The following is a 72,089-nucleotide window of genomic DNA, read 5'->3' on the forward strand; positions in this document are numbered from 1 at the left end:
TTCAACACATGCCCTATGTCAGGATCCTCCTAGCTGACAGCCTAATTTTCTTTGACATTATACTGTTTCTTTAAATTTCAATTATCTTTTCCAGCCAGCCTATAAATCTCCCAGTATCCTTTACTTCATTGCTTGGTATTGGATTTTTCCTCATCTAGCTACTGAACAACACGCAGTTGTTTACTAACCTTAAGCTATTTTGATCTTTTGTCTATTTTGGTTGCTGTCAAGTTCAAGTTCATTTTCCTCACTTGCCTGCATACCTCAACCAGGCTCCGCTATTAGCACTAAGCGTAGCAACTCTCCTACGTTGTTTTTCCGGATCTCCTTCTCAGCCAGCAGTACTAGGATTCCTCCGCGGTGACGTCACACGCCAACTTCACGGTACTCACCAGCTCCTCACTGCTTCTACCGCTCCGGATTTTTACACACAGGTCAGTCACTTGCTTTCCTGACTACCGAAGCAAACTTTGTAGTATACTCTAGCCTCACTGTTTTGATAAATTATCGCTGTACCACCAACGACTTGTGTATATAAACTAGTGACATTCCATTCTCTCTAGTCTGCCTTATGAAAAGTTGTTACTCGCAATACCGGTTTATAATTCATTTACTGCCATTATATTTTTTCCTTATTTTTTTCTTGCATATTAAGTTTCTCATATTGGTTGGCGGAATAGTTCCCTGCTGCACATCTTTCACACTGTGATACAAGATGCAGGAATAGAGTTCTATTTTCCAGTATTCCAATTACAATAAAGGCTATTTGTTAATGGGGTTTGCAAATCACCTCTTAGGTGATTTATTTGCTCATCCCACACATCCTAGCTACAAACCTTAAACTATAAAAATCTCAGCAGCTGAGATTCATATTATTTTTAACACTTATTTCTTTAGTGTTCTAGTTCGCCTGACAGAATACCAAGCCCTTTAACAAAATGAATCCAGCTGAGATGACTACACTTCTACAGACTCTAACTCAAAGAGTAGATTCCTTGACTGAAGGGTTAAATACACTTAGAGCTGAAAACACTGCACTCAAAGCTTACATTAAGGATTATATTGAGACAAAATTACATACTCCTGAACCACAAGTCAGTTTACCTGAAAAATTCTATGGTGATAGGGCACACTATAGGGACTTTAAGAATGCATGCTTACTTTTATTTACACTGAAAACCCAATCTTACCCCACTGACAGGATCAGAGTCTTAACAACCATATCTTTCCTAAGGGGGGAACCACGTAGTTGGGCAAACAGTTTTTTTGAATCTAATGACACCATATTAGACTCTTTGGAGAATTTTTTCTCTGCAATGGGACAATTATACGAAGACCCATTTAAGCAACAAACTGCAGAAACTGCCCTTAGGGCACTTAAACAAAAAAAAAGAATGGTGGAAGATTACATAGCAGACTTTAAGAGGTGGACAAAAGACTCTGAGTGGAACAACTTATCTTTAAGGAATCAGTTCCGCCTGGGTCTTTCAGACGCGGTTAAGGATGAATTGTCCCGAACTGATATGCCCCCCACTCTAGAGGGTTTGATAAATCTAAGTATCACAATAGATAGACGCTTACGAGAAAGACAACATGAACGATCATATCCTGATTCTTACACAAAGAAAACCACTAGTGTTACACCCTCTATCTCCTCTGCAAAGTCCCACTCTGAGCCAATGGATATTGGGTTCCTAAAAGCCCCTTTAACCGCACAAGAAAAGACTAGAAGGAGAGAAAATAATCTCTGTCTCTACTGTGCGTCAGATGAGCATACAGTAAAAGAATGCCCAGTTCTCCAAAAATCTAACAGGGGTAAGTCCCTATTATTTTCCTCTTGTTGCAATACATATGATAGTAGAAGTGCCTATTGTAAACTTTCACTTCTTTTCCAGTGGGATCTCCATCGTCTCCACGTCCCCGCAATTATTGACTCAGGAGCTACTGCCTGCTATATTGATAAAGAATATACACTTAAGAATAAAATTCCACTTATGCAGAAAAAGTCTCCTGTTTTATTAAGAGGAATTGATGGTAACCCTATCTCATCAGGTCCAGTAGCTTATCAAACTATTCCTCTCTTAGTTAGTTCCACAGATCATCATAGAGAATACCTTACATTTGATGTTATCTCCTCCCCTGTCTCTCCGGTTATACTTGGTTTAAATTGGTTAACCTTACATAATCCCACTATCTCCTGGGACACTCTCTCTGTAACCTTTGATTCAAAATTCTGTTCAACAACTTGTTTCCCTATCAGTATTATGCACACTTCCACCACTGACTTAGATTTCCAGTTACCTGATGAGTATAAGGATTTCGCTGATGTTTTCTCCAAAACTGAATCTGAAACTCTTCCACCTCACAGGAAATACGACTGCCCCATAGAGCTAGTCCCTGGAGCTCAGATTCCTTATGGCCACATTTTCCCTCTATCTAAACCTGAACTTACACACCTTAAAACTTATTTAGAGGATAATTTAAGGAAAGGTTACATACGGCCCTCTACCTCACCAGCTGGTGCCGGTATGTTTTTTGTAAAAAATAAAGACGGCAGTTTACGTCCCATAGTTGACTACCGACAGCTTAATAAGGTGACAGTAAAAAATCGCTACCCCTTACCTCTTATCCCAGAATTAATAGAGAGATTGGAAGGGGCTAAATTTTTTACAAAATTAGATCTAAGGGGAGCGTACAATCTCATCCGAGTAAGAAGTGGTGACGAGTGGCTGACGGCTTTTCGTACTCGCTACGGCCTGTACGAATATACCGTGATGCCGTTCGGGCTATGTAACGCCCCGGCCACTTTCCAACACCTAATAAATGACTTATTCAGAGATTTCCTTGACGTTTTCTTAGTCATTTATTTGGATGACATTCTGATTTACTCAAAAACCTTAACTCAGCACATTTCACATGTCAGACAGGTACTTTCTAGATTAAGAACTAACTACCTATACGCAAAACCTGAGAAATGCATATTTAATTCTAATAAAATAACCTTCTTAGGTTACGAAATAAGTCCTATGGGTATACGTATGGAGGAAGGTAAAATTCAGGCAATTATTGATTGGCCTGTCCCCAAATGCAGAAAAGAGGTTCAGAGTTTCCTCGGTTTCGCGAACTTTTATCGCAAATTTATTAAAAACTTCTCTAACATTGTTAAACCCTTAACAAATCTGACTAAACAAAATGTACCTTTCCATTGGGATCAGCTTACTCAAAAGGTTTTTGAAGATCTAAAAAACAGGTTCACAACAGCTCCTATCCTCAAATTTCCTAATCCTGAATTACCTTTTGTTCTCGAGGTAGACGCTTCTGATGTCGCCGTGGGAGCCGTGCTCTCTCAACGCCAAGGTTTAGATCAACCTCTCCATCCAGTGGCCTTCTATTCTCACGGTTTGTCCCCCCCTGAACAAAATTATCCTATTGGGGATAAAGAGCTTTTGGCCATCAAGATGGCACTTGAACACTGGCGACATCTCTTGGAGGGTACCAAGATACCAACTTTAATTTATACAGACCACCGTAATCTGCAATATCTCAAATCCACAAAGACTCTCTCGGCCAGACAGGTACGATGGAACCTTTTTTTTTCTAGATTCAATTATCAGATTGTTTATCGTCCCTCAAACAAAAATCATAAAGCAGATGCACTATCAAGGCTTCCAATGTATGTCCGTTCAAAGTCCTCGGTAGAAAGCATTATACCTCCTGAAAATTTCATCTCATTTGTTATTGACTCTGAATCTTACCTAAAGGGAGAACAACTAAATGATACAAATATACCTTTACATCTACTACAGAAAAGAAGTAACGGTCTCTACTATTTTCAGGACAAATTGTACATTCCACCCACTCTACGTCAGATGGTTCTTGAATCCTCACATGACTCTTTACTCGCAGGTCACCCTGGTGTTAGGAAAACCCAAGAACTTATAGGGAGGAATTACTGGTGGCCGGCTATGTCGCGAGATGTGAGGACCCATATACTCTCCTGTAGAAAATGTACCATATCAAAGAGGTCAAAACATTCTCCTTATGGTTTATTAATTCCTCTTCCTACACCCAGTAGGCCTTGGCTAGATATCGCCGTCGATTTTATCGTTGACTTACCTAAATCAATGAATAACACAACCATCCTGGTTATTGTTGACCTATTTAGCAAAATGTGTCATTTCGTTCCATATCACAAACTTCCTACAGCATCTGAAACCATCCAACTTCTCATCTCTAACGTCTTTAAATATCACGGAATACCTGATAGCATCACCAGTGACAGAGGAACTCAATTTTCTAGTAAATTGTGGTCTGAGTTTTGTAAAACCTTTGGAATAAATAAAAGATTAAGCACCGCATATCATCCCCAGTCAAATGGCCAAACAGAAAGATCAAACCAGTGGCTAGAACAATTCCTCAGAACATATTGCTCATCTCAACCTCAAAATTGGTCCACTCATCTATCCTACGCTGAGTTCTGTTTTAACAATACCATTCACTCCACTACAAAAGAAACCCCCTTTTTCGTGAATTATGGGTTCCATCCAAGGTTTCAAATTCTACCTAATCTTCAGACTCCCTCATTGTCTGTTTCAGAACTAGCTGATATGATTTCTTCTAATTTCACTACCATAAAGGCCAGTATCGATGAGGCCAAAAGAACTCAAAAGTATTATTATGATAGGAAAAGGACTCCGTCACCGGTCTATTCTGTAGGTGACTTGGTGTGGTTATCCACTAAGAACCTCAACATGAACACCCCTTCTAAAAAACTCTCGCCTCTGTTCATAGGGCCTTATCCTATATCTCACATCGTTAACCGGAATGCTGTTCGTCTCCAACTTCCAGATTCCTTCAAGATTCATTCTACCTTCCACGTTTCGCTGATAAAACCCTACAGAGCACTCAGGGATTCTCTTCCTTCTTCCTTGGCTGTTCCGTTGGTAGTGGATCCAAACACCGAATATGAAGTACACTCCATCCAGGATTCTAGACTTTCTCGTGGAATCCTCCAATATTTGGTCCGTTGGAAGGGCTATTCTCCGGAGGATGACTCCTGGGAGCCTGCCTGCAACATATCTGCTCCCAGACTTGTTGCCTTATTCCATCGGAGGAACCCAGATCGCCCTCGACCTTGAGCCCCGGGGTTGCTCCTTGAAGGGGGGGTCCTGTCAGGATCCTCCTAGCTGACAGCCTAATTTTCTTTGACATTATACTGTTTCTTTAAATTTCAATTATCTTTTCCAGCCAGCCTATAAATCTCCCAGTATCCTTTACTTCATTGCTTGGTATTGGATTTTTCCTCATCTAGCTACTGAACAACACGCAGTTGTTTACTAACCTTAAGCTATTTTGATCTTTTGTCTATTTTGGTTGCTGTCAAGTTCAAGTTCATTTTCCTCACTTGCCTGCATACCTCAACCAGGCTCCGCTATTAGCACTAAGCGTAGCAACTCTCCTACGTTGTTTTTCCGGATCTCCTTCTCAGCCAGCAGTACTAGGATTCCTCCGCGGTGACGTCACACGCCAACTTCACGGTACTCACCAGCTCCTCACTGCTTCTACCGCTCCGGATTTTTACACACAGGTCAGTCACTTGCTTTCCTGACTACCGAAGCAAACTTTGTAGTATACTCTAGCCTCACTGTTTTGATAAATTATCGCTGTACCACCAACGACTTGTGTATATAAACTAGTGACATTCCATTCTCTCTAGTCTGCCTTATGAAAAGTTGTTACTCGCAATACCGGTTTATAATTCATTTACTGCCATTATATTTTTTCCTTATTTTTTTCTTGCATATTAAGTTTCTCATATTGGTTGGCGGAATAGTTCCCTGCTGCACATCTTTCACACTGTGATACAAGATGCAGGAATAGAGTTCTATTTTCCAGTATTCCAATTACAATAAAGGCTATTTGTTAATGGGGTTTGCAAATCACCTCTTAGGTGATTTATTTGCTCATCCCACACATCCTAGCTACAAACCTTAAACTATAAAAATCTCAGCAGCTGAGATTCATATTATTTTTAACACTTATTTCTTTAGTGTTCTAGTTCGCCTGACACCCTACCAGCAAGGGACCCTTTTGCCCCCCCTCCACTTTTCACTCCCCTATCTCTCTCCCCCCTTCCTTCCTCCCCCCTTCCCTGTCCCAACCTCCAACTCCAGGCCGAGCTATTCCTGTCCCTAGGTTCCTGTTTTATTTAGACAACTTAGTTTTAGTGTTCTTTTTTCTTTCACTGGTTCGTAACTCATATCTTACATTCAGACCACCACCATCTAATGGCCATTGCCTATTCCAGAATTGCATACTATTTTTACTTAGTACTTAGTATTCTTTTTCTATCTGACCTCCTTACTCCCTACCCGGGTATCCACGTCATCTGGATTTAGCTTACACAGAGTGGGCAACTAATGTCCAATAGGTACAGTTTTTGCTTTTCTTTTTCTTTCCCCCTTGGTCCAGACATATAAATTAGGTATTTACTCCATATACTGTCAAAATTTTGTCCGGCCAATAGGGGCACATAGAAGCAATAACCCTACCGGTCCTGCCCAAGCCCTTAGCCTAATTTATTACCTGTGTAGCCAAGCCATGGACATTCACCATTATTATTATTATTACCATTTATTATTATCAGCATTTTTATTCTTATTTTTATTTTCATTCTTATTTTTATCCTTATTTTTATTTTATATTTCCTTCTTCACTAGCAACATACTTTTTCTGTACATACATATTGTTTTAGCCCAGTAATTTTAGATCTTTCTCCCATGCACCCTCTTTTTCCTTATTTTTAGGTGCGATTTTGTTACTCTTAGGAACAATGCCCATCTTATCCCAATAGCCCACTCAAAACCTAGTTGTATAATCTGCAATGAGTGCTCTATGGTACAGGAAACAGTACAATTGTCCCTGGTACCAACATAGGAATCCAATGCCATAAAATCTCATAGAGATATTCAACTTACAAAATTTAATCTTATCATTGATTCCTAGTAATTTCTGGGCCAAACCATCTTTAAGATTTTTCTGAAGAAGAGCTTAGCAAAATTAAGAACAATACCACGAGGTGTAAGGAAAAGAAAGGGAATAATAATATAAAACAATAAAAAATTAAAATAATAACAAAAAAACAAAACAAACAAACATAAAAATATATCAATATATGACGAAAAAATAAAATAGTAATATAGTAATAATAGAAATTTTAATGCACGCTTAGGATGTGTGCCTTTTAACACCATTATGGAGTCCAGGGGTGGAGGGTATCCCCCCTAGACCCTCTCCTCTCCTGGTTTCCAGCCCTGTTTTCTGAATGTAGTGAGCTTTGTGCCAATGGTTCATTTTAATTTACTTACTGATTTAAACATCACTATTAAATAATTTCCCATGTCTCCTTCACTTTGCACCCAATGCTTTATGTAACCAATTGATTATAGAATGTTACTCACTGATGTCACCTATTCATTTATCTATATTTTTATCTTAGATAATACACCTTCACACCGAGTCTTGTTATATTACCACAGGGATCAGTGCCGTGATTAGTGCTGCCCATTTTTGAGAATTTTGTTCCATTGGCTGATGCTCCCTATATAACCCCTTCACATGTAACACTACTAGATCTCTGATGAAGCGCATGTGAGCATGCGCGAAACGCGTCAGATCTAGCACCCCTTGCACACCTGTGTTAGTGCTATCCACTTTTGTATATCAAATAAAGTCACCTGGCTCCAAGTTCCTGAGTCCTCGCCTTTCTTCTTGTATTCTGTATCCGGCTGAGCCAGCCCTGAGGACCGGAACTACCACTCACTTCTTCAGCCCTGTTTATCCAAGACAACTACCTGGGTTACTCCCGCACAGCATCCAGCTTTGTGTCCCCTGGTGGACCTCGACAGCGGCAAAAGCAGCCCAGGTCTGTCCAAGAGCGGAACCTTGTCATCGGCGTGCCATCGATAGAGCATGCTGCATGCTCTGACCACCTATTGCTCCATTACAGCACAGAGCCTTCTCTGGTCCCCTGGTGGACCGAAGCGACGATCAACCCCGGCTAAGGCCCATCTCACCATCGGTCGCCCCGGACATGTCACACTAGCGACAGAACGTCAGGTACGCAGTACGACTGGGCGCACAGACACGTGAGACGTCATCACTGGCGACGACGAGGAGCACAGATCGCACCATACCACGCCAAAGACGGGTTCCCTCCACACAGCAGCAGGATCATTACAACAGAGGTGTCTATTCCAGCGGGCCTACACACGAGCAGAAACAAAGCGACTTCATTAATTTACGTGATCCACAAAACATTGGTGCATTCACGTAATACCTCCTTCAACGTCAACTCTCCAGCAGACACAACCCCACAGCGGGACTCGGCCTGATACCATCCAAACAGGTAGCTGCTATGGACAGTTGCTTATTTATCTTCACGCTTGCTCTGCTTTGTAATACCCGCTCTTGCTCATCTTGCCACTGCTAACCCTGTCAGCTAAAGTTTTCATTGATTTATATATTTACGCTGATTGCAACAATATTGCACCTGACTGACACCTATCTTACATGAAAAGTACTGGTCACTTTTTCCATACAGGGCTGAACTTTGATAATTGTAAAGAGAGACAGCATCATTCTTTTGTTTCTTCAACTGGTTTTGCTCATAATTCTGATCTCTCTTATATCACATATTTTTCATTGATATACTATGGCCGAAATGTTAGAAACTGCAACTATACATCCCACAGGGGAATCTTCTGATGATAAACGCAGGCACATTTTGGCCACAGCACTCCAAGGGGCTAATGCTTTACCTACAGTACCTAGGGAAGAAAATTTGCCTTTACTATTTTCAGGCCTGGAGAAACTCCGTTATAAGGAGACCAATCTTTGGTGGGACATAGAATTTCTGGACTTGTATATCAAGGAGGGGAAGGTCCCACGTGGGCTAAGGATGAAAAAATTCCCCTCCTTTGCTCAACAACTGCCAGAGTTCATGGAGGAGTGGAACCACACACTAACTAGATGTTCCATGACTCTTATGAATCAACTACTGAGACATAAAAGACAGGAAAGAGATTCAATCCTGACAGAAATCAAAGCTACAGAGACTCACATTCAACCCTTTGAGGCTACCAGCCAATATAAGGATTACACAGCACAGCTAGAGGAAACCATCAACAAACTAGACATGGACTTATCCAGTAGAAAAGTGTCTAAATACAATCGTGACACAAAGGACTATGACCTTAATATATCTACTCATGGCAACAACTTAGGCCCACTAGGGGGAGGGGGAACTCCAACACCTCTAAGAATAGCAATAATAAAAAACGCAGGGGTAATACAAATGGGAAAAAAGTCACTTTTTCTAGTATAGAAACCACTGACTCAGAAACATCTCTCCCACAATCCCCTAGCACTCCCACTGCTGAGCCTAGTGAACCCTCCACTTCTGCCAATGCAGGAACTGGTGGCCCTACTAGAACAACCCTGGCCACCCTAGTTAAATCGCCTAGTCAAACTAGCACTCCTAAAGCTTCAAGCCAGGCACACCGGTACCCCAGCAGGACAGCCTCAAAAAACAAAAATAAATAATGAATGTGATTAATCTGTCTAATACCCAACTTACACCTGCACAGATCTCTATACTTAATAAAGGACTCACTTTTGCACCTAGCACGAATTTTGATGTCTTCTCTACTGTCATAGACATCAACAGATTAGTCCGCAAACTTACACTAAAGAAACATTTTTCTGACACCAACAAGGAGGATCTTCCCCCAGAACCTTCCTTAACACTTTCAGATAGCATCCACTCAGGTCTACTATTTAGAGACCAATGTGACTTCAACACACTACTATCACTACAAAACAACACCTCTAGCCCTTCATCACCCACACATAAGTTTTCACACAAAGACCGTTCATTCTTTTACCCTGTTCAGGCTAGAAGCCCCAGCATTGAACTATACCAAGACACAGTATTGAGAGACATCTTATCACTCAATGAGACCATAAAAGATACTCATTCAACAGTTAAACACAATATCACCCACGAAGAAAAAAATGCACTGGCAGAATTAGAGACCAACCCCGACATTGTAATAACTCAGGCTGACAAGGGTGGGGCAGTAGTGATCCTCAACATCACCGATTATATGGAAGAAATTAATGTGCACCTTGGGGACACTTCCACCTACACACGTTTAGGATATGACCCCACCTCTAGGTTCAGCCAAGAACTATTCTCGTTCTTGGATACGGCCCTGGAGAATGGTTTCATTACCAGGGAAACCATGGAATACCTATTTGTAGAGAATCCTCTTACTCCAACCTTCAGGGTCGTTCCTAAGATACACAAGACCCTGACTAGACCCCCAGGGAGACCCATTGTGGCTAGCATGGGGTCCCTATGTGAGAGATTGGGGGCCTGGCTCGACTCTGTCCTGCAACCCATAGTCACCACATTGCCTGGCTACATTAGAGACAGTGCCCATCTCCTCTACCAGCTTAACGACATCAAATGGCAACCAACTTTTCAGTGGGTCACCATAGATGTAACGGCCCTTTACTCTAGTATACCTCACCAGAAAGGTTTGGAGGCTCTGGGTCACATGATCAGGAGATATACTTCATTTTCTGATGAATACATCCAATTTGTAGTCTCCACTGCCAAATTCCTTCTCTCACACAACTACTTTGTCTCAGGGGGGAATTCTATTTGCAGAATTGTGGCACAGCCATGGGGGCAAAATTTGCCCCCGCATATGCCAATTTATACATGGGCTGGCTGGAACTTAACAGCATTTATGCAGATGACTTCCCCCTCAGGGACAATCTAGTTGTGTATGGCCGATACATCGACGACCTCATAGTCATCTGGAATTCTGAAAACCAGATAGAGGCACACACCTTGGTAGATCTTCTCAATGTTAACCAATTTAATTTAAAGTTCACGCATTCGTCATCATCTAATTCCATAGCTTATTTAGACTTACACCTTTATATAGATGACGGATCAAACATTATGTCCACTATTCACAGGAAGACTTTAGCACGCAATACCATACTCAGAGCTGATTCTTGCCATATCAGACATACCATCAGAGGCATCCCCAAAGGCCAATACATTAGGGCACGTAGAAACTGTTCCAACATTCAACAGTACAGGGTACAGGCAGATGCCATCACTCAGAGGCTCCTAGACAGGGGTTATAATAAGAAGTCACTCACACATACAGCCAAGCAAGTGAGCAAAATAGAGAGGCAGACTCTTTTTTCTAGCTATACAGGTAGAAATACCACCAACACCACAAAGAAAAATGCATTCACTGATGAAATTGTTTTTTCCACCCAATATAGCAGACAATTTGATGAGATCTGCAAAATAGTACACAAATATCTTCCTATTCTCCAGAGTGACACCAAACTACAACATATAACCAAACAACAAATTAAATGTGTAGCCAAGAAGGCCCCGACAGTGGGGGATAGAGTTAGGAAACACTTCACTAACAAACCCACACTTGGGACTCATTGGCTCAGCCCTAGCAAGGGTTTCTTTAAATGTGGCCATATCTGCAAGAGTTGCAATTATACTCAGAAAACAGATCACTTCTCCTCATCTAGTATGGGTAAAACATTCTCTATCAAACAAAGAATAGACTGCACCACCCGCTTTGTAATATACCTAATAACATGTCGGCAGTGCTCCCTCCAATATGTAGGCCTCACTACACGACCACTGAAGGACCGTATCAGACAACACTTACTATCCCTAGAAGATGAAACTCCCAGAACCCCTGTAGCTAAACATTTCCATTCTCATGGTAACCACATCAAACATCTTTTTACATTTGTAGGCATTGAACATATCCATAATGACATTAGAGGAGGAGATAGGGTGGGGAAACTACAGAAGAGAGAGGCATACTGGATATTTACTCTTCACACTAAATCTCCCCATGGCATCAATATGAGACATGACCTTGACCTATTCATTGATTAGGTTCAACACATGCCCTACCAGCAAGGGACCCTTTTGCCCCCCCCCCTCCACTTTTCCCTCCCCTATCTCTCTCCCCCCTTCCTTCCTCCCCCCTTCCCTGTCCCAACCTCCAACTCCAGGCCGAGCTATTCCTGTCCCTAGGTTCCTGTTTTATTTAGACAACTTAGTTTTAGTGTTCTTTTTTCTTTCACTGGTTCGTAACTCATATCTTACATTCAGACCACCACCATCTAATGGCCATTGCCTATTCCAGAATTGCATACTATTTTTACTTAGTACTTAGTATTCTTTTTCTATCTGACCTCCTTACTCCCTACCCGGGTATCCACGTCATCTGGATTTAGCTTACACAGAGTGGGCAACTAATGTCCAATAGGTACAGTTTTTGCTTTTCTTTTTCTTTCCCCCTTGGTCCAGACATATAAATTAGGTATTTACTCCATATACTGTCAAAATTTTGTCCGGCCAATAGGGGCACATAGAAGCAATAACCCTACCGGTCCTGCCCAAGCCCTTAGCCTAATTTATTACCTGTGTAGCCAAGCCATGGACATTCACCATTATTATTATTATTACCATTTATTATTATCAGCATTTTTATTCTTATTTTTATTTTCATTCTTATTTTTATCCTTATTTTTATTTTTATTTTTGCACGCTTTATCTAACCTATATTTCCTTCTTCACTAGCAACATACTTTTTCTGCACCACCCGCTTTGTAATATACCTAATAACATGTCGGCAGTGCTCCCTCCAATATGTAGGCCTCACTACACGACCACTCAAGGACCGTATCAGACAACACTTACTATCCCTAGAAGATGAAACTCCCAGAACCCCTGTAGCTAAACATTTCCATTCTCATGGTAACCACATCAAACATCTTTTTACATTTGTAGGCATTGAACATATCCATAATGACATTAGAGGAGGAGATAGGGTGGGGAAACTACAGAAGAGAGAGGCATACTGGATATTTACTCTTCACACTAAATCTCCCCATGGCATCAATATGAGACATGACCTTGACCTATTCATTGATTAGGTTCAACACATGCCCTACCAGCAAGAGACCCTTTTGCCCCCCCCTCCACTTTTCCCTCCCCTATCTCTCTCCCCCCTTCCTTCCTCCCCCCTTCCCTGTCCCAACCTCCAACTCCAGGCCGAGCTATTCCTGTCCCTAGGTTCCTGTTTTATTTAGACAACTTAGTTTTAGTGTTCTTTTTTCTTTCACTGGTTCGTAACTCATATCTTACATTCAGACCACCACCATCTAATGGCCATTGCCTATTCCAGAATTGCATACTATTTTTACTTAGTACTTAGTATTCTTTTTCTATCTGACCTCCTTACTCCCTACCCGGGTATCCACGTCATCTGGATTTAGCTTACACAGAGTGGGCAACTAATGTCCAATAGGTACAGTTTTTGCTTTTCTTTTTCTTTCCCCCTTGGTCCAGACATATAAATTAGGTATTTACTCCATATACTGTCAAAATTTTGTCCGGCCAATAGGGGCACATAGAAGCAATAACCCTACCGGTCCTGCCCAAGCCCTTAGCCTAATTTATTACCTGTGTAGCCAAGCCATGGACATTCACCATTATTATTATTATTACCATTTATTATTATCAGCATTTTTATTCTTATTTTTATTTTCATTCTTATTTTTATCCTTATTTTTATTTTTATTTTTATTTTTGCACGCTTTATCTAACCTATATTTCCTTCTTCACTAGCAACATACTTTTTCTGTACATACATATTGTTTTAGCCCAGTAATTTTAGATCTTTCTCCCATGCACCCTCTTTTTCCTTATTTTTAGGTGTGATTTTGTTACTCTTAGGAACAATGCCCATCTTATCCCAATAGCCCACTCAAAACCTAGTTGTATAATCTGCAATGAGTGCTCTATGGTACAGGAAACAGTACAATTGTCCCTGGTACCAACATAGGAATCCAATGCCATAAAATCTCATAGAGATATTCAACTTACAAAATTTAATCTTATCATTGATTCCTAGTAATTTCTGGGCCAAACCATCTTTAAGATTTTTCTGAAGAAGAGCTTAGCAAAATTAAGAACAATACCACGAGGTGTAAGGAAAAGAAAGGGAATAATAATATAAAACAATAAAAAATTAAAATAATAACAAAAAAACAAAACAAACAAACATAAAAATATATCAATATATGACGAAAAAATAAAATAGTAATATAGTAATAATAGAAATTTTAATGCACGCTTAGGATGTGTGCCTTTTAACACCATTATGGAGTCCAGGGGTGGAGGGTATCCCCCCCTAGACCCTCTCCTCTCCTGGTTTCCAGCCCTGTTTTCTGAATGTAGTGAGCTTTGTGCCAATGGTTCATTTTAATTTACTTACTGATTTAAACATCACTATTAAATAATTTCCCATGTCTCCTTCACTTTGCACCCAATGTTTTATGTAACCAATTGATTATAGAATGTTACTCACTGATGTCACCTATTCATTTATCTATATTTTTATCTTAGATAATACACCTTCACACCGAGTCTTGTTATATTACCACAGGGATCAGTGCCGTGATTAGTGCTGCCCATTTTTGAGAATTTTGTTCCATTGGCTGATGCTCCCTATATAACCCCTTCACATGTAACACTACTAGATCTCTGATGAAGCGCATGTGAGCATGCGCGAAACGCATGATGAAATTGTCTTTTCCACCCAATATAGCAGACAATTTGATGAGATCTGCAAAATAGTACACAAATATCTTCCTATTCTCCAGAGTGACACCAAACTACAACATATAACCAAACAACAAATTAAATGTGTAGCCAAGAAGGCCCCGACAGTGGGGGATAGAGTTAGGAAACACTTCACTAACAAACCCACACTTGGGACTCATTGGCTCAGCCCTAGCAAGGGTTTCTTTAAATGTGGCCATATCTGCAAGAGTTGCAATTATACTCAGAAAACAGATCACTTCTCCTCATCTAGTATGGGTAAAACATTCTCTATCAAACAAAGAATAGACTGCACCACCCGCTTTGTAATATACCTAATAACATGTCGGCAGTGCTCCCTCCAATATGTAGGCCTCACTACACGACCACTCAAGGACCGTATCAGACAACACTTACTATCCCTAGAAGATGAAACTCCCAGAACCCCTGTAGCTAAACATTTCCATTCTCATGGTAACCACATCAAACATCTTTTTACATTTGTAGGCATTGAACATATCCATAATGACATTAGAGGAGGAGATAGGGTGGGGAAACTACAGAAGAGAGAGGCATACTGGATATTTACTCTTCACACTAAATCTCCCCATGGCATCAATATGAGACATGACCTTGACCTATTCATTGATTAGGTTCAACACATGCCCTACCAGCAAGAGACCCTTTTGCCCCCCCCTCCACTTTTCCCTCCCCTATCTCTCTCCCCCCTTCCTTCCTCCCCCCTTCCCTGTCCCAACCTCCAACTCCAGGCCGAGCTATTCCTGTCCCTAGGTTCCTGTTTTATTTAGACAACTTAGTTTTAGTGTTCTTTTTTCTTTCACTGGTTCGTAACTCATATCTTACATTCAGACCACCACCATCTAATGGCCATTGCCTATTCCAGAATTGCATACTATTTTTACTTAGTACTTAGTATTCTTTTTCTATCTGACCTCCTTACTCCCTACCCGGGTATCCACGTCATCTGGATTTAGCTTACACAGAGTGGGCAACTAATGTCCAATAGGTACAGTTTTTGCTTTTCTTTTTCTTTCCCCCTTGGTCCAGACATATAAATTAGGTATTTACTCCATATACTGTCAAAATTTTGTCCGGCCAATAGGGGCACATAGAAGCAATAACCCTACCGGTCCTGCCCAAGCCCTTAGCCTAATTTATTACCTGTGTAGCCAAGCCATGGACATTCACCATTATTATTATTATTACCATTTATTATTATCAGCATTTTTATTCTTATTTTTATTTTCATTCTTATTTTTATCCTTATTTTTATTTTTATTTTTGCACGCTTTATCTAACCTATATTTCCTTCTTCACTAGCAACATACTTTTTCTGTACATACATATTGTTTTAGCCCAGTAATTTTAGATCTTTCTCCCATGCACCCTCTTTTTCCTTATTTTTAGGTGTGATTTTGTTACTCTTAGGAACAATGCCCATCTTATCCCAATAGCCCACTCAAAACCTAGTTGTATAATCTGCAATGAGTGCTCTATGGTACAGGAAACAGTACAATTGTCCCTGGTACCAACATAGGAATCCAATGCCATAAAATCTCATAGAGATATTCAACTTACAAAATTTAATCTTATCATTGATTCCTAGTAATTTCTGGGCCAAACCATCTTTAAGATTTTTCTGAAGAAGAGCTTAGCAAAATTAAGAACAATACCACGAGGTGTAAGGAAAAGAAAGGGAATAATAATATAAAACAATAAAAAATTAAAATAATAACAAAAAAACAAAACAAACAAACATAAAAATATATCAATATATGACGAAAAAATAAAATAGTAATATAGTAATAATAGAAATTTTAATGCACGCTTAGGATGTGTGCCTTTTAACACCATTATGGAATCCAGGGGTGGAGGGTATCCCCCCCTAGACCCTCTCCTCTCCTGGTTTCCAGCCCTGTTTTCTGAATGTAGTGAGCTTTGTGCCAATGGTTCATTTTAATTTACTTACTGATTTAAACATCACTATTAAATAATTTCCCATGTCTCCTTCACTTTGCACCCAATGTTTTATGTAACCAATTGATTATAGAATGTTACTCACTGATGTCACCTATTCATTTATCTATATTTAAGTCACCTGGCTCCAAGTTCCTGAGTCCTCGCCTTTCTTCTTGTATTATATATATATATATATATATATATATATATATATATATATATATATATATATATATACTGTATATCATTAATTTGTATACAATACATATCTATACCTATATCAATATGAAAATGTATAGATATAAACAGATATATACAGAAAGAAGAACGTTGGAATGTTAAATATTCACAGTAAATACACAGTAAACATATTATTAAATATTAATATTGAATACAAATTATTTTTCTTATTTTCAGGTATCCGACTATAAAGGATCAAGTGTGTATATATATATATATATATATATATATATATATATATATATATATATATATATATATATATATTAAAGGTAAAATTAACCTTACAAGCCCTTCACTGCCAGGAATAATAGGTGTGATGCACTGCGGAATTTAGCGGCCTTCTAATTACCAAAAAGCAATGGAAAAGCCATTTATGTCTGCTATTTTGTGCCATGTTTTTACAAGTGGTATGTAAATAATTTCAGTGAGAAACCTAAAGTTTGTGAAAAAAATAACCATTCTTTTTATATGATCGCATTTGGCGGTGAAAATGTGGCATGAAATATATGAAAATGGGCCTAGATCAATAGCTTGCATTGTCTACTTAAAAATATATATAGATAGTTTTGTCAGGTAAATAAATAAAAAACAAGGCTCTATTTCAGATTAAATGGAGTGATAGCAAAAATGCTAAAAGCTCTCTGGTATTTTCGGCAATTTCTTCTCTGAAAGTCCCAGTAGTGAAGGGGTTAAACATTTTTTAGCATGGAATAAAGTGAGGTTACAGCAGTTTATTCTGATTTTGAACTAGCAAGAACTTCATATCTCTGTGATAGAGGTTCACTATCTGACCCAAAAAACGCTTACACATTTGGGGCGCGATCCGATATACGGCATAGTTTTCGGCGCAAGCGAGGGAACCCGCGCTGCCTGTAATTTCACCTCGCAACTCGACCTATCCAATATACTGCGCCGTCAGATGCTAAACTGGCGTAAGTAGGAAAAACTGGCGATCAGCTAAAATGTGCGCAAATACACATTTTAGTCGTCGCAAGTACTTACGCCAGTATTTTGTTCACGTAAACTCTCAATAAAGTATAGTTTTATGCAAATTAGGCAACGAATCATCGCAACTAACCGCCAGTTCTAAGAAATGCGCCACGTAATTACGACATTCAAAAATCATACTTAAACCCCTGCGCAGCCGCCATTTTCTTTAGTGTGTTTGGTTGGTTCTTGGAGCTACAGCACACTACAGTGAGTAGGAGAAAGTGGTTAGAGTAGAGAGAGAGGCGTATTGCATAGATTTAGTTAGGTCTGATTTGGTGGATTTGTTAAGCTTGTACATTACTGTCACTTTTTTACATATTGCACACATTTTGCATACACACATATACAAAATACACAACACTTTTTTTTTATAACACCTTACATATTTTATTTATCTTTTACAGTGTGAAAGGCTGAATGTTTGGTTGTGATTGTGTGTGATTGAAGTGGGAGTGAGTGTGTGAGTGTGTGTAGTGTGAGGATGTCAGGGAGAGCTAGGGCGGGGGGGGAGGAGGCAAGGGGAGTTGCAGTCAGAGGATTATGGTCAGGACGAGCAGCAGGGTCCCCGTCAGGGAGTCAGTGGGGTGGGGAGAGGGAGACTTAGAAGGGAGGATGGGAGTGGGGTTGCCCCAAGGCCAGGCACACTCAGTAGAAGAGGGATAGAGGGTGCACATGGGGATAGAAGGAGGGAGGAGGGAGAGGATAGGGAGGAACCCACACCAGGGACATCCCTGGGAGGGAGCCAGGCGGCCCAGGACGAGGAGAGTATGAGGTGCCCCAACTTCAGCTTTGCAGAAAACCTCGCTCTAGTCCAGGCCGTCCTGGAGAACCATACCGCCCTCTTTGGCCAAGAGAAGGGCAAAGGAGTTGCCCGTAGGCGTAAAGATGCCTGGCTGAAGGTGGAGGAGGCAGTTAATGGTGTGTTTACGTTCCAATAATCTTCACATATAAGAAAATGTTTTATATATATATATATATATATATATATATATGTATATACTGTATATCATTAATTTGTATAAAATACATATCTATACCTATATCAATATGAAAATGTATAGATATAAACAGATATATACAGAAAGAAGAATGTTGGAATGTTAAATATTCACAGTAAATACACAGTAAACATATTATTAAATATTAATATTGAATACAAATTATTTTTCTTATTTTCAGGTATCCAACTATAAAGGATCAAGTGTATATATATATATTAAAGGTAAAATTAACCTTACAAGCCCTTCACTGCCAGGAATAATAGGTGTGATGCACTGCGGAATTTAGCGGCCTTCTAATTACCAAAAAGCAATAGAAAAGCCATTTATGTCTGCTATTTTGTGCCATGTTTTTACAAGTGGTATGTAAATAATTTCAGTGAGAAACCTAAAGTTTGCGAAAAAAATAACCATTCTTTTTATATGATCGCATTTGGCGGTGAAAATGTGGCATGAAATATATGAAAATGGGCCTAGATCAATAGCTTGCATTGTCTACTTAAAAATATATATAGATAGTTTTGTCAGGTAAATAAATAAAAAACAAGGCTCTATTTCAGATTAAATGGAGTGATAGCAAAAATGCTAAAAGCTTTCTGGTATTTTCGGCAATTTCTTCTCTGAAAGTCCCAGTAGTGAAGGGGTTAAACATTTTTTAGCATGGAATAAAGTGAGGTTACAGCAGTTTATTCTGATTTTGAACTAGCAAGAACTTCATATCTCTGTGATAGAGGTTCACTATCTGACCCAAAAAACGCTTACACATTTGGGGCGCGATCCGATATACGGCGTAGTTTTCGGCGCAAGCGAGGGAACCCGCGCTGCCCGTAATTTCACCTCGCAACTCGACCTATCCAATATACTGCGCCGTCAGATGCTAAACTGGCGTAAGTAGGAAAAACTGTCGATCAGCTAAAATGTGCGCAAATACACATTTTAGTCGTCGCAAGTACTTACTCCAGTATTTTGTTCACGTAAACTCTCAATAAAGTGTAGTTTTATGCAAATTAGGCAACGAATCATCGCAACTAACCGCCAGTTCTAAGAGATGCGCCACGTAATTACGACATTCAAAAATCATACTTAAACCCCTGCGCAGCCGCCATTTTCTTTAGTGTGTTTGGTTGGTTCTTGGAGCTACAGCACACTACAGTGAGTAGGAGAAAGTGGTTAGAGTAGAGAGAGAGGCGTATTGCATAGATTTAGTTAGGTCGGATTTGGTGGATTTGTTAAGCTTGTACATTACTGTCACTTTTTTACATATTGCACACATTTTGCATACACACATATACAAAATACACAACACTTTTTTTTTATAACACCTTACATATTTTATTTATCTTTTACAGTGTGAAAGGCTGAGTATTTGGTTGTGATTGTGTGTGATTGAAGTGGGAGTGAGTGTGTGAGTGTGTGTAGTGTGAGGATGTCAGGGAGAGCTAGGGCGGGGGGGAGGAGGCAAGGGGAGTTGCAGGGAGAGGATTATGGTCAGGAAGAGCAGCAGGGTCCCCGTCAGGGAGTCAGTGGGGTGGGGAGAGGGAGACTTAGAAGGGAGGATGGGAGTGGGGTTGCCCCAAGGCCAGGCACACTCAGTAGAAGAGGGATAGAGGGTGCACATGGGGATAGAAGGGGGGAGGAGGGAGAGGATAGGGAGGAACCCACACCAGGGACATCCCTGGGAGGGAGCCAGGCGGCCCAGGACGAGGAGCGTATGAGGTGCCCCAACTTCACCTTTGCAGAAAACCTCGCTCTAGTCCAGGCCGTCCTGGAGAACCATACCGCCCTCTTTGGCCAAGAGAAGGGCAAAGGAGTTGCCCGTAGGCGTAAAGATGCCTGGCTGAAGGTGGAGGAGGCAGTTAATGGTGTGTCCCAGCAGAAGAGGACTGTGGATGGCCTCAAGAAATGTTGGAACGATTGTAAGAGGAGAGTGAAGGAGAAGATGGGCCAAGAAGCAATGTCCCAGAGGGCAACAGGAGGTGGGCCTCACCAGGAGGCAGAATATAATGAGTGGCAGGAGCTGATTCGTAGGTCCCTGAGCGTCACAGCAGTCCGTGGACTTCCAGGGGCTCGTGACTCAGGGATTGCAGCATCAGCGCAGTATGCTGGTGAGTAACATCCCACACACCAGTATTATATGTATTTGAGATATAACATCCTATAATGTCACACATTCATGTACACAATGAGGAGCATGGTATTTGGCCTACTAACAAAAACATCTACAATTAGATTTCACATTAAAGGGACATGAAAGCAAATCTTTTTATTTCATTATTCAGATAGAGAATACAGTTTTAAACAACATCCCAATTTACTTCTATTATCTAATTTCCTTCATTATTTTGTTATTCTTTGTTTATTAAATATCAATGCACATGGGTGAGGCAATCACACGAGGCATTGATGTGCAGCCACCAATCAGCAGCTTCTGAGCCTATCTAGATATGCTTTTCAGCTAAGAATATCAAGAGAATGAAGCAAATTAGGTAATGGAAGTAAATTACAAAGTTGTTTAAAATTGCATGCTCTACTAAAGATGAGAGAGACAGAAGTGACAAAATCAGTAATTAACTCATATAATAATTATTTACTTAATAATTCTCAAGAAAACTGGATTAAGTATAATAGATCAAAAAGTGAAAGAGATACATTCCAAATTTATAAAGAGACGCACAAGGAGTTAAAGCTTCAGGCAAGACTCTACCGACACGGGAATAAAGCCGGAAAACTATTGGCTAACTTGATGAGAAGGGAAAGAAGATCCCCATTAATAGATAAACTCCATCATAAAGAGAAAATCCATATAAATACGGAAGATATCTCTAATATTTTCTCAGACTATTTTAGAAAGATCTACTCCTTGAAAAACTCAGACAAGGTCAAATCTGAAGAATTCTGGAGTAAAATCACTCATCCGACACTTAATAGTGAAAAGATGACAATAGTAAACTCTCCAATATCTGAGGAAGAAATCTTAAAAGTTATCCAAGATCTCCCATTAAGTAAAGCATCAGGGCCGGACGCACTGCCCAACGAATTTTACAAAATTCTCACGCCATTGATAGCTCCACCCCTGAGTAAGCTTTTTAATCACATCTATACAGAAGGGAATGCAGTCTCTCCTCAATTCTGTGCCTCCTATACAACTTTGATCTTGAAGCCCGGGAAGGATCCTAACAATAAAGAGTCCTATAGGCCCATAGCACTATTGAATGCTGACTACAAAATTCTGACCTCTATTATAGCTAAAAGATTGCAGTTGGTACTCCCTGAAATAATCCATAAAGATCAAGCAGGGTTTCTGCAGAAACGGAACTCATCAGCAAAAGTCAGAGAAGTTTTAGTTACAATAGACTATTTTAAGCTCGCAGAGAAGGTGGGATTGGGGAGAGAGGGGGATCCCGCAGATTTAGCAATTGTCTCTATTGATGCTGAGAAAGCGTTTGATTCAATTCATCATGATCATCTGGTCACGTCTCTAGTTAAATTTGGTCTTAAGGGAAACTTTCTTAAATTTGTTGAGAACATATATAATAAGTCACATACAAAGATAATTGTTAATAATATTCAATCTCTCGAGATACCACTTGAAAGAGGGACACGTCAGGGGTGCCCCCTCTCTCCTCTTCTCTTCGATATTTCAATTGAACCTCTGGCAATAATGATAAGGGATCAAATGGAAGGTATAAAAATAGGTAAAACAGAGCTCAAAATTGCGTTGTACGCTGATGATATTCTTCTATACATTTCCAATACACAAAACAATATACCTATAATTATGTCAATTATAGAACAATTTGGATCCTTCTCGGGCTACAGGATCAATGCGTCCAAGTCGGAGTTACTCTGGATCAGAAAGACCTCGGGTTCCCTTTTAGATATACCCTTCAGAGTCTCTGAATCTTTCAGATACTTAGGGATAATAATATCACCTAATATAGATCAATGTTATGATCTTAATATAATACCAGTGATGAACAAGATCAGGGATAGTATGAAAGTATGGCAGAACCTTCCACTTTCAATCTCAGGGCGTATTGCTGCATTCAAAATGATACTTCTCCCGAAATTATTATATATTTTGCAGAATACCTCAGTAATGCTTAAACGGAAGGATGTTGGTAAAATTAACAGCATGATAAGAAACTTTATATGGCAGAACAAAAAGCCCAGAATATCGCTACTGAAACTATCGTTACCTAGAAAGTATGGGGGATTGGCACTGCCAGACATACAATTATATAACCTGGCTTTTCTTGCTCGAATAGTGGTCGACTGGATTTTAAATAAAGATTATACAATAAACAATGAACTGGAAAAAAGTGTAAGCTCTCCCTTTCTTCCTTTAGCTTTAATACATTGTAATATCAAATTAATTCCCCAAGAAATCAAAAGACTCAAAATGATAATGTATCCTTTACAAGCATGGTGGAAGATCTGTAAGATATTATCCATCAAAAGCAGCATTTCTGACTATATGCCAATTAAAGGAAACCCTAAATTTCAAGCAGGACTACAATCGGTTTCTTTTCAGAACTGGCACACCTTAGGCTTGTATAATATTTCTCAGATGATAGATAAGAATAGACTTTGCATTAAAACGTTTGAGAACTTGAAACGAGAATTTAACCTTTGTAATAAAGAATTCTTTGCATATTTACAAATAAGGCATTTTATCTCCAAGATGGTAAATGAATCGGGCTGGAATTGGTCCCTGGGAAAGTTGGAGAACTGGCTTGTGTTAGCAAGGAACGGATTTATGTCAATTTCCCCATGTTATCAATTCTTAATTTCTAAAAAAGGGGAAAAGAATTTAGGAAACTTATCAACCGCATGGAATTTAATAATACCTCAAGAGGATATAAATGTAAGTAAAATTCATGCTTCCATTTCAAAAGTCTTACAAATTACCTTATCAGCTACATGGAGAGAGACTCATATAAAGTTATTATATAGGACCTACTATACCCCGAAGAAGGGGTCTAGATATGGGAACATTAATTTCTGTAAATGTCCAAAATGTTCATTTTTATCAGCAGATCTCATTCATATGATCTGGGAATGTCCCAGAATCAAATGCTTTTGGCTTAAGATTGAATACTGGATCAATCAAATATTAAAAATTTCCCCTTTAAAATTAAAAGTGGCTGATGTAATTTTTCTATGGGACGCGACTAAAAATCTGCGGATGTATAATAAAATAGTGAATATGATTATCTTAGCGGCAAGGTACTTGATTTTTAAGAAATGGAAAGGAAGTAGGAACCCTAGTATAAATGAGCTTAAAAACTGTCTAAAAAAACAGTGTATACTAGAGCAAAAAGATACCAATATGGAAAAGGAAACGGATATCGAAGGTTTCTTTAAAAAATGGTCAGTACGTATTAAAACGCTGTCACCAAATGAGATAGAATATATGATTTACCCTTTCAGAAATTCAGAGCTAGTTTTGCTGGGGGTTTGGTAATCCGCTCTGCTCAAGCCTCAAACTGGTGGGTCAAGATTCCTTCCTTCTCTCCCTTTTTTTTTTTTTTTTTTCTCTTTTTTGTTGTTGTTTGTATGTGTTTTGTTTTTTAATTTTTATTTTTTCTTGTTTTTTTTTTTTTTTTTGTTACTGTACGGTTATTTTTTCTTAAAATTTTTCAGATTACTGTATAGTAAAAGGTCTAATTTGTTGTAATGTTGAGAGAATGGAATAAAAAAGGAAAGAAAAGACTCCAGCAGAGAATATAATTTATTTTAGAATCTATGTCTTGGTATAATTCTGTGAAATACTGACAACTTTTTTATTTTTCTTGTATTGTCTACATTAATTGTAATATGTAACATCAGGCCCTGCGTGGCGCAAAATTTGTAATTTGATTTCTTTTTTTCTCAATATAATGCTGGATTTAAATAAAAGTTTAAAAAAAAAAAATTGCATGCTCTAGCTGAATCATGAAAGAATAAAAATGGGTTTAATGTCCATTTAAAGCTACTTAACACATTGAAATTCATGATATGAGGTGGAATAGTGAAATACTAACATGTCTCAGAGTAACACAGGCCACAAGCCACATGTAGAGTTTTCAGTAAATGGACACTATAGTCATCACAACCATAGTGTCACTTAAAGAACACATTTTCACTATCACTGACATGTACACAGAACTATTGTATGAAACACATATATGTATACTTTGCATATTAAAAACCCTCATATCACAAATCTCAATGTGCACATGCATGTTATAGAGTTTGACATGAGAATGTGTATAGGCCCTAGCATGTACATTGTATGCCCACATGGATATATATCTGACTGTACTAATCACTCTCATCATTTGACTCCAGTCACCAGGGTGCAAACGCCCATGCATCCACCTCCACCACCGCCACAAAGATTTTCTCCACCTCGACCACCGGTCCAGAGATTCCAACAGGAGTATGCTCCCTGGCATGAGTTGGGATGGACTGCCTCTATTGGCAATCCAGAGGTCATGCCGCCAGCAGTGAAAGAGGATACCTGGCATGAGCCCTGGCCGGAGGACTATTCCTTTGGCTTGGAGGGGGAGCCAAGTCAGCCCCGAAAGGTAGATGCCTTTACCCCCCCCAACAATATCAGGCCACTCAGGGATTATACCACCAGGCTGAGTGGGTGCACACCAGCCGGCAATGGGACTACCAGTCCATCCGGAGATCTCCACCATCTGCTTCGCTTGGAAGAGCTCCAGCATCTGAGGAGGAGCATAGAGCTGTCATCATCCCTCAGGCAGCACCAGCAGATGTGATCCCTCCGGCAGCACCAGCAGATGTGATCCCTCCAGCAGCACCAGCAGATGTGATCCCTCTGGCAGCACCAGCAGATGTGATCCCTCTGGCAGCACCAGCAGCTGAGGATATTGATGTTGAAAGAGCAGATAGAGGTGAACCTGCGCCTAGAGTCCCTGCTGTAGAAGAGCCTATAGATCCTCTCACTTCCGCCATGGGCGACAAATACATTGCCCTACAGAGGAGGCAAACATCAACCTGCGAGAGGCTCACATCATCCTGCGAGAGAATGCAGAGAGACCAACGCAGGTTTTACAGGAGCCAACAGACTTTACTACAGCGTTCCATTGAGCTGCAACGGGACATGGCAGCATCTTTGAGTGGTATTGTCCAGAATCAATCTCAGATGCTGAGAGTTATTTCGGACATGCAGATTCAGAGTGACAACAAATGGAGGGAACAAAACCAACTGTTGGGTGTGTTGGTGGAGCATTTCACACACCAGCAGGACATTGCCTCCAGCATTTCATCTGTGGCCAGCACTTTTGCAGGATCCTCTGAATCTACACCCACTCCAGGCCCCTCAGCCCCCTCATCTAAGAAGCCGAAAAAAAAAAAATATTGTTATATTTCATCCTAAATCCTAAATCTTGTCCTCTGTTATTTACCATATAATTGTCATCCACATCCATGTGAGGGGTGTTTTAGTCAGGACCGGACTGGGAAATCAGACCAGCCCTGGAAATTTGTATAGACAGGCCCAACCCCGCCCCGTCCAACATAGCCACGCCCCCTCCAACATAGTCACGCCCCCTCCAAGCCAGCGGCCCACCGGGATTTTTCCCGGTATCCCGGCTGCCCAATCCGGCCCTCGTTTTAGTACACTAATATCTTTGAAAAATATAATAAGGCCTGTGTGGAAATGGCCCAGAAAAGGTAATATCATCATGTTTATGACATATTCATGTTCTCTAAACCACATCACATAGTTGTGTATGAAGGGTACATATAGTGATAATCACTTTTTTTTTTTTTTTTTTAAATGCTTTTTTATTGAGGTAAATTCACATATGCAACAGTACATTTACATGAGAATATCATGGAAACATGCCTGTATGACATACAATTGAAGGCAAAATTAGAAGACCAGTATAACAGACATGTCCATATCAATATGTAAAGACCTTAAGTTCCATCCAAAAAGGATGTCGCATAGCCATGAAGAATACCTCTTTTTACATAACCTCATTTTCAACAGACAGTAAATATTAAGTGCATCAGAGCTACCCACTGTGAGCCTAAAGTCCAACAGTGGTGCTTAATACCTGAAGGCTTATCCCTGTCAATAAACAGTTCAGAAACAGCATTTTAAACTGAAGTAAGATAAACAAAAAGAAATTAACTAGGAGTCTACTTGGACCTCGCCCGGGACCGGCCCCCTCCACAAGCATTAGCTGAGACGGGGTATAATATTACAGGGTTATGGATTGACCAGCCCCGGGCAAGTTATATCCTGGTTGTTGATCGTATAGTAACAACTTAGCAGGGCGACAGGGCGTCAAAGCGTAGAGAGGGGGGTAGGGGTAGAGAGGGAAAAGGGAAGAAGAGAGGGAAGGAGGGGGAAGAGAGAAAAAAAAAGGGGGGAGGGGTGGGGAAAGGGGTTGCCAGGGCACCAGTCTTGTCCATGTATGTAACTATTTCCTTCTATGCTCTCCCCAACCTCTCCTCCCGAGAGTTGTGGCCTCATGGTTATCCTCTATTTCCTCCCAATGTCCCAAAGTGCCCAAACCTGTTCTTGTAACCCTACCTTGCCCACAGATCCTAAGGAGAATTCTTCCATAGAACGGATGTATTCAATGATATCATGTATCGTATTAAGTGTGACCTGAGCCTTTCCCAACCAGCATCTTGCTATTGCTAATTTCGTGGCTAAAAGAATAACTACACATAGCATCCTCGCAGGCTGAGTGAGCCCCCCTAAACCCAAATGGAACAGGGCAGTGTCAGGTGCCAGTCTGCGTAGTAAGCCCAAGTGATCCAACAATGTCAAAACTTGGTCCCATATTCCCCGTACTCCCATACAACTCCACCAAATGTGAAGATGAGAGCCTCTTTGGCCACATCCCCTCCAGCATCTGTCCGAGGTCTGCGGGAACATCTTATTTAAGCTAACTGGTACTCTATGCCATCGTAGGACCAATTTTATGTACAATTCATACAGTGTGACACAGTGGATTGCTGCCCTAGTATTTTGAACTGCCTGCTGCCACTCTAATTCCTTGTGCTCCCCTCTCATGTCTCTCTCCCATTCTAGAATGCGGAAAGTTTTTGTGAATCCCTCGGAATCCAACAGGAGTTGATAATGTATTGTCAGAGCTTTTCGAAGAGGCTTGCCTGCGAGCCACCTTTTTTCCCATTGGGTCAAGTCTCTGGGTTTGCCCTTCTGAAATTTCCAGGATACCATTAGAGATATAAGCCTAAAGTATTCGAAATGAAATTTTTTGGGGATGTCTATGTCTGGCAGGTCTGGGGCCTGGGTCGCCAAGCTTCAAGGTGTATAGAGATCCCTAACATATTTAATGCCCCAGCCAGACCACAGTTGTGCGTGCGACTTCAGCAGACAGGATAACAAAGCTCCAACTGAATGCACTGGAGATGGGTGAGGTGCAACCTGAGCCAGACCGTGGAGTTCCTTCCAAATTTTAATACCTGCTTTAATGATAGGATTATCAACACCCGCAAGTACATCCGTATGCTGAGGGACCCATATAAGGTCTTCTAGCAATAGGCCCGAGGGGAGTATAGCCTGCTCGAGTTGTCCCCATCTGGTGTCCTCGGGCGGGGCCCCCCATGCCGTCACATGTGAGAGCATGGCCGCTTTGTAGTATTTACATACATTGGGAGCCGCCAACCCTCCGTGGAGAATCGGCCGCTGCAGTTGGTGCATGGCTATCCGTGAAGGATTGCCCTGCCAGATAAACCTGTTGATAATTGCTTGAAAGCGATTGAGGATATATTGCAGAACTATCAACGGTATACATCTAAAAAGGTACGTGACCTTAGGTAAAAGCGACATTTTTACCGACTGTATTCTCCCCATCCATGATATCTCGTACTTAGCCCATTTTGCAGTGAGAGTATCAAATTCTCTCAGCAGAGGGTCATAGTTTGCCCGAATTACTGTCTTCAGGTCTGGGGAGAGGATAACTCCTAGGTGTTTTAATTTTGTTGTGGACCAAGTAAATGGGTAAGTCTCTTTGAGCCACAGAAACTGCTCCGCTGGAAGTTCTATCGCCAGTGCTTCCGTCTTGGTGTAATTAAGCCTATAGTATGATATCTCACCAAATATCCGTAGACATTCAAACACTGCCGGCAGCGAGGTCTCAGGCTCTGTGACGAACAGGGTAAGGTCATCTGCGAAAAGCGCGAGCTTCTGCATGGTATCGTGAATCAACAAACCCTGTACATCGCTAGCCTGTCTAATCATGGATGCCAGAGGCTCAATGGTCAGTACAAAGAGCAGCGGAGACAGCGGGCACCCCTGTCTGGTCCCATTTTGAATCTCAAAAGGGTCTGAGCAGAACCCCTTTCCCCTAATTCTAGCCGAAGGGCCCGAGTACAACGCCATAATGGCACAAATTAGGTGAGCCAGGAGCCCAAAGGCCCTCAAGACTTCCTCCATATATTCCCACCGCACCCTGTCAAATGCTTTCTCAGCGTCTAATGACAAAGTAACGAGTGGGAGCCCCAGAGACCTGGATTCAGCAAAGATGTCCAGCAGGCGGCGCGTGTTGTCCGAGCCCTGATGACCTCGAACAAACCCCACTTGATCCAGATGGATCAGTGAGGGAAGTATTTTGGCTAGCCTATTGGCCAGGATTTTCGAGTAGAGTTTTATATCCACATTTATCAAGGATATAGGTCGGTAACTTTCGCATCTGCTCGGGTCTTTACCTGGTTTTGGGATGGTCACAATCTCCGCTTCCAAGTACTCTCTGGGAAAGCACCCACTCTGGAAGGCTGAGTTAAAGACAGATAGCAGGATGGGGCTAATCTCCACCGAGAGTTTCTTATAGAAGATAGATGAGAAGCCATCCGGCCCCGGGGCCTTATGGAGTTTTAACCCTTTTATGGCCTGGGTCACCTCAGAGATAGTGATAGGAGCCGATAAGGGCTCCTCAGCTTCTCTAGGGACCTTAGGTAAATTGAGAGTATGCAGAAAGCTCACAATATCTTCCCTAAGGAGAGACGTGATAATCACTTTTAAGATGTAAATCAAGGTTTCTCACATCCAATAGAAATTGACCCATGTGCAGGGATAGGCACGAGCCAAGGCTGTGGCGGACATGTTCTAAGGTGAAGAGTTTTAGTGAAGGACACCTTGCCTATCCCTGCACATGGGTATATATAAATAAATAATAATGTTTTTACAGAAGGTGTGAACATAAGGTATAAACATCCATTTTCATTCCTTGAAATGATAGTCAATAAATCATAATGACCAAAACATGAATTGAACTAATGATATATTTTCAGTAATTAGGGTGGTTAAGGGAATGGGGGTGGGATGTAGTAATTTCACTTACATGCAGTGGAACTCCGCAGTATGTAATTCGATGACCAGCTGCAGCAGGGGCAGCACCATCACCATGGACCTCAGCAGCAACTATAGAATCAGCATGTGTAGACATAACAACAGGGGATTGTAGGGCTTCCAGCACCCCTTGTGCCCCATGATTGACCCCTTGTGCCCCATGATGACCCCTTGTGCCCCATGATGACCCCTTGTGCCCCATGATGCACCCCTTTGTGATTGATTTGACAAAGTTGTAGGGGCAGGAATAATAAATGCTTTGAAGAGGTTAACTATTTGTGATCTAGCTGCTGATATGTATGTTGCTAAGCATGCACTTGTTAGGCCTTCAGAGAGTTACGTTGGTTTCTAAGTCAGTGCAAGGGTTCCTGCGGCTGAAATTTGTGGCGAGATGAGAATGGAGTAGATTTTCTGAAATCTGCGCGCGTAAGTACTTACGCCGTATATTGGATACCAAACTGCGCGTGTTTTGTATGTCAGTCTATGGGCCAAAAAACGACGGGCGAAGTCAGAAATATACGCGCGTAACTTCTAAGTTACGCCGTATATAGGATACCAAACCCGCGCAAATATTGGCGTCGCCGGCTTTTGCGGGCGACGATTTATATTGGATCGGGCCCTTGTTTGCTAGATAGTGAAACCCCACAAGCATAAAAAAAATGTTTTTAAACACAGGTGGTATTTATTTTCTATTAAACTGCAATGCATTCTAAAATGCCCTAGTTTAGATGCAATGATGACAAAAATAAATTTAAAGGCAAAGTAAAAATTAAACGGATTCAGTTTCCATTTTCTTCTATCAATTTTGCTTTGTTCTCTTGGCATTCTTTGTTGTAAATCATACCTAGGTAGACTCAGGAATAGCTTTGTAGTACTGGGAGCCAGGAGCGAAACTGCCATTGATACAGTGACACCAGGGCCCACGTGCTGGGGAGGCCCATAGCAGACAGTATTTTATTAGTGCAGGTTGCAGGTCCATCTATTCTCAAAATCATTATACAGAGCAGCATGTACAGGTATATTATTACTATAGCTTACTACTGAGTTACCTTTGGGCGGCCCACAAAATAATTTGTACTAGGGCCCTCTGTTGAGTAGGTCTGCTATTGCTATCAGTTAACTGCTGATTGGTGGCTGCACATATATGCCTCCTTATCCTTGGTTCAACTGATGTAGCTAGTTCCCACTAGTTCATTACTGTTCCTTCAACAAAGGATATTAAGTAAATTGAAAAGTTGGTAAAAATTATATGCTCTATCTGAATCATGAAAGAAACATTTTAGAGTTTCATGTCCCTTTAACATAAGCAGTTTTGTTTACACATACAAGTATATAAACAATGCATCTTTGTATATTTCAGATATCACTTTAATATCCCTTTAAAAAGATTCATGGTCTTGATCGATCTGAATGTATTCACTTGCTAAAAAAAACATATAGTACAATATTCCCGCATACTAAGACCTACTTTTTATTAAAAATACCTAGTGCCAAAAGAGGTCGTGATTTTAACTTGAACGGTAAAAAAAAATACAAATTTATAGAAATGTTAGTAGGTAGAACAGCCGTCCTGCTGTACACATAGGGATTAAACACAAGTAAAATTATCCTGAGAATGAATTAAGTATATTATAATTAGGTACAAATAACAGAATGCTAGATAGGCCTATTAGATATTAGTTGCATAATGTGTTTTTATCCAGCTATATGAAGGAGGACATATTACACACAGTTGTAATGGACTGTATATTAAATGGGCATAAAAGTAATCTATTGTATGCACAGTTGTGCATTTTAGATTTGACTAAAACATTGTTGCAGTACAATCATGTTTGCAAAAAAGTTTCAGAGAAACATTATCTCATGTTCTAACGCACCCATGTGGCTTTACTGTGTTTGTTATAGGAACTTAGTGCACAGGAAAACGTACACAATAATTTGTGATAACTTAAAGGGACAGTGTACTGAGATTTTTTTTCTCCCCTTTAAAAGGACAGTACAGTCAAAATTAAACATTCATTATTTAGATAGCGTGCAGTTTTAAACAACTTTCCAATTTACTTCTGTTATTAAATTTTATTTGTTCTTTTCGTATCCATTGTTTAAGAGTAAACCCAGATAGTGCTGCGGAATCCGTTGTCACTCTGCAAATAACCGATGATAATAAGATAGGAGCTTATGAGTGTGTCTTTGCATTGCATGGCAGCAGTGTTTGCAACTATTTATAATATAGCTATTTAGCATCAGTGTTTGCAAAGATGCTTATAGTAAAGAAAAAAAATGTAGATGCTCCTGAGCTCACATAGGATAACTTTTAACAAATGATACCAAGAGAACAAAGCAACATTGATAATAGAAGCAAATTGGAAAATTGTTGAATTTTTACAAATATCACCTTTACATTTATTTTGTCATTTGAAAAGCTGATGTTGCCTGATGTATCCCTACCTATACTGAAAGTATCATTACTTAAGTACCGATTATAGAAACACTGTGGTCCAGATTACAAGTGGGTGCTATTGACAGTGCAGGGTGCGCTATCAATATTATGGGCTTTGGAGTAAGAATAGCACACAACCTGGTATTACAAGTCAGTATTAAAAAAAGATTACCTGGGAATGTTTAGCACAACAAAATCTCTTTAGCGCAATCGCACTAAACATTGCTCATATTAATAGTTGTGAGTTATGTGTTCCATGCGAACACAACACAGCGCTAAAAATAGGGCTAGAATAAAAGTATAACAAAGTAACATATTAAAATAAAGTATTATATATATATATATATAAATATATATATTGTTGTAATAAATGTATAAAATGTCTTTTTAAAGGGATATGTTTTATGGAAATGTGGTTGACTGGGAATGGCTCAAAGGTGTATATATGTGCGTATATTTATAGGTGTATGTATAAATGTAAGTATATGAGCATATGTATGTGCACACATTCATACATACATGCATACAGTCAACAAGGAAAGGCTAGCTAAAGGTGATCACTTTAATTGTCTGAGGAAGGGGAGATTATCTCTGAATCGTCTTAGAAATAAAAGTTCACCTGCTTGGAAGACCAGTGAGTGCTAGCCTTGAGTAGAACAATTACTTTATTAAGGTGACGTTTTGGGGTTTTCCCCCCGTCCTCAAACTGACATTACAAATATGTAAAATATTAGAACAAGAAAAGAAAACTGGCACTACACTATGAAATTGGTGAGACTGGAATATGAAATAAATTCCTGTGCTACCCCTAATAAAATAACTATAGGAATTACAAGGAATAGGCAGCTAAGGGGTTACTGTAGCACTCACTCTCACTCAAAAAAGCATTAACATGAAACGCAGCAGTTTGTATATTTTTATACGTTTCATGTTAATGCTCACAGTATATCATTCCATCTCTAATTCAAAGTGCAGGCAAATTATAGCTATGCTCAATATCACTCGATATTCCTCCAATCACAACACTACTAACGATAGGAGTGAGCCGAACTATAAGCTGATTGGCTGTCATGGGGGCAGAGGTCCCCGGAAGTGTACCGGATTGGTAGAGAGCAATTGGTCTATTGATATTTAAGTCCTGCACCCCGAAGCCTCTGCTTATTCATTTTTTTAAAGAAAGTGTAACATTGAGAAAGGCGAAATTATAGCCGAAACGCGTTTGTTCCACACTTTTGATACAAGGTCGACCATTCACTCCAGCCACCTGACGCCGATGTTTCCAGTTCTCGGCCAGGAAACAGAGGAGTGTTTGGCGGCCATAATTTATTTTAAACTTTAGTTTAAGTAATGGTTGTGGGTTGTTCATGGTTCCTAGGGATATTTATCCATGTTTTTTAATAATATAAATAATAAAGTATGTATGATTTTATTATTAACTTTTTTGAGTGAAATATGTAAAATACTCACCAACCTTATAAAGGCTCCTAACTCCCACCCGCGGTGCTGTCGGCGGCGTTCCGGAAGTCCCGCAACCACGTGGTACATCCCTACGTCATTGGTTTTTATGGCAACCGGATGCCGTACGACAGACCTATGTGCGATTAAAATAACATTAAAAACATGCTGGCAGAATTGATACAGAGGAAGGAAACAAAATTACAAAATGCACAGGAAAGACAGAGTAGTTAATTCTTCAATAACCTATTAAATATATTCTGGAAATATTGGGTGTATGGAGAGCGTTACATACTCATAACCTATAAGTAAAGGAACCCGACTATTCTTGGAGAAGGCCATCTACGTTTATTCCAGAAATGGAAAATAACCAATTATTGCGATATCCATAAGTTACCCCAGCCATGGGCTCTATTCATCTATTCATGGCTGAATTTGAAACGGTGGAGACTACACTATTTGCGGATGATAGGATTACGCTATTTAAAAGGTATATTGACGACCTGTTCCTATTGTGGAAAGGGACCGAGAATAATGTCATTAATTGGTTTGAGAACCTGAACAGAGCCCATCCAACATTGAAATTCAAGATAACACACAGCATGACTACAGTCAATTTCCTGGGTCTAAGGATCTTTAAGAAAGATGAAAGTCTATTAACTACTCTGTATACCAAGGAGACCGACAGAAACTCATTGTTACACGCACAGAGCTATCATCCTCCTGCATTGAAAAGAGCACTACCTACTTACCAATTCAAATGTATGGTGCGGAACAACTCTGATGAGGCACTCAAGGAACAACAACTTCATGAAATGGAAATAGAATTCATACAGAGGAGGTATAACAGAAAAAATCTAAGGGAGAAAAAACTGGACATGATCCAAACCAGACAACAAGCACTACTGATGCCTAAAAATGAGGAGATAAAGAATGAAAGGATTACTTTGATATTGACAAGCATGTAATTGCCAACAGTCTGCGACAGAACTAGCCCCTCATAGACACAGACAAATATTTTCCCCTACATGGAGCACCCCCACCAAGGGTTGGATATCGAAGAGCTAGGTCACTTAGGGACCAACTTATACAGACTGACCCCAGAAGATGTTATACAAAGGACACTTGGCTGCAGACAAAACCAGGTTGTTTTCGTTGCCTGGGATGTACGACCTGCTGGGATCTATCTACTGGAAATGTTTTTAGACATCCCTATTCTAACAAGAAATTTACTATCAAACACAGAGTGACCTGTATCACGAAATACATAGTATATCTTCTGCATTGTAATTGTGGATTATTCTATGTTGGGAAGACTGTAGATGATTTACGGACCAGAATAGTGAACCATAGGTCTGCCATTAGGACTGCCTTGGAGAAGGGGACCTCCGATCAGCCTGTAGCCCGGCATTTTGCTTTAGCTAAACATAGAGTCTCTGATTTAAAATATATAATCATTGACCATGTACTGTGTATATATATATATATATATATATATAATATATGTGTGTGTATATATATATATATATATATGTGTGTGTGTGTGTGTATATATGTGTATATGTGTGTGTGTATATATATATATATATATATATATATATATATATATATATATGTGTGTGTATATATATATGTATATGTGTGTGTGTATAACGCTGCTTCTTTTTTTTTTCCGGCGAACCTTCAGGCTCGCGTGGAAACAGTTACATTCAGGGCCATTCGGTCCTTGTTAAATTGGCCCCACTGTGTGAATGCTTAAAACAATATTATAACCAACAATTATGCATAATAACACAACTCTGCAATATAATTTTCATTATTTATTTTGCCCCTTTTCATCTAATTTAGCTCTGATAATTGAGATCTTTAAATGCACGCTGCTGACAGTGCTACATATCTTTCCTTAAATTACTTTAAATGATAACAACTGCAAAACAATGTATTTTATACTAACATGATGAACATAGCTAGCCTTGGTGCCTGCAGACTAAAGCTCAGTTTGGCTCCTCCAAATAAGACAAATATTGGGTGGAGTTTGTCTGTTGATAAACAACTGCAGTAAAAAAAAATGTTAACTTGTTTTAAAAATGTTAAGACTTTGTAATTACGAGACATTTCTGTTGTGTTGCTATAGAATTTAGTACTTAGTAGAGCACCCTTTTGCTGTTGGGACCTGCTGCAAACGAGATGCATAGCCAGACACCAGCTTCTGTCAGCGTACGTGAGGAATCTTAGCCCATTCCTCATGAGCAGTGGCCTCCAGTTCAGTAAAATTCTTGGGTTTGTGTGCTGCAACCACCTTCTTTAAATTCCACCAGAGATTTTTTATCGGGTTCAAGTCAGGTGACTGTTATGGCCACTGTAAAATCTTCCAGGACTTCTTCCACAACCAAGCCTTGGTGGAATTTAAGGTATGCTTGGGATCATTGTTTTGTTGGAAGGTCCAAAGACGCCCAAGCTTCAGCTTCATTCTTACTTTTCACACGCTACAGGTTTCCAGTGCCAGAAGATGTAAAGCATCACTGAGCCACCACCATGCTTAACTGTAGGCAGGGTGTTCCATTGGGCCATTGGGCCAAAAAGTTCCAGTTTTGATCCATCGCTGCACAGAAAATAATCCCAAAAAGTCTGTGGCTTATTTTAGTTATTTATATGATTTTGAGCCTATTGGAGCAGAATTTTCTTGTGCTTTAGGGTCAGTAGTGGTGTACGTCTTGGAGTTCTGGCATGGAAACCTTCTACATTTAGTACGCACCTTACTGTGCAAACTAATACCGCAGTGCCTTTTGCCACGCAGTGACTCAAGGATTTTTCTCAACCTACCTTCTCAGAAATCTGGTTGCAGCCATTGATAGCTTTCTTTTTCTGCCCATCCAGGTAGTGTAACCACTGTTCCTTTAACTTTGAACTTGTGAACTATGCTTTGAATGATGTTTCTAGGAATATTCAGTGCCTTCACTATATTTTTGTATTCTGTTCTGTGAAGGGCAATGATCTCTTCTCTTAAAATGGACATAACCGTTTGTGTTGAAAAAAGTATGTTAAATAACACTGCTTTATCACTTATTTATTTATTTTGATAGTGAGAAATGCACTATGCGCACTTACCAATCTCAGAGCCCCTTTAATTTTCAAGGACACAACAATTCTATCCATTCATAGTTACCTATGTAGATAAATGTGCTGTATCTTTCAATGACTTTACAATTAGATACTGTGTAATAAACTATAATACCCAGTCGTCCTCACAATGTTATGAAATAATAAGGCTCTCAGACAATGTTACACTGATGCCAGCAGACAACCAGGAAATCTAGCTGAGCTGATGGCTGTCTATTGGCATTAATAGAACATTTTCTGATATACAAAATCAAGAGACAGATAATCATTTTTGAGTTTTTTACACAAATAACCATATTTTGAACTATATATATATATATATATATATAAAATTTTAAATTAAAGAGAAAGTAAGCACCAACATTTTTATTGTTTAAAGAGATAATCCCTTTATTTGCCATTCCCCACTATTGCATAACCAACGCTGTTATATTAATATACTTTCTTTCATGTAATTAGCAAGAGTCCATGAGCTAGTGACGTATGGGATATACATTCCTACCAGGAGGGGCAAAGTTTCCCAAACCTCAAAATGCCTATAAATACACCCCTCACCACACCCACAAATCAGTTTTACAAACTTTGCCTCCTATGGAGGTGGTGAAGTAAGTTTGTGCTAGATTCTACGTTGATATGCGCTCTGCAGCAGGTTGAAGCCCGGTTTTCCTCTCAGCGTGCAGTGAATGTCAGAGGGATGTGAGGAGAGTATTGCCTATTTGAATTCAATGATCTCCTTCTACGGGGTCTATTTCATAGGTTCTCTGTTATCGGTCGTAGAGATTCATCTCTTACCTCCCTTTTCAGATCGACGATATACTCTTATATATACCATTACCTCTACTGATTCTCGTTTCAGTACTGGTTTGGCTTTCTACTACATGTAGATGAGTGTCCTGGGGTAAGTAAGTCTTATTTTCTGTGACACTCTAAGCTATGGTTGGGCACTTTTATATAAAGTTCTAAATATATGTATTCAAACATTTATTTGCCTTGACTCAGGACGTTCAAACATTCCTTATTTCAGACAGTCTGTTTCATATTTCGGATAATGCATATGAATAAAACATTTTCTTACCTTAAAATTTGACTTTTTTCCCTGTGGGCTGTTAGGCTCGCGGGGGCTGAAAATGCTTCATTTTATTGCGTCATTCTTGGCGCAGACTTTTTTGGCGCAAATTTTTTTTCTGTTTCCGGCGTCATACGTGTCGCCGGAAGTTGCGTCATTTTTGACGTCCTTTTGCGCCAAAAGTGTCGGCGTTCCGGATGTGGCGTCATTTTTGGCGCCAAAAGCATTTAGGCGCCAAATAATGTGGGCGTCTTTTTTGGCGCTAAAAAATATGGGCGTCACTATTGTCTCCACATTATTTAAGTCTCATTATTTATTGCTTCTGGTTGCTAGAAGCTTGTTCACTGGCATTTTTTCCCATTCCTGAAACTATCATTTAAGGAATTTGATCAATTTTGCTTTATATGTTGTTTTTTCTATTACATATTGCAAGATGTCCCAGATTGACACTGAGTCAGAAGATACTTCTGGAAAAACGCTGCCTGGTGCTGGATCGACCAAAGTTAAGTGTATCTGCTGTAAACTTGTGGTATCTGTTCCTCCAGCTGTTGTTTGTAATGAATGTCATGACAAACTTGTTAATGCAGATAATATTTCCTTTAGTAATGTTACATTACCTGTTGCTGTTCCGTCAACATCTAATAATCAGAGTGTTCCTGTTAACATAAGAGATTTTGTTTCTAAATCCATTAAGAAGGCCATGTCTGTTATTCCTCCTTCTAGTAAATGTAAAAGGTCTTTTAAAACTTCTCATTTTTCAGATGAATTTTTAAATGAACATCATCATTCTGATTCTGATAATGGTTCCTCTGGTTCAGAGGATTCTGTCTCAGAGGTTGATGCTGATAAATCTTCATATTTATTCAAAATGGAATTTATTCGTTCTTTACTTAAAGAAGTCTTAATTGCATTAGAAATAGAGGATTCTGGTCCTCTTGATACTAAATCTAAACGTTTAAATAAGGTTTTTAAATCTCCTGTAGTTATTCCAGAAGTTTTTCCTGTCACTGATGCTATTTCTGAAGTAATCTCCAGGGAATGGAATAATTTGGGTTATTCATTTACTCCTTCTAAACGTTTTAAGCAATTATATCCTGTGCCATCTGACAGATTAGAGTTTTGGGACAAAATCCCTAAAGTTGATGGGGCTATCTCTACTTTTGCTAAACGTACTACTATTCCTACGGCAGATAGTACTTCCTTTAAGGATCTTTTAGATAGGAAGATTGAATCCTTTCTAAGAAAAGCTTACTTATGTTCAGGTAATCTTCTTAGACCTGCTATATCTTTAGCGGATGTTGCTGCAGCTTCAACTTTTTGGTTAGAAGCTTTAGCGCAACAAGTAACAGATCATAATTCTCATAGCATTGTTAATCTTCTTCAACATGCTAATAACTTTATTTGTGATGCCATCTTTGATATCATTAGAGTTGATGTCATGTAAATGTCTCTAGCTATTTTAGCTAGAAGAGCTTTATGGCTTAAAACTTGGAATGCTGATATGTCTTCTAAGTCAACTTTGCTTTCCCTTTCTTTCCAAGGTAATAAATTATTTGGTTCTCAGTTGGATTCTATTATCTCAACTGTTACTGGAGGGAAAGGAACTTTTTTACCACAGGATAAAAAATCTAAAGGTAAATTTAGGTCTAATAATCGTTTTCGTTCCTTTCATCACAATAAGGAACAAAAGCCTGATCCTTCACCCACAGGAGCGGTATCAGTTTGGAAACCATCTCCAGTCTGGAATAAATCCAAGCCTTTTAGAAAACCAAAGCCAGCTCCCAAGTCCACATGAAGGTGCGGCCCTCATTCCAGCCCAGCTGGTAGGGGGCAGATTACGTTTTTTCAAAGAAATTTGGATCAATTCAATTCACAATCTTTGGATTCAGAACATTGTTTCAGAAGGGTACAGAATTGGCTTCAAGATAAGGCCTCCTGCAAAGAGATTTTTTCTTTCCCGTGTCCCAGTAAATCCAGCGAAAGCTCAAGCATTTCTGAAATGTGTTTCAGATCTAGAGTTGGCTGGAGTAATTATGCCAGTTCCAGTTCTGGAACAGGGGATGGGGTTTTATTCAAATCTCTTCATTGTACCAAAGAAGGAGAATTCCTTCAGACCAGTTCTGGATCTAAAAATATTGAATCGTTATGTAAGGATACCAACATTCAAAATGGTAACTATAAGGACTATCCTGCCTTTTGTTCAGCAAGGGCATTATATGTCCACAATAGATTTACAGGATGCATATCTGCATATTCCAATTCATCCAGATCACTATCAGTTTCTGAGATTCTCTTTCCTAGACAAGCATTACCAGTTTGTGGCTCTGCCGTTTGGCCTAGCAACAGCTCCAAGAATTTTTACAAAGGTTCTCGGTGCCCTTCTGTCTGTAATCAGAGAACAGGGTATTGTGGTATTTCCTTATTTGGACGATATCTTGGTACTTGCTCAGTCTTCACATTTAGCAGAATCTCATACGAATCGACTTGTGTTGTTTCTTCAAGATCATGGTTGGAGGATCAATTTACCGAAAAGTTCATTGATTCCTCAGACAAGGGTAACCTTTTTAGGTTTCCAGATAGATTCAGTGTCCATGATTCTGTCTCTGACAGACAAAAGACGTCTAAAATTGATCTCAGCTTGTCGAAATCTTCAATCACAATCATTCCCTTCGGTAGCCTTATGCATGGAAATTCTAGGTCTTATGACTGCTGCATCGGACGCGATCCCCTTTGCTCGTTTTCACATGCGACCTCTTCAGCTCTGTATGCTGAACCAGTGGTGCAGGGATTACACAAAGATATCTCAATTAATATCTTTAAAACCGATTGTACGACACTCTCTGACGTGGTGGACAGATCACCATCATTTAGTTCAGGGGGCTTCTTTTGTTTTTCCGACCTGGACTGTAATTTCAACAGATGCAAGTCTGACAGGTTGGGGAGCTGTTTGGGGGTCTCTGACAGCACAAGGGGTTTGGGAATCTCAGGAGGTGAGATTACCAATCAATATTTTGGAACTCCGTGCAATTTTCAGAGCTCTTCAGTCATGGCCTCTTCTAAAGAGAGAATCGTTCATTTGTTTTCAGACAGACAATGTCACAACTGTGGCATACATCAATCATCAAGGAGGGACTCACAGTCCTCTGGCTATGAAAGAAGTATCTCGAATACTGGTATGGGCGGAATCCAGCTCCTGTCTAGTTTCTGCGGTTCATATCCCAGGTATAGACAATTGGGAAGCGGATTATCTCAGTCGCCAAACGTTACATCCGGGCGAATGGTCTCTTCACCCAGAGGTATTTCTTCAGATTGTTCAGATGTGGGGACTTCCAGAAATAGATCTGATGGCTTCTCATCTAAACAAGAAACTTCCCAGGTATCTGTCCAGATCCAGGGATCCTCAGGCGGAAGCAGTGGATGCATTGTCACTTCCTTGGAAGTATCATCCTGCCTATCTCTTTCCGCCTCTAGTTCTTCTTCCAAGAGTAATCTCCAAGATTCTGAAGGAATGCTCGTTTGTTCTGCTGGTGGCTCCAGCATGGCCTCACAGGTTTTGGTATGCGGATCTTGTCCGGATGGCCTCTTGCCAACCGTGGACTCTACCGTTAAGACCAGACCTTCTGTCACAAGGTCCTTTTTTCCATCAGGATCTCAAATCCTTAAATTTAAAGGTATGGAGATTGAACGCTTGATTCTTAGTCAAAGAGGTTTCTCTGACTCTGTGATTAATACCATGTTACAGGCTCGTAAATCTGTATCTAGAAAGATATATTATAGAGTCTGGAAGACTTACATTTCTTGGTGTCTTTCTCATCATTTTTCCTGGCATTCTTTTAGAATTCCAAGAATTTTACAGTTTCTTCAGGATGGTTTGGATAAAGGTTTGTCTGCAAGTTCCTTGAAAGGACAAATCTCTGCTCTTTCTGTTCTTTTTCACAGAAAGATTGCTAATCTTCCTGATATTCATTGTTTTGTACAAGCTTTGGTTCGTATAAAACCTGTCATTAAGTCAATCTCTCCTCCTTGGAGTTTGAATTTGGTTCTGGGGGCTCTTCAAGCTCCTCCGTTTGAACCTATGCATTCGCTGGATATTAAATTACTTTCTTGGAAAGTTTTGTTTCTTTTGGCCATCTCTTCTGCTAGAAGAGTTTCTGAATTATCTGCTCTTTCTTGTGAGTCTCCTTTTCTGATTTTTCATCAAGATAAGGCGGTGTTGCGAACTTCTTTTAAATTTTTACCTAAGGTTGTGAATTCTAACAACATTAGTAGAGAAATTGTGGTTCCTTCATTGTGTCCTAATCCTAAGAATTCTAAGGAGAGATCATTGCATTCTTTGGATGTAGTTAGAGCTTTGAAATATTATGTTGAAGCTACTAAGAATTTCCGAAAGACTTCTAGTCTATTTGTTATCTTTTCCGGTTCTAGGAAAGGTCAGAAGGCCTCTGCCATTTCTTTGGCATCTTGGTTAAAATCTTTAATTCATCTTGCTTATGTCGAGTCGGGTAAAACTCCGCCTCAAAGGATTACAGCTCATTCTACTAGGTCAGTTTCTACTTCCTGGGCGTTTAGGAATGAAGCTTCGGTTGATCAGATTTGCAAAGCAGCAACTTGGTCTTCTTTGCATACTTTTACTAAATTCTACCATTTTTATGTGTTTTCTTCTTCTGAAGCAGTTTTTGGTAGAAAAGTACTTCAGGCAGCTGTTTCAGTTTGATTCTTCTGCTTATAATTTCAGTTTTTTTCATTATAAGATTTAAACTTTATTTTGGGTGTTGATTATTTTCAGCGGAATTGGCTGTCTTTATTTTATCCCTCCCTCTCTAGTGACTCTTGCGTGGAAGATACACATCTTGGGTAGTCATTATTCCATACGTCACTAGCTCATGGACTCTTGCTAATTACATGAAAGAAAACATAATTTATGTAAGAACTTACCTGATAAATTCATTTCTTTCATATTAGCAAGAGTCCATGAGGCCCACCCTTTTTGTGGTGGTTATGATTTTTTTGTATAAAGCACAATTATTCCAATTCCTTATTTTTTATGCTTTCGCACTTTTTTCTTATCACCCCACTTCTTGGCTATGTGTTAAACTGATTTGTGGGTGTGGTGAGGGGTGTATTTATAGGCATTTTGAGGTTTGGGAAACTTTGCCCCTCCTGGTAGGAATGTATATCCCATACGTCACTAGCTCATGGACTCTTGCTAATATGAAAGAAATGAATTTATCAGGTAAGTTCTTACATAAATTATGTTTTTTACCTCTGTAATTACCTTGTATCTAAGCTTCTGCAGACTGCCCCCTTATCTCAGATCTTTTGACAGACTTGCATTTCAGGCAATTAGTGCTGACTCTTAAATAACTCCCTGTGCATGAGCACAATGTTATTTATATGAAACACATGAACTAACACCCTCTAGCTGTAAAAAGCTGTCAAATGCATTCAGATAAGAGGCGGCCTTCTAGGGCTTAGAAATTAGCATATGAGCCTACCTAGGTTTAGTTTTCAACTAAGAATACAAAGAGAACAAAAGAAATTTGTTGCTAAAAGTAAATTAGAAAGTTGTTTAAAATGACATGACCTTTCTGAATCATGAAAGTTTAATTTGGACTTTACTATCCCTTTAAGGATCACCCCAGGGACATTACAATAAGCTTTATTTGTGAGACGCCTAGAACATTGTTATGCAAACAGCTGTGATCAGCTCAAACAAGTTTAAATCCTGCTATTTCATAGGAAACATGGAGTGTTCTATTTTGTGTATATCTTTACATTTTTATTGTTGTTGTTATTCATAATAATAATTGGACACGTGCATTGGTAAAAATTGTTTTGTCTGAAAGATTATTTTGTTTGGATTTTTTCATATCTGTTTGGCTGAATTTCATACATGCAGCCATTCGGTTCAGACGAATATTGGATTCAGATTCTTTACCGTTATTTCTAATGGAAACAGCTAATATACACAGTCAATATTGAAAAAATCTTACATTATAGGATTTGAACAATTAAAATAATCTATTTTTCTACATTAAAAGGACATACACAACTCCTGTATGGCCTCTATTTATCAAGCCGTAAACCGCAAATACGCTGGAATTCCGCAGCATATTTGTGGCGAGGCTGATTCACCATAGTTATCAAGCCCTACAGACCGGCAAAAGTAGAATCTAGTGACGTAACATACGATCCGCCAGACTCAGTCTGACACAGATCGATGATTACATCACTCCAGATGTTCCGAACGCAAGTTCGGCACAATCTGAATACTTTTGGAAGTTATCAAAGAACAACCAGGTACGCTCTCCACTATTCCGGCCCAGCGTACCTGGTTTTCAATCAATGGGAGTCTGACAGCAGCGAAAGCTCATGTTCGCTGCTGCCCAATATCCCATTGATTCCTATGGGAAGTGTCTGCTCCGTGTCGGATGTCTTCAAGATGATGCAGCTCCTCGTCGGATGGAAGAAGATAGAAGATGCCGCTTGGATGAAGACTTCTGCCGCTTGCAGGACCTCTTCTGCCCGGATTTGATGAAGACTTCTGGCCGAATCGGATGAAGACTTCTGCCTGGCTGGGTGAAGATGGCTCAAGGTAGGGTGATCTTCAAGGGGGTAGTGTTAGGTTTTTTTAAGGGGGGTTTGGGTGGGTTTTAGAGTAGGGTTGGGTGTGTGGGTTTTAATGTTGGGGGGTTGTATTTCTTTTTTTCAGGTAAAAGAGGTGATTACTTTGGGGCAATGCCCCGCAAAAGGCCCTTTTAAGGGCTATTTGTAATTTAGTTTAGGGTAGGGAATTTTATTATTTTGGGGGGCTTTTTTATTTTATTAGGGGGCTTAGATTAGGTGTAATTAGTTTAAAATTCTTGTAATTTTTTTTATTTTCTGTAATTTAGTGGGGGGGGGGGTTGTACTTTAGTTAATTTTAGTTAATTTTATTTAATTGTAGGTAATTGTATTTAATTAATTTAATTTATTTAATGATAGTATAGTGTTAGGTGTAATTGTAACTTAGGTTAGGATTTATTTTACAGGTAATTTAGGATTTATTTTAGCTAGGTAGCTATTAAATAGTTAATAACTATTTAATAGCTATTGTACCTAGTTAAAATAAATGCAAAGTTGCCTGTAAAATAAAAATAAATCCTAAGATAGCTACAATGTTAGTTATATTGTAGCTATCTTATTTTATAGGTAAGTATTTAGTTTTAAATAGGAATAATTTAGTTAATAATATTAAATTTATTTAGATGTATTTAAATTATATTTAAGTTAGGGGGGTGTTAGGGTTAGGGTTAGACTTAGGTTTAGGGGTTAATTCATTTAATATAGTTGCGGCGGTGTAGGGGGGCCTGGATAGGGGTTAATAAATGTAATGTAGGTGGCGGCGGGCTCCAAGTGCGTCGGTTTAGGGGTTAAACAATTTAGTTGATCGGCAGGATAGGGGTTAATAACTTTATGTAGGTGGCAGCGGTATAGGGAGTGGCAGATTAGGGGTTAATAGGTATAATGTAGGTGGTGGCGGGTCCGGGAGTGGCGGTTTAGGGGTTAATATATGTATTAGAGTTGCGGCGGGGTCTGGGAGCGGCGGTTTAGGGGTTAATATATTTATTAGAGTTGCGGTGGGGTCCGGGATCAGCAGGATAGTGGTTAATATATTTATTAGAGTTGCGGCGGGGTCCAGGAGCGGCGGTTTAGGGGGTAAACACTATAGTATAGTGTGGGTGCTTAGTGACAGGCTAGCAAGAAAGCTGCGAATAAGCCAATGAGCAGCGAGATCGATGACTGTTAGTTAACAATAGTCCGCTGCTCATCGCACCTGGAAGTTTCTCTTGGCGGTGGTGGGTTCTCTGGTGAGTGATATGATTAGCAGGGTGTCATTGGCGTAGGAGACGATGTTGAGGTTGTAATGTCGGGTGATGGCTGCTAGAGGGGCCGTGTAGATGTTGAAGAGTGTGTAGCTCAGTGAGGAGCCTTGGGGTACACCACAGCTGATTTCTATGGGCTTGGAGGTGAAAGGTGGGAGTATGACCTTCTGGGTTCTGCCGGTGAGGAAGGAGGTGATCCATCCCAGGGCCTTGTCGCAGATGCTGGCGTCGTGTAGTCTAGTGGAGAGGGTGCGGTGGGAGACAGTGTTGAATGCTGCTGAGAGGTCTAGGAGGATGAGGGCTGCAGTTTCTCCCAGGTTGAGCAGGGTGCAGATCTTGTCTGTGGTAGCGAGAAGGGGGGTCTCGGTGCTGTGCTTGCCCCTGAAGCAAGATTGGGAGCGGTCCAGTGTGTGGTTTGCCTCTGTGTTCAATGAGTTGCGCGTTGATGGATTTTTCGATGACTTTGGCCGTAAAAGGGAGCAGAGAGATGGGGCGGTAGGGATCTGCTGTGTGTTTCTACAGCAGGGACTTCAACTCTGTGTGCTTCCATTCTTCCTGGAAGGTGCCGGTCTCGAGGGAGCAGTTGATGGTGCAGCAGAGTTCTGGGGCGATGATGTCGCCTGCTTTGTTGAATATTTGGTGGGGGCATGGGTCTGAGGGTGCTACGGAGTGGATTGATCTCATGATTTTGAGGGTTTTCTCAGTGGTGAGTGGGTTCCAGAGGATCCGAGGGGGATTGTTGGTGGTGCATTTGGGTGGGTTGTCGGTGGAGTTAGGTGGGTTGGCGGTGTTGGGGTGGTTCTGGGGAGTGAAGCTGTCGTATATATGTCAACAATCTTGTGGTGGAAGTACTTGGCGAGTTTATCACAGAGGTCCTGGGAGGGCGGGATGTCATTGTTGTTGGGTTTTGAGATTTCCTTGATGACTGTGAATAACTCCTTTCTGTTGAGGGCGTTTGGTGTTGATTCTGTCTTGGATGGCTGTCTTTTTGGTGGTTCTGACGAGGTGGTGATGGTTTGTTTTCTAGGCTGCTTTGTCTGTAGTAGACTTGCTGGATCTCCAGGTTTTTTCCAGCTGTCTGCAGTGACGTTTGGAGTTCTGGAGGGCCGTAGTGAACCAGCTGGCCTTGTTGGTGTGTTGGCAGATGGGCGTTGTCTTGAGGGGGGCTAGGGTGTTGGCGTAGTCTGTGATCCAGTAGTGAAGGTTGTGGGCGGAGGAGTTGGGATCTGTGGAGGTGGTTTGAGGGGACTTGTTCAGGGTGGGACTTGTTCAGTTTGTATTACTCAGTATATTTTTTTGTTAATATCTGTTTAAACTTAGCTGCAATATACCCTTGTGATTATGTTAAAGAGACAGTCTACACTAAAATTGTTATTGTTTAAAAGCATAGATAACGCCTTTACTACACATTCCCCAGCTTTCCAAAACTAACATTCAGCTAGATTACGAGTTATGCGCACTATAGGGAACGAACGCAACAAAAGTTGCAATATTTAACTCCCTATAGCACAGCCATTACAAGTTTTCAAACAGCTGGCTTGTGCATGCGATATGGTTGCGTTGAGCTCCATACCGCACAAAATACAAGCGCTGCTTTGACGTGCTCGTGCACGCTTTCCCCCTAGACATCAATGGGGAGAGCAGGTTAGAAAAAAACCTAACACCTGCGATCGCGGAATGAAAAGCTCCGTAACGCAGCCCCATTGATGTCTATGGGGAATAATAAAGTTATGTTTAAACCTAACACCCTAACATAAACCCTGAGTCTAAACACCCCTAATCTGCTTTCCCTGACATCGCCGGCACCTACATAATGTTATTAACCTCTAATCTTCTGCTCCCAATATCGCCACCACCTAAATAAAGCTATTAACCCCTTATCTGACACCCTCAACATCGCCGCCACTATACTAAAGTTATTAACCCCTATTCCCCTGCACCCCAACATCACCCACACTATAATAAATCTATTAACCCCTATTTTACCACTCCCCGACATCGCCGCCACTAAATAAAGTTATTAACCCCATATTAACCCTAAACCTAACCCTAACAAGGCCTAACTTTAACATAATTAGAATAGAGCTAAATTAAACTTACAATTATTAACTAAATAATTCCTATTTAAAACTGGGCGGAGGAGTTGGGATCTGTGGAGGTGGTTTGAGGGGACTTGTTCAGGGTGGGACTTGTTCAGTTTGTATTACTCAGTATATTTTTTTGTTAATATCTGTTTAAACTTAGCTGCAATATACCCTTGTGATTATGTTAAAGAGACAGTCTACACTAAAATTGTTATTGTTTAAAAGCATAGATAACGCCTTTACTACACATTCCCTAGCTTTCCAAAACTAACATTCAGCTAGATTACGAGTTATGCGCACTATAGGGAACGAACGCAACAAAAGTTGCAATATTTAACTCCCTATAGCACAGCCATTACAAGTTTTCAAACAGCCGGCTTGTGCGTGCGATATGGCTGCGTTGAGCTCCATACCGCACAAAATACAAGCGCTGCTTTGACGTGCTCGTGCACGCTTTCCCCATAGACATCAATGGGGAGAGCAGGTTAGAAAAAAACCTAACACCTGCAATCGCTGAATGAAAAGCTCCGTAACGCAGCCCCATTGATGTCTATGGGTAAAAATAAAGTTATGTTTAAACCTAACACCCTAACATAAACCCTGAGTCTAAACACCCCTAATCTGCTTTCCCTGACATCGCCGGCACCTACATAATGTTATTAACCTCTAATCTTCTGCTCCCAATATCACCACCACCTAAATAAAGCTATTAACCCCTTATCTGACACCCTCAACATCGCCGCCACTATACTAAAGTTATTAACCCCTATTCCCCTGCACCCCAACATCACCCACACTATAATAAATCTATTAACCCCTATTTTGCCACTCCCCGACATCGCCGCCACTAAATAAAGTTATTAACCCCATATTAAACCTAACCCTAACACCGCCTAACTTTAACATAATTAGAATAGAGCTAAATTAAACTTACAATTATTAACTAAATAATTCCTATTTAAAACTAACTCACCTGTGAAATAAAACCTAAGCTAGCTACAATATAACTAATGGATATATTGTAGCTAGCTTTGATTTTATTTTTATTTCACAGGTATTTATTTTAACTAGGTAGACTAGTTAGTAAATAGTTATTAACTATTTACTAACTACCTAGTTAAAATAAATACAAACTTACCTGTGAAATAAAACCTAAGCTGCCCTACACTAAAACCTAACATTACAAAATAAAAAAAACTACCATTACAAAAATAGCAAACACTAAAATTACTAAAAATAAAAAACCTTCCATTACAAAAAATAACAAACTAACGGCTAGATTACGAGTTTTGTGGTATGAGTAAAAAAGCAGCGTTAAAGCTCATAATGCTGCTTTTTCACTCCCGCTGGTATTACGAGTCTTGCAGGTTTAGGGGCACCACACACTTTTTTGGCCGTGCCGCAAGTTAACTTACACAATTTGCATAAAGTCTTTTTTCAATGGGACTTCCATAGCGCCGGTATTACAAGCTTTTTCTGGGAGGCCAAAAAGTGAACGGTACAGCCTATCCCGCAAGATTCGTAACGAAATCTAAAGTCAGTAGTTATGTTTTACACTACAAAGCTGTAGCATAAAACTCATAACTAAAGTGTTAAAAAGTACACAAACACCCATAAACTACCTATTATCCCCTAAACCGAGGCCCTCCCGCATTGCAAACACTAAACTAAAATTATTAACCCCTAATCTGCCGCTCCCGACATCGCCGCCACGATAATAAACATATTAACCCCAAACCGCCGCACTCCCGCCTCGCAAACACTAGTTAAATATTATTAACCCCTAATCTGCTGCCCCTAACATCACCGCCACCTACCTAATTTATTAACCCTTAATCTGCCGCCCCCAACGTCGCCGCCACTATACTAAATTTATTAACCCCTAAACCTAAGTCTAACCCTAACCCTAACACCCCCTAACTTAAATATAATATATATAATTAAAATAAATCTAAATAAAAATTTCTATCATTACCTAAATAATTCCTATTTAAAACTAAATACTTACCTGTAAAATAAACCCTAAGCTAGCTACAATATAACTAATAGCTACATTGTAGGTAGCTTAGGGTTTATTTTTATTTTACAGGAAAGTTTGTATTTATTTTAACTAGGTAGAATAGTTACTAAATACTTATTAAATATTTACTAACTACCTAGCTAAAATAAATACAAATTTACCTGTACAATAAAACCTAACCTTACACTACAAATAAATAAATTACATTAATTAAATACAATTACCTAAACTACAAAAAAACCACTAAATTACACAAAATAAAAAAAGAAATTATCAGATATTTAAACTAATTACACGTAATCTAATAGCCCTATCAAAATAAAAAAAGCCCCCCCCAAAATAAAAAAAAAAACCTAAACTAAAATACCAATAGCCCTTAAAAGGGCCTTTTGCGGGACATTGCCCCAAAGATATCAGCTCTTTTACCTGTAAAATACAAACAACCCCCCAACAGTAAAACCCACCACCCACACAACCAACCCCCAAATAAAATCCTAATCTAAAAAAACCTATGCTCCCCATTGCCCTGAAAAGGGCATTTGTATGGGCATTGCCCTTAAAATGGCATTTTGCTCTTTTTCAGCCCAAAAGCCCTAATCTAAAAATAAAACCCACCCAATAAACACTTAAAAAAAAATCTAACACTAACCCCCGAAGATCCACTTACAGTTTTGAAGAACTGACATCCATCATCAATGAAGCCGGGAGAAGTCTTCATCCAAGCGGCAAGAAGTCCTCAACGAAGCTGGGAGAAGTCTTCATCCAAGCCGGCAGAAGTGGTCCTCCAGACGGGCAAAAGTCTTCATCCAGATGGCGCGGAGCGGCTCCATCTTCATGACATCCGGCACGAGCATCCTCTTCTTCCGACAACTAACGACGAATGAAGGTTCCTTTAAATGACGTCATCCAAGATGGCATCCCTTGAATTCTGATTGGCTGATAGAAGACGATGCTCCCCGCCGGATGTCTTGAAGATGGAGCCGATCCGCACCAGATGGATGGAGATAGAAGATGCTGTCTGGATGAAGACTTCTGCACGTCTGGAGGACCACTTCTGCCGGGTTGGATGAAGATTTCTTCCGACTTTGTTGAGGACTTCTTGCTGCTTCGCTGAGGACTTCTCCCGGTTTCATTGACAATGGATGTCCGGTCTTCAAAACTGTAAGTGGATCTTCGGGGGTTAGTGTTAGGTTTTTTTAAGGGTTTATTAGGTGGGTTTTATTTTTAGATTAGGGCTTTTGGGCTGAAAAATATCTAACTGCCCTTTTAAGGACAATGCCCATACAAATGCCCTTTTCATGTCCATGGGGAGCTTAGGTTTTTTTAGTTAGGTTTTTATTTGGGGGGTTGGTTGTGTGGGTGGTAGGTTTTACTGTTGGGGGGTTGTTTGTATTTTTTTTCAAAAGAGTTGATATCTCTTTGGGGCAATGCCCCACAAAAGACCCTTTTATGGGCTATTGGTAGTTTAGTTTAGACTAGGAGTTTTTGTATTTTGGGGGGGGGCTTTTTTATTTTGATAAGGCTATTAGATTAGGTGTAATTAGTTTAAATATCTGATAATTTCTTTTTTTATTTTGTGCAAATTAGTGTTTGTTTCTTTTTGTAATTTAGGTAATTGTATTTAATTAATTTAATTAATTTAATTGTAGTGTAAGGTTAGGTGTTAGTGTAACTCAGGTTAGGTTTTATTTTACAGGTAAATTTGTATTTATTTTAACTAGGTAGTTAGTAAATAGTTAATAACTATTTAGTAACTATTCTACCTAGTTAAAATAAATACAAACTTGCCTGTAAAATAAGAATAAACCATAAGCTAGCTACAATGTAACTATTAGTTTATTGTAGATTAGGTTTTTTTTTTTTATTTGTGTGGGCTTTTTATTTTGATAGGGCTATTAGATTAGGTGTAATTTCTTTTTTACTTTGGATAATTTTGTTTATTTTTTTCATAATTTAGTGTTTGTTATAATTTGTAATTTAGTTTTTTTTTTAATTAGATAGTTTGTAATTTTTAGAGCAGTGTTAGGATTTTTTTATCTGTATTTTAGTTTAATTTAATTAGTAGTTAGTTTAATTTTAGTTTAATACTTATATTATTTTAATTGTTAGTTTAAACTTAGTTTTTTTAATTTGACAGGTAAGTTTTAATTTAAGATAGTGAAATTGTAATTTTAATATAAAATTAGTGGGGCGTTAGGTTTAGGGGTTACTAGTTTAAATTAGTTTATTGTGATGTGGGGGCTTTAAGTTTAGGGGTTAATAGTTTAATTTAGCATATTTTGTTGTGGGGGGCTTGCGGTTTAGGGGTTAATGGTTTATTATAGTGGCGGCAGTGTAGGGCTTAATAACTTTAGTATAGTGGGGGCAATGTGGGCGGACGGCAGATTAGGGGTTAATAATATTTAAATAGTGTTTGCGACGTGGGAGGGCGGTGTTTTAGGGGTTAACTTTATTATATTGGTGATGATGTCAGGGAGTGGAGGAATAGGGGTTAATACATTTTATTAGTGGTGGCGATGTCGGGAGCGGAAGATTAAGGGTTAATAACTTTAATATAGTGTTTGCGATGCGGGAGGGCCTAGGTTTAAGGGTTAATAGGTAGTTTATGGGTGTTAGTGTACTTTTTAACACTTTAGTTCTGAGTTTTATGTAACAGTTTTGTTGCGTAAAACTCATAACTACTGCTCTCAGATTGTGAAAGGGATCTGGTAGGTATAGGCTGGAACGCAAGCTTTTTAGCCTCACCGCAAAACTTGTAATGGCAGCGCTATGGAAATCCCATGACAAAACTTAATTTTTATGTGTGCGGGACAGACGTTGCGTTACATGCTAAAAGGCTTGCGATACAGCTATACCGACAAGACTTGTAATGGCTGCTTTGCTGTTTAACTCTGAAATTACCATTTTTCAGCGTTACAACACTAATGCACAACTCATAATCTATGTGATTGTTATTTTAATATACTTTATAACATTTAAACCTCTAAATTTCTGCCTGTTTCAGACTCTTAATCACATGCTTTTTTATTATCTTTTCACAACAAGACAGTGCTAATTCATGTGAGCCATCATTAGAGTATGGCGGGCAACAATTATCTTGGCGAAAGTCACGCATTAAACTGATTAATAGAACATATATAACTCCTCATGATCTAGGGAAATGGAGAAAGAATGCAGGTCATAAATGTTCTAGATACAGTTCTTCACTGGCTGATTTAATGCATTGTCTATGGGACTGTCCGTAAGTAAGAAACTTTTGGGTAAAGGTTATATATTGGTTATCCAAGATTTTGAAATGGGTAATTGTCCTGCGTAAGAAGGAGTCAGTTTTTCTAAGAAACTTGTCTAGTGAAAGGGAAGACTCTGATTTTATTAATTTTGCAATACATAATGCTCGAAATATAATTTTTTTCCTTGTAGAAAGACAAAAATAGTCCTAAATTTGCATCATTTTTGAAGAATGTCCAGATTAAAGCAATTTTAGAGCAATATGAAGCAAATAGCACAGTAGAATAAGAAATTCAGGATTATTTATTAAAATGGGGCAGTTATATTAGCAGTCTCCCAAAAAGTATTCAATCACAATACATTAGACCCTTTTACATCTTCCGTCACTGTTCAAAATATGCGTCTCAGAGGACAACTTAATGTCTTGACGTAAAATAAAATAAAAATGGGAAAGGGAAGAGAATGCGGTAGGGAGGGGTATGTGTTTGTTTTTGTTTTGTTATGTTTTTGTTTTGTGGTGTGTTGTCATAGAAAAATTTCAACATTGTGTTTCATATTAGAAATATAAAGCCATGTATTCAAGGTAATTGTTGCCCAGGTGTGCTTTGTTGAGTATGATAAATATGTCTTAGTATTTGGCACATGATTTGTTTTAACACCCTGCGTGGTGTTTGATGCAGAATTTGGCATTCAATGTATTTTATTTTCTGTTGATGAAATAAAAAAATAAAAAAAATCATGTGAGCCATAATAGATAACATTGTGCTCTCTCCCGTGGAGTTGTGCAGGACACAGCACTAATTGGCTAAAATGCAAGTCAATAGATAATAGTCATGTGATCAGGGGGCTGTCAGAAGATGCTTAGATACAAGGTAATCACAGAGGTAAAACATATATTAATATAAAATTATTGGCTATGCAAAACTGGCAAATGGGTAATAAAGGGATTATCTATCTTTTTAAACAATAAAAATTCTGGAGTAGACTGTGCCTTTAATATTAAAACAATCCTACTGCTATTTGGAATTTGGGGTCAAGTTCTGGATTTACCCCAAAAATGTAATATACATCATAACATCTGATTTCAAAATACTCTGAGTGCCTGTCATCACTTTCCAGTACATTAGTGGATTATTTTTTATAAACGTATTTCTGCATTTCTTGTCTCAGTCTCATTATCTCCTCTAGAAGTCATAGATGATTTTTCGATTAATGATGTACTCATCATATCTTTATGCAAGATCTTCAAGGTTGTTGTGCTATGTAACTAATAGTATTTAGAATTCTGTGTTAATTAGCTTAGAAACCCATAATAAGAGGAATGAGGAGGGAGAAGAGGGATTTAAAAAAATAAAAATAGACAGTAGCAGATGAGGTTTTCCTCAAGTACCCCCTGCATTCCTGATATTTAGTTTTGTGGGATACTAAAGCTTTTTTCACCTTTTACTGCATTCACTACATTACTGGAACACTAAAATGATGGCAGAGTATCTATCTCCTGTATTTGCCACGCATACCAGCCTTAAAAATTAACCCACATGGGTAAAGCTGATTTTGGAAGGAAAAAAAAAGTTATTACATCAGAGTGATTTTTCAGCCCCTCTCCCCATCAATAGTAGAATTGGCTGCGTGCCAGGTTTAGTCCCGACCATGTCCCATAGCATGTATGAAGTTTGATTTGAGTTAGATTCTGCAGTCCCTGTGCTACACTGCCAGTTTATTTATATAAGCTTTAGTCTGTTAGGGTTATGATAGAACTATAAGCTTTTTCCATGTGGGACACCAACATAAGATTAAACTGAAGTCTCTAGAGATGAATGACTTGTTGACTAACTCAAAGTACCATCTGTTTTAAAGATGTACTGAATATATCAAATTGAAGTTGTCTTTTAATTTATTCTGCATTGAACCATGCTTATGCTTTGTTATAGCATGCTTGTAAAACAATAACATTGCATACATTTTATGTATTAGCCCAGCCAGCTAATTTTCCTTCTTTGTTTTACATCATTCATATCAATGGTTTATGTTAAACAGAAGAAGCAGCGCTATCTCCCTTTGGGTACTGAAACATTTTTTTTCACAGTTGTTCTGTTTTTGTTTTAAAATCAGGGATTAGCCGACAATTCCAAATTGGCTCTCAGCACAACATAAGGGCACATATTGTGAATTCCATAAGTTCAAAATAAAACATTAAAATAAAAAGATGATGCCATATGTGTTAAAGGTCCTCTTTGTATGATCCTTTTTTATGTCTGTTTAAACTTATTTTTAAACAAACAGAGCATGTTGGTGCACAACTGATTCATGGGAAAGATGGATGATTGGCTATAAAGGACAACTCCCATTGTTCTATTGGTGGATAATGGAATGTCCTGTGTGCATAAAAAAAACAGACCAGATTACAAGTTGAATGATACTAATTGCATGCAGCTTGTTACTATGAACTAAACCTTGCAAACCACAGCATTTAATATAACAAATCATCAGTTAAAATATTTAACCCCTTAATGACCGCAGCACTTTTCCATTTTCTGTCCGTTTGGGACCAAGGCTATTTTTACATTTTTGCAGTGTTTGTGTTTAGCTGTAATTTTCCTCTTCCTCATTTACTGTACCCACACATATTATATACCGTTTTTCTCGCCATTAAATTGACTTTCAAAAGATACCATAATTTTCATCATATCTTATAATTTACTATAAAAAACATTATAAAATATGAGGAAAAAATGGAAAAAAACACATTTTTTCTAACTTTGACCCCCAAAATCTGTTACACATCTACAACCACCAAAAAACACCCATGCTAAATAGTTTCTAAATTTTGTCCTGAGTTTAGAAATACCCAATGTTTACATGTTCTTTGCTTTTTTTGCAAGTTATAGGGCCATAAATACAAGTAGCACTTTGCTATTTCCAAACCACTTTTTTTCAAAATTAGCGCTAGTTACATTGGAACACTAATATCTTTCAGGAATCCCTGAATATCCATTGACATGTATATATTTTTTTTTAGAAGACATCCCAAAGTATTGATCTAGGCCCATTTTGGTATATTTCATGCCACCATTTCACCGCCAAATGCGATCAAATAAAAAAAATTGTTCACTTTTTCACAAATATTTTCACAAACTTTAGGTTTCTCACTGAAATTATTTACAAACAACTTATGCAATTATAGCATAAATGGTTGTAAATGCTTCTCTGGGATCCCCTTTGTTCAGAAATAGCAGACATATATGGCTTTGGCTTTGCTTTTTGGTAATTAGAAGGCTGCTAAATGCCCCTGCGCAAAATACATGTATTATGCCCAGCAGTGAAGGGGTTAATTAGTGAGCATGTAGGGAGCTTCTAGGGTTAATTTTAGCTTTAGTGTAGTGTAGTAGACAACCCCAAGTATTGATCTAGGCCCATTTTGGTATATTTCATGCCACCATTTCACAGCCAAATGCGATCAAATTAAAAAAAAACGTTAATTTTTTCACAATTTTAGGTTTCTCACTGAAATTATTTACAAACAGCTTGTGCAATTATGGCACAAATTGTTGTAAATGCTTCTCTGGGATGCCCTTTGTTCAGAAATAGCAGACATATATGACTTTGGCGTTGCTTTTTGGTAATTAGAAAGTCGCTAAATGCTGCTGCGCATCACACGTGTATTATGGCTAGCAGTGAAGGGGTTAATTAGGTAGTGTGTAGGGAGCTTGCAGGGTTAATTTTAGCTTTAGTGTAGAGTTCAGCCTCCCACCTAACACATCCCACCCCCTGATCCCTCCCAAACAGCTCCCTTCCCTCCCCCACCCCACTATTGTCCCCGCCATCTTAAGCACTGGCAGAAAGTCTGCCAGTACTAAAATAAAAGATTTTTTTTTTTTTTAAAGAAAAAAAAAAAAGCATATTTACATATGCTGTGTTTAGGATCCCCCCTTAGCCCCCAACCTCCCTGATCCCCCCCAAAACAGCTCTCTAAGCCTCCCCCTCTGCCTTATTGGGGGCCATCTTGGGTACTGGCAGCTGTCTGCCAGTACCCAGTTTGCACAATCAAATGTGTATTTTTTTTATTTTTTTTTTATTTTTTCTGTAGTGTAGCTTCCCCCCCCCCCACGGACCAACCCCCACCACCTAAATAACGCCTAAGGTTTTTTAAAAAAAATTACTGGTCCCACTTTTATTTTGGGACACATTTTTTTCTGTAGTGCAGTGGTCCCCACCCAGTCCCTGCCCCGGCGCACGCCCGCGCGCGCCCCCTCGTGCACGTGCGCGCTCCCGCGCGCGCCCGGGCTTCCACGCCCACGATCCCGCCCCCCTCCACATGACCAGGGCCATCGATGGCCGCCACCCACCTCCCACACCGGCTCCCACCCACCAACGATACCGGCCATCGATGTCCGGTGCAGAGAGGGCCACAGAGTGGCTCTCTCTGCATCGGATGGCCATCTAAGGTTATTGCAGGATGCCTCCATATCGAGGCATCACTGCAATAACCGGAAAGCAGCTGGAAGCGAGCAGGATCGCTTCCAGCTGCTTTCCACACCGAGGACGTGCAGGGTACGTCCTCAGGCGTTAACTGCCTTTTTTCTGAGGACGTACCCTGCACGTCCTTGGTCATTAAGGGGTTAAAGGGACACAAAACCCACATGTTTTTTTCTTTCATGATTCAGATAAAACATACCATTTTAAACAACTTTCTAATTTATTTATATTATCAAATTTTGCTTCATTTAGGAACATCAGTGCACTACTGTGAGCTAGTTGAGTAGATCAGGTGAGCTAATAGGAGGCATATATGTGCAGCCACCAATCAGCAGCTAGCTCCTAGTAGTACATTGCTGCTCCTGAGCCTACCTAGGTTTGCTTTTCAACAAAGAATACCAAGAGAACAAAGTAAATTAGATACCAGAAGTGAATTGGACATTTGTTTTAAATTGTATGTTCTTTCAGAATCATGAAAGTTTAACATTGACTGTACTATGCTTTTAACCAATGACTTTTCATGTGTGTGGTTTAATTAACTCATCCCATACATATGATGGGAAGTGCTGATTAGCTTGCTGATTGTTGCACGCTCAATGCTACATTTAAAGGGACACTGTACCCAAAAATTTTCTTTCGAGATTCAGATTGAGCATGAAATTTTAAGCAACTTTCTAATTTACTCCTATTATCAAATTTTCTTCATTCTCTTGGTATCTTTATTTGAAATGCAAGAATGTAAGTTTAGATGCCGGCCCATTTTTGGTGAACAACCTGGGTTGTCCTTGCTGATTGGTGGATAAATCCATCTACCAATAAAAAAGTGCTGTCCAGAGTACTGAAACCAAAAAAAAGCTTAGATGCCTTCTTTTTCAAATAATGATAGCAAGAGAACGAAGAAAAATTGATAATAGGAGTAAATTAGAAAGTTGCTTAAAATTGCATGCTCTTTCTGAATTACAAAAGAAAAAATTTGGGTACAGTGTCCCTTTAATATTGCCTTTTAAAATCTTGTATAAACTGCAAGTGGTAACTGTAGCCCCAAGCACTACAACTGGCCTTAGAGCCTCTTTAATAACTGCTTAAACCACCAGACCCCCCCCCAATGTATTTAACCTCCAAACCTCTGCTATTAACCCCTTAACTGACACAAACCCTATGAGGCAGGGGCTTATTGTATTACAAGGTTGTGGTGGTTTAGGAGTTAGTAGAGGTTAGGGGGCTTAGCAGTGGGGGTTATTGAGTTTGTGGGTTTAGAGGTTTATAGCATTTACAGGTAGGGTTGCCACCTCGGCCAAGTTTTCCTGGACACTTATGAGTTACACATGCTGCAGGGTAAGCAGGGAGGAACATGTATTGTTCTGTTCATCACATGATGTCCAGAAACACAATACATGTTCCACCCTGCTTACCCTGCAGCATGTGTAACTCATAAGTGTCCAGGAAAACATGGCTGAGGTGGCAACCCTATTTACAGGGTTTCCGTAACATTGGGTTATTGCTGTGCTTATTGTGGTGGTTAAAGGTTTTAATGCAATGGGTATGTCTGAGGGTTTATGGGTTAATAGTATAATGGTGGGGACTAGTTGCAGAAATAATACTTATTTATATTATGTTTTTGTGCTTTCACACAGTGTTCTTTGCTTGCACTAGTTTGTATACTGCTCAAAAATCATTGTTTTTCAGTACACCAACAACTTATACTTTCAGCTCAAAAAAGGAAGTGATTTGGATTTTACATGAGCATTATTAGTGCTCCATACCACTTCCATTGTTGTTTTTGTTGTTGTTGTTTTTTAAGATTGGAACACCCATTTTTAATAAAATAAGAAGCTATGATACTTTTAACATGAATATTGATTTCATTTGATTTACCTTGAAGTCTATGAGAGTCAATATTCAAATATTAATATTTAAATGTTATATTCCATGAGGAAAAAGTTAACATTTGTTTGTAAAGCCAGTCAGTATTTTATCTTAATTAAAAAAAAACAGGGACAATAGTATAATCACTTGTTCTAAGGCTAGATCCCAGAAGCAGAGTCTTTTTACTCAGCATGTCCTTTAAAAGAGAGGAACCCTAGCCATCTTGTCAATTGACGCAGAAAAGGCGTTTGACTCTGTAATTTTCAACCATTTAAAAACCTCTCTAACAAAATTTGGGATCCTGGGCAACTTCCCTAAATTTGTGGAAAATTTGCATAATCATTCCCAAACGAGATTAATAATAAATGATATTATCTCATCTCCAATCACAATGGATAGGGGTACGCGTCAGGGGTGCCCTCTCTCCCCTCTCCTTTTCGACATCGCTATCGAACCCCTAGCAATTATGATAAGAAAACATTTAGAAGGCATAAAGATACAAAACTATGAGATAAAAATAGGCTTATATGCTGATGACTTATTAATCTATCTGTCCAATTCAAAAATAAATATACCAAAACTCCTTCAAATAACTGATCATTTTGGCTCCTTTTCGGGATATAAAGTGAATAAATCAAAATCTGAAATACTCTGGCTTAGAAGAAATATTAGCTCTATCTTAGTTACTCCATTTAAAGTGGTTACAGACTCTTTTAAGTATCTAGGGATTCACATACCGATTAGTGTTAAAGATTTATACAAATTCAATATATCCCCTATTCTTTCTACTATCAGGGAGAAACTTAAAACTTGGCAGAATCTGCCTTTATCAGTTTCTGGTCGCTCAGAACTGTTCAAAATGGTTCTCCTTCCCAAGCTTTTGTATATTCTCCAGAACCTACCTCTAATCTTATTGGAAAAAGATGTTCGCTTCTTTAACACCGCAATCAGACAATTTTTATGGCAAGGGAAAAGGTCCAAGATATCTCTCATTAAACTTTCTGTGTCAAGGGAATATGGAGGCTTGGCACTGCCAAATATCAGAGCATATAACTATAGCTTCTTAGCACGCATAGTTGCCGACTGGATCCATACTAAAAATTACATTTTAAATAATGAATTAGAAATAAACGTCTGTGCGCCATATCTCCCTTTGGCTTTGATTCACTCTTTACCAAAGGAACTGCCAGCAAATATTAAGAGACTCAAAACTATATCTAACCCCATTAAGGCATGGTGGAAGTTAACCGGATCTCTCTCAGTGTCTAGTAGTGCCTCGAGACATCTTCCCTTGAGAGGGAACCCACGATTCCAAGCAGGTTTAAAATCACAAGTTTTTGATAGATGGCATAACAATGGCCTGGATAAATTAATTTATATAATAGACAAAGATAGGAATTGTATCAAAACTTTTGAAGAATTAAAAACTGAATTTAATCTACCCAATAAAGACTTCTTCGCCTATCTGCAAATAAGGCACCTCGCTATCGAAATAATTAGAGAACAAGGCTACGGCTGGACATTAGGCAAGCTGGAAAGCTGGCTCGCCTTAGTAAAAACTGGCCTTATGTCTATTTCCCCATGCTATCAAACACTTATTAATGAGAAAGGAGTCCTATTATTAGATAATTTGGCCTTAATATGGAGCTCATTGATACCTCAGAGCAATATTGAACCGAAAAATTTACAATTATCAATTAATAAAGTTGCTTCTTCTACATTATCGGCCACATGGCGAGAGTCCCACCTTAGGCTCCTTCACAGGACATACTTCACCCCCGAGAAAGGACATAGAATTCATAATCAGCAATTTAACAAATGCCCCAAATGTTCCTACCCAGCGGCCGACTTGATTCACATGTTCTGGTCTTGCCCAAAAATAAGAAATCTCAGCTACCAGATACCTGATTTGTAAGAAATGGAAATTGAGAGCTCTTCCTACAATCCCTGAAGTCAAGAACTATTTAAAAAAGCAATGTGTACTAGAACAGAAGGACACAAATATCAATAAAGAATCAGATATAAGGAATTTCTTTAACAAATGGGCAGCTTTTATAAAAACATTTCATGAAAGTGAAATTAACTATTTGATCTTCCCATTTAAAAACTCAGAGATAGTTCTTCTCGGTATTTGGTAAATGGGGAGAGGGGAGGAGATGTTATGGGGGTTTTTTTTTGTTTTTTTTTATTATTATTATTTTTTTTTTTTTAAGTTTTAGTTTTAGTTTTTGTTTTTGATTTTATATCAGATTGATTGGTTTTCATGGTGGCTGAGAAAATTGAAGGAAAAAACCCAGCAGTGAATATAATTAACCTCTGTCTTTTGTATTTTTTCGGTATGTTATACTGATAATGTATATTGCTACAAATTTTGCATAATATCAAGAGCATTGACAATAACTGCCTTTTTGGCTCATATTTGTTTTGTAAAATGACTTGCCCTGCGTGGCATAAGATATGTTCTTGTTTTCTTTTTTCATATTGAACTGTATATAATGCTGGTTGTAAATAAAGACTTAAAAAAAAAAAGAGAGGAACTGTCCTGCAGTATATCAGAATGCACCTGCCTAAAAATTATAATCCAGCCATGAAATACCAGGCAATCATTCTCTGTACATTTTGGTCTATAGGGCAGTGATGGCTTTCCTTGGCACCCTTGATGTATTGGAACTACATTTCCCATGATGCTCAACTAGACTGTAGAGGGCCTAAGCATGCTGGGAAATCTAGTTCCAAAACATCTGGGGTACCAAGGTTATCCACCACTGACCTAGGGTCTCATAAGTGAGTTGCAGCTATATACCTTGTTGGCAATGGGGCAACATCTGGTTTATCACCATCACCTTTAGGAATAGATTCACAAAATTTTCAAACACTCTCATTCTTTAGTGAATTATCTTATTGTTAGAGAAGTTTGGTTGATATTTTCATTCAGTAGATGTTTACATGCAATAATTTGCAGCACCCATATAACAAGGAATTATTCTGGTATGGCATTTCATATTTAGGCTAGAGTTAAAAAAAAGGAGTGTGTGTGATTGTGCCCATGCTCACGTGTGAGTGTTGTTTGCACTTGTGTGTTTGTATATGCATGTGTGTGTGTGTGATGGCCGTCTGTTAAATAGAATTATTCTTTATTATATTCACCTGTTGTTTTATATTTAATGCTAATATTATTTTTTAAAAGTTATCATATATCCATAGAATATTTTTCACAGTTTCGGTGACTGCAGTTACATTAAACAATACTCTATGATATAAAACATCAAATTCAGAATGAATTGAGTGTCTAACTGATATGATTTGCAGAGAGATCTAAGTAAGATTGATATTATAATTCAGGAAACATTTTAGCCCAGAAAGCAAGCGGATATATCCCAGCCTGATATAATAAATTCACAAGTCTAGGATCAGACACAGTACAGAAAAGTACAGAAAAGTACTGTTTAAATGCAGTGCACACCTTAAAAAAAATTAATAAAGCTTTTACTGATCCAAAGCAGATCATAGTTTATATTTGCTTAACAAACCATATGTGAGACAAATGAACAAAAATAAATAGATAAAATAATGACAGCACTTTACTAACATTAGGATTTGCCTTAAGTCCGTTGGACATCAATTTGATTGTTATAGAGCTAGTACCAATGAGTTATGTTTTGTGGTTTACCCATAATGAAACCATGTTTATTGGGTCCAAAAAAGCTGGTTAAATTAATCAGTTGTGATCTGGGCTGAAGGTATTAATAAAAAGCCATTTGGGTAAAAAAAATAAACAATGCAAAATATTGATTCATCCAGGTCCTTTCTTCTAGGGACCCCACATATAATACAAACTAAACTTTACCTTTTTGTTGTAAGATGAAGTGGCAGACGCCACTAAATGTTGGTAGTTTAAGCGTGTCACAATGTAACGAGTAAGCCAAGGGAGTAAAATCAAAAAACTTTATTGTAACATGTTAAAAAATAATAGGCACTATGATCCTATAGCTATACTCTCTGATGCGTTCCGCACAGTACAACCTGTTCTTTATCAAAGCATTCGCATTGCACCTAACTTGTAATACCAGCACTCATTTGTGTGCGCTGGTATTACTAAGTTGAGCGCAAATATTGCTTTTACAGAAGCAATATTTTGTGCTCAACTTGTAATCTGGCGCTTTCTGTTTTATATTTGTGATACTGTATATGGATCTTTACCAATCCTTTACAAATGTTGAGCATCTTAGTGGGCAAAATCTTTTACCTATGTAGATACATAGGATATAAAACCACCTTTTGCAATGTCCTCTCTTGCAGTCAATGGGTTAAGAATATAATCTTTTGGGATTTGCTTGATCAGTGTTGGATCCCATTTATATTTTACCAACAGAAAAGGAGACAAGATAAATAACACACAATAGGTTTTTTAAGAGTTTACATATCACTGGGCAGCAAACCTATGCACATTTTGTAACAAATTAAACTTTTAATTATTTTAATTTATTTTATTTTATATTGCTTTATTTAAATGAACAGTTTACCCCAACATTTTCTCCCCTTTAATTTGTTCCCAATGATCCATTTTACCTGTTGGAGTGTATTAACCCCTTAGTGACCAGAGCACTTTTCCATTTTCTGTCCGTTTGGGACCAAGGCTATTTTTACATTTCTGCAGTGTTTGTGTTTAGCTGAAATTTTCCTCTTACTCATTTACTGTACCCACACATATTATATACCGTTTTTTCTCGCCATTAAATGGACTTTCTAAAAATACCATTATTTTCATCATATCTTATCATTTACTATAAAAAAATGTATAAAATATGAGGAAAAATGGAAAAAAAAACACTTTTTCTAACTTTGAACCCCAAAATCTGTTACATATCTACAACCACCAAAAAACACCCATGCTAAATAGTTTCTAAATTTTGTCCTGAGTTTAGAAATACCGAATGTTTACATCTTCTTTGCTTTTTTTGTAACTTATAGGGCCATAAATACAAGTAGCACTTTGCTATTTTCAAAACATTTTTTTTTTTCAAAATTAGCGCTAGTTACATTGGGACACTGATATCTTTCAGGAATCCCTGAATATCCATTGACATATATATATTTTTTTTTAGAAGACATCCCAAAGTATTGATCTAGGCCCATTTTGGTATATTTCATGCCACCATTTCACCGCCAAATGCGATCAAATACAAAAAATTGTTCACTTTTTCACAAATTTTTTCACAAACTTTCAGTTTCTCACTGAAATTATTTACAAACTGCTTGTGCAATTATGGCATAAATGGTTGTAAATTCTTCTCTGGGATCCCCTTTGTTCAGAAATAGCAGACATATATGGCTTTGGCATTGCTTTTTGGTAATTAGAAGGCCGCTAAATGCCACTGCGCACCACACGTGTATTATGCCCAGCAGTGAAGGGGTTAATTAGGGAGCATGTAAGGAGCTTTTTGGGGTATTTTTTAGCTTTAGTGTAGTGTAGTAGACAACCCCAAGTATTGATCTAGGCCCATTTTGGTATATTTCATGCCACCATTTCACCGCCAAATGCGATCAAATTAAAAAAAACATTACATTTTTCACAATTTTAGGTTTGTCACTGAAATCATTTACAAACAGCTTGTGCAATTATGGCACAAATGGTTGTAAATGCTTCTCTGGGATCCCCTTTGTTCAGAAATAGCAGACATATATGACTTTGGCGTTGCTTTTTGGTAATTAGAATGCTGCTAAATGGCGCTGCGCATCACACGTGTATTATGGCTAGCAGTGAAGGGGTTAATTAGGTAGCTTGTAGGGAGCTTGCAGGGTTAATTTTAGCTTTAGTGTAGAGATCAGCCTCCCACCTGAAACATCAGACCCCCTGATCCCTCCCAAACATCTCTCTTCCCTCCCCTACCCCACAAATGTCCCCGCCATCTTAAGTACTGGCAGAAACTCTGCCAGTACTAAAATAAAAGGAAAATTTGTGCATTTTTGTGCATTTTGTTTTAGCATATTTACATATGCTTCTGTGCAGGATCCCCCTTAGCCCCCAACCTCACTGATCCCCCACCCAACAGCTCTCTAACCCTCCCCCTCTGACTTAATGTGCGCCATCTTGGGTACTGGTAGCTGTCTGCCAGTACCCATTTTAGTGAAAATATGTTTTTTTATTAAAAAAAATTCCCTTTTCTGTAGTGTAGCTTCCCCCCCCCCAATACCAACCCCCCACCCCTTCCAGATCGCTTAAATGCTTTTTTAAAAAAATGTTTATTTCATTTTTTAATACACTTTACTCTTTACTTTTTTTCTGTAGTGTAGCGGTTCCCACCCGCTCCCGCCCCGTGCACGCGCCCGCCCGCCACCCACCGTGCACGCGCGGGCGCCCGTGCGCGCCCCCGAAGGCTCCGCCCCCGATCCCGCCCCCCTCCACCTTCCAGATCTCACCGATTGCCGCCCACCCGCCTCCCAAGTCGGCTCACACCCACCAACGATACCGGCCATCGATGTCCGGTGCAGAGAGGGCCACAGAGTGGCTCTCTCTGCATCGGATGGCCAGAAAGTGTTATTGCAGGATGCCTCGATGTCGAGGCATCACTGCAATAACCGGAAAGCAGCTGGAAGCGAGCAGGATCGCTTCCAGCTGCTTTCCAGACTGAGGATGTGCAGGGTACGTCCTTGGTCGTTAACTGACATTTTTTAGAGGACGTACCCTGCACGTCCTCGGTCGTTAAGGGGTTAAATTATTTACAAATAGCTCTTTTACCCTTTTTTTTAGCATTTGAAATAGCTGATTTAGCCTGTGGTATCCTACCTATACTGAAAGTTTATATACTTAAAGGGATAGTCTAGTCATAATTAAACTTTTATGATTCAGACAGAGCATCCAATTTTAAGCAACTTTGTAATTTTTTCCCCTTATCAATTTTTCTTCATTCTCTTGGTATTTTTATTTGAAAAAGCAAGAATGTAAGCTTAGGAGCCGGCCCATTTTTGGTTCAGCAGCTGGGTAGCACTTGTTGATTGGTGGCTACATTAAGACACCAATTAACAAGCGCTACACAGGTGCTGAACCAAAGATGGGCTGGCTCCTATGCTTACATTCTTGCTTTTTTCAAATAAAGTTACCAAGAGAACGAAGAAAATTTGATAATAGGGGTAAATTAGAAAGTTGCTTAAAATTTCATACTCTATCTGAATTTATGAAAGTTTAATTTTGACTAGAAAATCCCTTTAAGTATAGGCTATTGACAAGCTATGTAAACACAGCCAGCAGTAGACATTACACTCCTAGTGGGGTGTAGGATACATGCAAGATTAATGCATTTTAATAGGCTATTTTATATATACAAATAAACAATAAGATTCAATTTCTCATACATTTTATACTCTGCAGTTGCTATAACAAGTAATTGGAAATACATTAAAAGCAAAACAGTTTTACAGTATACGGTTCCTTTAATGCAATAATAGCTTTATTGCTCCTTTACAATTTAAAGTAATTAAGATACAATTAAAATGAACAAAGGACAGAAAGTTAGATGCCATACATTTCAAAAAGAATACTGCAATTCATTTAATAGATTTTTCAAAGGATTGCTTACTGTTCTATAAGTAATATATAATATATATATTTTTTTGGGGAAAATATATATAATGTGTTCATATTGTCAGTATTTTCATTAGATACTGACAATTGAAAATAATTTCTTCCCCTTTTTAGACTGTATTAAAAATAGAAGCTGATAATAACTGCTCCAGCTGGCACTGGAAGGAAAATGAGAATGCACTAAAAATCAGAAGCTATACAATATCGCTATAACATGTTTACCTTAATGTGTAAAAATCTGGTGCTCAGCTAAGATGTTATGTGGCAAATGTTGTATTCTACAATAGATGCTATGATATTGTTCAAGTATTGAATCAGCAGTTTGGCAGGTTTCCATAATCATTTTATATATATATATATATATATATATATATATATATATATATACAGGTAGCCCTCAGTTTACGCCGGGGTTAGGTTCCAGAAGAAATGGTTGTAAATCGAAACCATTGTAAATTGAAACCCAGTTTATAATGTAAGTCAATGAGAAGTGAGGGAGATAGGTTCCGGGCCCCTCTCAAAATTGTCATAAGTAACACCTAATACATTATTTTTAAAGCTTTGAAAGGAAGACTTTAAATGCTAAACAGTATTATAAACCTAATAAAATAATCACACAACACATAATTTATAATTAAACTAAGTTAAATGAACAAAAACATTTGCTAAACAGCATTATAAACCTAATAAAATAATCACACAACACAGACTTCACTTGCATTTTTCTGCAAACAGTTCTTTCTATGCATTCCCATCTGGATTTATTTATATACAGGAAGATCTTGTTCCTTTGAAATCTGCTCGATAGCTCAGGTCTGGTTAAACTGATTAATTTCAGCTTGCTTGGCTTTGCTGCAACACCAGCGGACAGCTCCACCTACTGGCAATTTTAATAAATGTACTGCTTCTCAATGATTTTCAATAGCAGTCACATGACTGGAAAAAAAGGTTGTTATTCTGAAACAATGTAAATTGAACCGTTGTAAAACGAGGGCCACCTGTATATATATATATATATATATATATATATATATATATATATATATATATATATATATATACAGGTAGCCCTCAGTTTACGCCGGGGTTAGGTTCCAGAAGGAATGGTTGTAAATCGAAACCATTGTAAATTGAAACCCAGTTTATAATGTAAGTCAATGAGAAGTGAGGGAGATAGGTTCCGGGCCCCTCTCAAAATTGTCATAAGTAACACCTAATACATTATTTTTAAAGCTTTGAAAGGAAGACTTTAAATGCTAAACAGCATTATAAACATAATAAAATAATCACACAACACAGAATATATAATTAAACTAAGATAAATGAACAAAAACATTTTTCCAAGCAGCATTATAAACCTAATAAAAGAATCACACAACACAGACTTCACTTGCATTTTTCTGCAAACAATTCTTTCTATGTATTCCAATCTGGACTGAGTTATAGACAGGAAAATATTAATCCTTTGAAATCTGTTCGATAGTTCAGGTCTGGTTAAACTGATTAATTTCAGCTTGCTTGGCTTTGCTGTAACACAAGCGGACAGCTCCACCTACTGGTTATTTTAATAAATGCACTGCTTCTCAATGCTTTTCAATAGCAGTCACATGACTGGAAAAAAAGGTTGTTATTCTGAAATGGTGTAAATTGAACCGTTGTAAAACGAGGGCCACCTGTATATATATATATATATATATATATATATATATATATATATATATTAAGGGAATTTAAACTTGTATATAAAATAAATACACTCAGGCATATTATTTCTACTAATGAAACACAAAGAAGAGTTTGGTTTGGTTTTGCCCAGTGCCAATGTTGGAACTTACAAAGGTGCCGATAGGTAGGTGTCCAGATGATTTAAGCTAGTTCATGAAAGCGTATTTACCAATGAGTATGCTCTAAGTTTCGCCAATTTTTTATGGATTGTTCAGAGACGTCTCATATCTGTGGAGATTTAAATCCCTTTTATTTAGACTATATAGTGCTATACAAGTGATATGTAGATGATATGATTTTGGTTTGACAAGGAGGTGAGCAATCAGCATTGGATTTTGTTGTCTATTTAAAGAGAAACTGAACCCCTCAAAAAAGTTATCATTAATCAAAGGAACGTTAAAAAACAACACACTTATTAATGTACTATGCACTGATATTATCGACCGTTTTGCCGCAATCCTATTTCCAAATTTTAGTATTTTCAAGTGTATTTGCTCAAATAATGAAATTTAATTGTAGACAAGATGATGATGTTACCTAGAGTTTAAAGGGATATGAAGCCCAAACATTTCCTTTCATGATTCAGATAGAGCATTCAATTTTAAACAACTTTCTAATTTACTTCTATTATCAAATTTTACTTTGTTCTCTTGGTATTTTCTATTGTTTCTGAAGCACTATATGGCAGCAGATTTGCAGGAATCTTATCCATTTGCAATAGCACTAGATTGAAAAATGAATTCCTGCCATGTAGTGCTCCAGACATCTACCTAGGTATCTCTTCAACAAAGAATACCATGGGAAGAAACCAAATTAAAAAAAAAAGTAAATTGGAAACTTTTTAAAGATGTTATGTTCTGTCTGAATTACAAAAGAAAACGTTTGGGTGTCATAGCCCTTTAAGAGAAAGTGGTTATGCTATGAATGTTGTGAGAAGGGCTAGGAAGGAGGTCTTGTCCATAATTAGATCATCACTGTTAAAACATAATCTTCACAAATCTAGAAAAACATTTTCAGGAGTTATATTTGTAGCTAGCTTTTTTTTGATCAGCATTAAAGGGAAAGTGTACTGTAAAAACAAAATTTATGTTTACCTGATAAATTAATTTCTTTCATGATGGTGAAATGTGAGTCCACAAACCATCACATGTGGGATCAAAGTCCAGGCCTACAGGAGGAGGCAAAAAGAACCCAAAGAACAGAGATTTTAATCCCTCCCACTTTCCTATGATTCCTTAGTCACATATGACCAAGAAAAAGGAGAAAGAAGGAAAGGGAAAGCAGTATAAAAAAGTGCAAACTGGTACTGCCACAAACTGTTATGGAAAAACATGGATGGGTCTTGTTCACCATCATGAAAGAAATTAATTAATCAGGTAAGAATACATTTTGTATTCTTTCATAAGATGGGGAGAGTCCATGAGCCATCATGTGGGATCCTATACCCAAGCTGTGAAGTCCACGAGACCACCATGAAATAGAGAGGTGGGGAAAGTTAAGGCAGGAAGAGGTACTAGACAGGCATTGCGGCCTGCAGAACGTTCCAACCTAAAGCAGACTCAAAATAGGCAAAGTGTCTGAATGGCAGAATTTGGTAAAAGTATGAAAAGATGACCAAGTAGGTGCCTTTTACACCTGTTCAATTGAAGCTTCATTTCTAAAAACCCACGGTAGAATGAGTAGTAATTTTTGGGTAATCTTCCCCGCAAATAGGTACGCAATATAAACCACGCTGCCAATGTGATTGAAGTAGCTTTCTGTCCCTTGCCCAGACCTGAGAAATGGATAAACAAGAAAGAAGAAATTCTGAATTCTGCAGTGGCTTGAAGACAAAATTTCAAGGTTCAAACTACATTCATGTTAAAAAGTGGATGGAAAGATACAGTTAATTCTTAATGAATGCTTTATCCTAATTAAAAAAAAACAGGTAAAGAGAATCACAAGGTCACTTTTGCTCTTCTGGTAAGGAAATGGTTAAGAGAAAAAGAACCTTTCAAGACAACAGCTGCATGTCCAGACTATGCATATGTTTAAATGGCTGAGCCTAAAGAAACCCTCAAAACCAAGTTAAGGTTCCATGGAGGGGAAGCAGGCCTGATAACTGGTCTTATCCTGACCAAATCTTGAACAAAGGCTTTGAATGTCAGGAACTCTCAAAAATCTTCTTGTGATATAAGACTAAAAGGCAGAACTAGAACTGGGTGTTAAACCATTATACAGATCATCCTGCAAAAAAATTAAGGATTAGAGAAATCTGAAAGAGTTCCAATTGTAATTATTTGACTCACACCAGGAATGAAAATATTTCAAGACTTTGATTACAAAATGCATTTATCACAAAGTGTCTCACTTGATCTGAATGACCAGTAAATTACTAGTGCATCTAATAGTCACTAGTGGATCCCAAGATCTCTCGCAATACTTGGATAGCTTGTAATTCAAGTGAGAAGCCATAAGGTCTATGTCTGGCCATCCCCCAACAAATCCCAATATACCTCCTGATTTAAAGATCTTTCACCGAGGTGAAGGTACTGACGATTCCCAATTGTCCACACATGCAATGATGGCGTTCTGACAAAGTCAAAATGCAGGCTACCTCTTTAATTGCTAAGATACTTTGAGCACCAAGTTGGTGATTGATGTAAGCCACTACTGTGACATTGTCAAGCTGAAACCTCAGAAAACCTTAAAAGGAGCCAACTCTGGATATCCCTAAAGATTGCATGAAGCTCTAAGAAGTTGATAAGAAATCTCCCTTCCCAATGAGACCAAACTCCCTGTATTTGTTAAGAACCCAGACTGTTTCCCATACTGTTAAAAACTCCATACTACTGTTACACCAATTAAAACTGCAAAAAACGTGGAATCCAACAAAA

This window comes from Bombina bombina, chromosome 6 (genome assembly GCF_027579735.1).
Source record: "Bombina bombina isolate aBomBom1 chromosome 6, aBomBom1.pri, whole genome shotgun sequence".
Classification (NCBI taxonomy): domain Eukaryota; kingdom Metazoa; phylum Chordata; class Amphibia; order Anura; family Bombinatoridae; genus Bombina; species Bombina bombina.